Raw genomic sequence first — 72,089 nt, 5'->3', positions numbered from 1 at the left:
ACTGTTAATGACACAAGCCTCAAACCTGGTACAGTTGGTCATTGGGTCACTGGGGTTCAAATTCAGAAAAGGGGGCAGAGCAACACACAGCCAATCAGATTTGTTTTTATTGATGCCAAGGACACGAAAGCTCACAAACTTGGTCATTGAGTGACTGTGTGTCCAGGTTACAAAAAGTGGGCGGAGCCCAAAAAAAATTCACTGGGAAAATATAAACTACAGCCATTCTTACACTGTTAATGGTAGGGTTTCAAACTTTGCCCAAATGGTCTCTGAGTGACGGAGATTAATATTCAGGGTGGAGCCTATAATATCAAAATTCACCTGTAGATTTTCAAGGTGAATATTTAAATTGCTGCCATTTTTACACTGTTAATAGCAGATGCCTCAAACCTCCTAAAGTTGGACATTGGGTGACTGGGGTTCAAATGCTGGAGAGGGGCGGAGTCACAAATTGCCAATCTGATTTGTTTAATTTCTATGAGAATATACAAATTATTGATGCCAAAGCTCACAAACTTGGTCATTGAGTGTCTGTGTGTTAGAGTTCGAAAAAGTGGGTGGAGCCGACAATAGCCAAATACATACCCGGGCAACGCCGGGTCATCAGCTAGTTAATAATATAGTTTTTGATTATTATGCTAACGTATCAAAAATGTATGTTTTTTAATGGTAAATCACCACTGAGGTTCTGATCACAGTGAATATTAGCTTCCCTGTGATTAGTAGTTAAACTGTCAAATTTTGGGAGTCTAATTCTGGCACAATTAGCTCATTAGCCTGCCCAAAGTTGGTTTTGCAAAAATTATTTGTCACAAGCCAGGCAGTGAAGATTTTACATAGAGTATCAATACACTTTCAAAAAAAAAAAGATTTTATTCCAGGTGGTCACTGGTCAGTATGCAGTGCATAATGACCACATGGAAACCCGGTGGAACTTGCAATGCTTTGGCCAGGGATTGCCGGACAGCCACAATATTGCTGTATAAGGATCGCTGGCAAACTTAGCCATGATTTGGAAATTAAAAGTTTTGATTTAAAAAAAAAATGGCGTTGGGTCTCAAGCCTCTTTAACACCTTGTCACTCATGCGAACTGGGATAGCCAGAAAGAGGAGCACAGACCATGTGGGGCTCCACACCCAGAGCTATACCAGCCATCCATGTTGTCCATGGTATGGCGGGACTCTGGAAAAGAGTGGTAGCCAAGTCTCCTTGTCTCTCCCAGAGCCCTTGTCCAATCCATGGACCAATCCCCAGCCTTTTGCCTCCATACGCAGATCATGTCCCCTTATCTGATGTACGAGCCTAGGGACAAAAAGCTGATCTGCCAAACTTTTGTATTGCCCTCTAATGTACTCATACACATGTTAATCAGATCAACTTTTAGCTGTATTTTTTCTAAGCTAGCTAAGCCCAGTATGTCCAAACCTTCTTGGCGAGTTAGATCTTCCGTCCTTCTGATTCATTTAGTTGCCCATCTTTGTACCCGTTCTAGAAGGTCAATATCCATTCTATAGTGTGGAGTCCAAAACTGTATCCCATGCTCCTCACAAGTTATTTATACACAGGGAATAGTATACTAGCAACTCAAGATTGTAGTTCCCATTTTATGCGTTTTATAATTTTATTGGTTTATCTACCACTGATTGGCATTGTGTAGGGTTACTTAAATTTTTATCATCCTGTATTCTCCAAGTCTGATGTTTCCATCTGTATGCCATTTATTTTACACGGTGCACTAAAATTGGCACATCCAAGGTGCATGATTTAACATTTATCAACATTAAATTCCATCTGCCATGTGCCAGCCATATGACCATACTGTTGTAATAAGTAATCATCCATCTTAGTGTTGAAAATTCTGCATACATTTGTATCATCTGCAAATATGAATACTCTACTCTGTATTATGTCTACTAAATCATTAACAAAGAAATTGAAAATAATTGGATCAAGTACTGACCCTTACAGTTCCCCACTGCTAACCGGTTCCCATTCTGAGTATGTTCCATTTACCACCACACTTTGGGCTCAATTCTGGTAGCGTTTAGTAGATAATTACCTCATGAAATTTTATTTACCTCATGAGGAAAATAAACTTTTGAATTCTGGTAGTTTAAGTAAAGTTTTACCTCATGTAATTTCATGAGGTAATTCATGTGGTAATTTTCGACTTAAAATGTGTGGTATTTAGCAGTGAAATACCTCACACTTGAATTCTGAAGAGAAATAAGGGGTGTGTTTGCATGTCTTTTACCTCACATAATTAGACCTACCTCTACCACATGATAAATGCAGTGCTGTGACAGAATTGTGATATCTGTCACATAACATGGAGCCTTTTCAGCTTGTTCTGTGTTCAGGGATCCCATATTTTGCTGAAATAAGTAAAAGTGATCTGACCAACGAATCCCCCCCCCCAGCTTCCATTTTGTTTTAAAAAAAGAAAAAGTGCTCCAAACCCTGTACAATCCATCTGCCGTGCCCCCCCTCAGCATTGCCATTCCCTAACCTCTGGTTGGAAAAAAAAAGTAAAAATGCTCCAACCCACAGCCTCTATTTTTTTTTTAATTAAGTAAAACTGCGGCAATCACCGATTACCCCCCCCCTCCTCTGGTGCTGTAACCCCCCCCCCCCCCCCTCCAGACCCCCAGCCTCTAAAAGTAAAACTACTCACATCCCCTCGCCTCTAAAAGTGTTCCTAAATGAGCTGGATTTTTGTATTTATTTTTTTTTTTATAATGGATGCCTATAAATTTACTTTTCATAGGTTGCTACATAATCAAATACGGAAGCAGGAAATTTGGGCGCATGAGGCAGGTGGACAAAAAGGGCGCCGCCATTCACTCCCATAATAAATATCGTTTAATCGGCGCCCAACAGGAAAAAAGGGCGCCGGAGAAAAATAACGTTTTAAAAGCGGCGCCCGGAGACTTTTAATGTTTTATAACTGCTTCTCATGATTACACATTTTTTAATGATTTATAATTTTTTACACATTATTTTTAAACGAAAAACAGTACAATCTTTTTTAAAACATTATTTTAAACGAAAAACCGCACAATATTTTTTAAAACGTTATTAATGCTTATCACAGGGGGGTCTTAGGTTTAGGCACCACCAGGAGGGTCTTAGGCTTAGGCACCACCAGGGGGGTCTTAGGTTTAGGCACCACCAGGGGGGTCTTAGGTTTAGGCACCACCAGGGAGGTCTTAGGTTTAGGCACCACCAGGGGGGTCTTAGGTTTAGCCACCACCAGGAGGACCTAGGTTTAGGCACCACCAGGGGGGGTCTTAGGTTTAGGCACCACCAGGGGGGTCTTATGTTTAGGCACCACCAGGGGGGGTCTTAGGTTTAGGCACCACCAGGGGGGTCTTAGGTTTAGGCACCACCAGGGGGGTCTTAGGTTTAGGCACCACCAGGGGGTCTTAGGTTTAGGCACCACCAGGGGGGTCTTAGGTTTAGGCACCGCCAGGGGGTCTTAGGTTTAGGCACCACCAGGGGGACTTAGGTTTAGGCACCACCAGGGGGGTCTTAGGTTTAGGCACCACCAGGGGGGTCTTAGGTTTAGGCACCACCAGGGGGGTCTTAGGTTTAGGCACCACCAGGGGGACTTAGGTTTAGGCACCACCAGGGGGGTCTTAGGTTTAGGCACCACCAGGGGGATCTTAGGTTTAGGCACCACCAGGGGGGTCTTAGTTTTAGGCACTACCAGGGGGGTCTTAGGTTTAGGCACCACCAGGGGAATCTAGGGGTTAGGGATAGGTACAGGGAGGGTTCTGTGTGAGAGTAGGGTTAGGTATAGCTTTAGTAACATTCTTATTAATGTTTTATAAAACGCTATTATAAATTTCACTTTTTAAACAGGGAAGATTAACGTTTATACAATTGCCGATTTCATACACATTATTTAATGATTTATAACTTTATAAAACATTATTTTTAAACGAAATATAGCACCATTTTTTTTTTAACGTTATTCATGCTTATCATTTAAACCCGTGCGCCCTTTTTTCCCGGCGCCCTTTTTTAACGTACGCATCAAATACACCTTCCCTCAAAAAAAAAAAAAAAAACATCAAAACATCTCCCAAAGACTATCCTAACTTATGGAAGACAAATAAAGACTATTACTTATTTGCTGCAGGCTTACCACTGAAATACCTCATGTTTTACCTCACTCTATGCATTTACCTCATGTTTTACCTCATGTTTAACCTCATGTTCGGAAATGAAGAAAAATCTTTCAGAATTGATAAAAGAAGAGGAAAATACCTCATGAGGTATTTTACCTACAAAAAAATATTTACCTCACATAGCTACCAGAATTGAGCCCATTCTATTTCTTAACTAGCTCTCTATACACATACACACATTTTCTCCTAGCCCCTGTATCCTCAGCTTCTGCACCAGGATATTGGGGTGAGACAGGACCTGCCTTTAGTAAAATCATGTTGTCTAACTGAAATAAGATTATTCTGTGCTACATAATTTTTTATAGCATCCCTTAGGATACCTTCAAACAATTTAAACACAATTGGTCTATGGTTTCCTGGTACTGTTTTTTTTACCGTTCTTAAATAAGGGGAAACAAAAGCTGTATGCCAGTCATAAGTGACTCACCCACTTGATTTTGTTGCAGTCACAGGAACGCAAAGTCCCAATCAGCTTGATGCATTTCGTATAGATGACCATGGTCGAAATGCGGTCATCTGCTTCAGACTCCCCAAAACATCACAACAGACCACCAGAGCAGATACTGTCTGCTCCAGCAGGTATGGACCGAGCCTACATTTTTAAAATGTATCTACTGTGTCAGACTGTAGTGCCTGTGGTTCACCAGGAGGGGCATAACAAGGACCCACTGCCTGTGCATTAGGATCACATATGGAAGCACATAATGTTTGGAATACATGATGACATTTTTCAGCAGATTTACTGTCCAATCGATTTTCCGATCGATTTCCATTCACTTCTATGAGAAATCGATCAGAAAAACGATTGGAAATCAGATCGGACATGTTGGAAATTATCTATCGAATCATCTATATGCCAAAAATATCATGGTGTATTCCCAGCATAAAGAGAAAACACCTGGGACTATCTTTATTTTAACCACTTCACCACTGAGGAATTTTACCCCTTGAGCAACAGAGCAATTTTCACCTTTCAGCGCTCCTTCCATTCATTCGTCTATAACTTTATCATTTTTTATCACAATGGAATGAACTATATCTTGTTTTTTCCGCCACCAATTAGGCTTTCTTTAGGTGGGACATTATGCCAAAAATTATTTTATTCTAAATATGTTTTAATGGGAAAATAGGAAAAATGTGGGAAAAAATTCATTATTTTTCAGTTTTCTGCCACTATAGTTTTTAAATAATGCATGCTACTGTAATTAAAACCCATGAAATGTATTTGCCCATTTGTCCCGGTTATAAAACCATTTAAATTATGTCCCTATCACAATGTTTGGCGCCAATATTTTATTTGGAAACAAAGTTGCATTTTTTTCAGTTTTGCGTCCATCCCTAATTACAAGCCCATAGTTTATAAAGTAACAGTGTTGTACCCTCCTGACATAAATATTTAAAAAGTTCAGTCCCTAAGGTAACTATTTATGTATTTTTTTTAATTGTACATTTTTTTATTTTTTTTTAATTACAAAAAAAATAATAATTGGGGAGTGTGGGAGGTAATGAGTTAATTTTTTGTGTAAAAGTAATGTATTTGTATGTGAAAAATGCTTTAGGGTGTATTTTTACTATTTGGCCACAAGATGGCAAGCATCTCAACTTCCAGTGAGTGAGGGAGGAGCACGGTTGGGAAGATTTCTCCTACTGGATGGGCTCCAGATCTGTGGGAAGATGAACCAGCTGGGGTGTGGCCAGGAGTATATCATCAACTCTGTCTCCCATTCCCCAGTGGCTCACATCACTAGATCCTCTCCACTGTGTCCAGGTCTACTTTGTGAACATTATCCGATACCAACACCACAATGGTAAGTCATAATTACCTGTCTATATATCTGTCTTTCTTCTAGTAACAGTTTATAACACTTTAGGTGCATTCACACTATGGCCTTTATTTAAATGCTTTTTTCTCCTGAGTTTTCTCCTAGAAGATAATTTTTCATCAAAATTATTCTGCCTATTTTCCTGCTTGCTGGTGGTTTAGAAAGCATTTACCTCCTAGGAGAAAACTCAGGAGAATAAGTTATTTGCATATGGTTCTATATTCATTGCATTGTAGAACTCATTGTGGACTCACTGCCCATACAAGTCTATGGGTATGTTCACATATCTGAGTTGTAATGGACTGCGTTATTCTAAAGGTGGCCACACACAATACAATAAAATGACCTGATTTTACGGCAATTCGATAAATATGATAGGATCTCCTGAAAACATTGAAAGCTTTTTTTTTCATTCGACTGAAAAATCAGATCAGATTTACCATTTTTTTTTATTTTTATTGATTTGGAATGCTGGAAATGTTTCTTCAATATATTTAAAGATTGTATGCAGGGGCTTAACTAGACATCACTGGGACCCCCTGCAAAACTTTGGATGGGGCCCCCCACCAGCCTCGCTTTCTGCACAGGAAAACTGAGGACCAATGTGTTTTCCCCATGCAGATAAAAACACTTAGACTTAAAGGAAACGTAAGGCAATCTATGCTACCGCCACATCTACTTACCCGGGGCTTCCTCCAGCCCCTTGCCGCCAAGTCCCTTGTTGCAGCTCTGCTCCCAGTACACACATACACACACAGATGTATTATTTCACTACATGACAGCATATGCTATATGGAGGGACAACAATGACATGCTGAACATAAGATATAGTATTTACTGTAACTTCGGCAAAGCATTCAGACTGTCACTGATTGATACTGTTATTACAGGATCTTGGACTGTGAGACAAAAAGCTCTCAATGAAGCAGCAACAGTCAGACATCAATCTTACCCACTCTCTTGAGTTGTAAAAGTAATCAGACACCATAAGCCTGTGTGTGATAAAAATCTAGGAATCCTTTCGGAGTGATTGCTGAAAAGGGAAAGTCTACAACTTTTTTTTCAAAATATGACTCCTTTGTTTGTAAGGTTGTACATGAAGTCATCAGAAATTTGCAGCAATGAGAGACAGATGTTTTTTACCAACCCTACGGAGCAGGAACAGTGTACAAATTCCAATCTGTGTTGTGGACACATGCAGTCAATATAACAATGGTGCAAGAGCAGAATACGTTTTTTCTCTCCATGCCCTTAGCTGTCAGTCTCTCAAACTTTTTCCCCCATGGGCCCCCTGTGGCTTCTGGGCCCCCCGCTGAGGCATCCCTTGCAGGGTCTATTGTTACGCCCGATTGTATGGTGTGTGTTAGATTGTCAATTTATTAATATACACACCCTAGCAATTTTCTCAGAGATTCCAATAATTTTTATCATAATTGGGGAAAAATTGAACACACATGTGTGGTTCATTGGTCATATTTTTGAAATGTTACAATCAGTCAGAAAAATTGATTGCAATTCTTAAATTGAACAGATATTTAAAGAATTGTATGGTGTGTGTGGACACCTTAAACTCTCTGCATGCAGTAGTTTTTTTTTTTAATAATGTGTAAAAATATGTGCAAATCCTATAGATGTGGACCAGGCTTTGACATAGCTTGTGGGTTTAAACATGCACCGTAGCGATGAACATACTTTTGGTATTATCGTAATTTTGCATTATAATTCGCAATTATGATATAAAATCATAATGCTACATTTGAGGAAAAATCATAATTAATTTTGTTTCCAAGCGTATTCAGGAACCATAATTTTGCAATTTCACACAATTTTTGTGTAATGTTGTGCCACCTTTAGCGGTTAATACCAAAAATCCTATGCGTGCCATTGTCACCAACATTTCTACGTTTGTTAAGGAGAAGAGTGGAAACAAGTACAAAAAAAGAAATAATTTTTTAAAAAGTCCTTGTAGTTTTTGAGAAAATCTTTTTTTTTTAAATGCAAAGATAAAATGTTTTTTAAATGCTGAAAATGACAATTTCAAAACCATTTATCCTTTGCATTTTTAAAATTGATTTTCTCGAACACTACAAAGTCTTTTTGAAAAATGTCCACTATTCTCCTTAAAGCGGACCCAAACCAAACATTTTTTTTAATTCAAAATATTTAGTTGCACCACTCTGACACATACAGAGATAAATAAACACTCCTTCACCTCTATGAGCATTGCAGTGCATGCTTTTCACCTTTCTCTTTTCATAACTAGGGTTATACAGGTAGCAGCCATTACTTCTGAGCTTAGTAGGAGGTTTTAGATCATGGGTGTGTTTGTCATCAGCTCCTTTCCCTCACAGGGGCGTCGTCTATATGAAATCTCACACAAGCTGAGATCACCTCCCCTTTGACATCATCAGTAGCAGCCTGTGTTTTGTTTATTTGTTTATTTTTTTTATCTCCCCCACCAGTCTGCTGGATTCTGTCCTGGCAATATGAAAGGAAGGGAGGGACTCCTCCAATACATGTAAAATATTTTATATTTGTCATCATGCAGCTGATAAAAGGCTGCTATTTATTATTATAATTTAGAAAATAGATTTTATTTCTGAAATCTTGTATTTTTAATTTGGGTCCACTTTAACCACTTTACCCCCGCGCGTACGTATTTCTCCGCCCCTTTTTCCATCCTTTAAAAACCAGGGACGGAGAAACACGTACTTTCCGCGTTCCCGACGCTGCCCGCGCTCCCGCTCGTAAACACGCCGCCCGCCGCTAGTAAAACCGCCGCCGCCCGCTCGCCCAGAGATCAATGAACGGGAAAATCCATTCCCGTTCGTTGATCTAAGCCCCGCAATGATCAGCTGCTCTCCTATGGGCAGCGCGATCATTGTGAGAAAAAACTCACGTGTCCAGCCTCCTTATTCTTCCTCCAAGCTTCCGGAAGGAAGCTTGGAGGTCGCATTAAAACAAAAAGTTACTGTGGCCATCTTGTGGCCAAATAGTAAACTACACCCTACACATTTTACACATACAAATAAATGACTTTTACACATAAAATTAACTCATTACCTCCCACACTCCCCATTTTTTTTTTTTTTGTAATTAAAAAAAAATTAAAAAATTTACAATTAAAAAAAATACATAAATAGTTACCTTAGGGACTGAACTTTTTAAATATTTATGTCAAGAGGGTATAACACTGTTACTTTATAAACTATGGGCTTGTAATTAGAGATGGACGCAAAACTGAAAAAAATGCACCTTTATTTCCAAATAAAATATTGGCGCCAAACATTGTGATAGGGACATAATTTAAATGGTTTTATAACCGGGACAAAAGGGCAAATACGTTTCATGGATTTTAATTACAATAGCATGCATTATTTAAAAACTATAATGGCCGAAAACTGAAAAATAATTATTTTTTTCCCCACATTTTTCCTATTTTCCCATTAAAACACATTTAGAAAAAAATAATTCTTGGCATAATGTCCCACCTAAAGAAAGCCTAATTGGTGGCGAAAAAAACAAGATATAGTTCATTTAATTGCGATAAGTAATAATAAAGTTATAGACGAATGAATGGAAGGAGCGCTGAAAGGTGAAAATTGCTCTGGTGGTCAGGGGGTAAAACCCCTCAGTGGCGAAGTGGTTAACATACATAGTAATTTTGGTGACAATAGCATGTATTTGGGCGTTGCTATTAACCTCTAAATTTGCTAAAAAAAATTGCGCAAAAATTACATGGTTACGAATGGATTACACAGAATCAATTGAATGTCCAAATCGTAATTACGTATGGCCATAATTGCAAACATTTAAGTAACATTTTGTGAAATGGTAATTAGTAGATTACGGTCATTACTAACTCACGTCTGTGTTAATTGCATTTTACACACATTCTAATGCGTGCATTATGCAACACATACAGTATGAATCTAGCCTTATAGAATGTTTAGCATATTCATAAGTGGTGTCATTCTTTGCTTCACAGGTTGGAGCTTCCCTATTGGATAAACACTTCCAGGAGCTCCTCCTCTTTCTCTTTGTGCTTGTGGTCTCTTCAACTGTTGCCCAGCCCAACGCTAATGAGGTTAGTTTCACTGAAATGTGAGCCGCTTTTTTCTATAATGTCTTAATGTGATATGTTTACTCGTTAATTTATATATATATTGTCATGATCGCTGCTGCAGCAGGTGCTGCTGGCAGTAGTAGTGCTACAGCTCAGGCAGTTCTGATCTCTTTCCATGCAAGCTGCATAGCTTTGTCTGTCTTTTCCTGCTGTCAGCTTGTGACTGATTATCATTCACCTGTGTGGGAATCTGCATGTCTGCTCCCATTGGATGACCTCAGTATAAAGATCTGCTTCCTGCAGGACTCCTCGGGTTATCATAGCTTCAGTTTAAGCCTGTCTTGCTGTTGCTTCAGCCCCCGATCGTGTTTCTTGTTCTAAAGATACTTTGCTGGTCTTTGCATCATATATTGGTTCATTGCCAATATATATGCATACCAGCACGTTTATTATTTTCCTTGTATTCGTGTTACGTTGATACATCAGTGTCGCTGATGTATACGTACATGAACTGTTTATATCCTGTGTGCAGTTAGTCAGCTTTCAGGCACGTTTTGGTAGGTTGCGCGTATCGTGATCACCCGTGCTGAGTTAGTTACCCTGCTCCTGGTTCTGTTTGTGGATTGCGTTCATCTCTGCGAAGAGATAACGAATCCTTCTGAATCCTGTTCTGTTACCGTTTGTGGATTGTGTTCATCTCTGCGAAGAGATAGCGAATCCTTCTGAGTCCTGTTCCCTGTATTACTCCAGTCTAAGTCAGTGTTCCTGCTTATGTCATATATCGGTTCATTGCCGATATATACATATGTTAGTCAGACGTTACAAATAGTTTCATTGATAGCTGTAATTGTAAACATACTTATTGTATTTTTGTCTGTGTTACGTTCATCTATCTTGATCCTGCTATTTCCTGACTATCCTGTCCTGTCTTTGTGAGGCACGCCATCGCTGCAAACGCATTGGCTGCCTCATTCCAGTCTGTCTTGTTGTGGACGCTTGCTGTCACTAAGTAGCGGCTAGCTAGCAAGCGTTCATTCTGTCTACCTGTCTTGATCTCCTCAGTTCTGGTTTATGCGCTCAGCGCTACCTTGCGCTGAGACGTTATCGCAAAAGTATTGTTTGTGGCTGTCGGATCTGCACCGGCTCTGTGCGCCACAATCTCGTATTGGAGTCAGTCCTCCCCTCCACTATACTAGGGATAGCCTGTTTCCTTGTGCTGGTGTGTGTAACTCCTTCACGTCAGCTCATGCGTTGCATGCTGACTGTGGAGAATACACCACCAAGCCTTACATATATATAATTGTGTGTGTGTGTGTGTGTGTGTGTGTGTGTATGTATGTATGTGCCGCAATCACTTGAAAATTCCTTGACCGATTTCAACAAAACTTGGCAGTTCCAGATGTACCCTTGGTTCTTCCTGCCTCTCAAACCTGCAGTAGAACTTGCCGAGTTCTTCGGCTAGCTCCGGACTGGGAGGTGCTTGTTGTGTGTGTGTGTGTGTGGGGGGGGGGGGGGGGGGGGGGCTTGTAGTTGGTGCCAGCCCTAAGCCCCTTCCACACAGCTCAAATGTCGTTTTCCCTCTTATTCCCACTGATCCCCTTAATATACCCTGTGAATTTGGTGTTCCTAAATTTTAAGCAGGCTTTGCTATTAACCGTTAAAGTCGGCAGGTTTTTAAATGTATATATTTTTCCTTTGAAACTTTAACATCGATTTTCTCATAAACTATAAAGTCTTTTTGAAAAAAAATGTTTCCTCTTATTCCTTCTGATCTCCTTAATATATTCTCCAAATTTGAGGCTCTTAGCACTTAAGGGGGCTTTGCTATTAACCCTTAAAGTCGGCGGCTTTTTTATATTATACGGGATCGTAATATTACGCGATTACGGCAGACTGTGTAATTTCAATGGGAGTTTACTGTCTTACACGTAATTTGTTACGCGTAACAACGTAACCTACGGTCTATGCGTAATTAATTACGCGTAATACCGTAACCTTACACGTAACGCTTACGGTGCATTTGTAGTGAATTACGATGCGTAATTACGCTAATGCGTAATTTCGGCCCAGCACTGGTGAGGCATGGCATTGTCTGGGCAACAATAGAACCAACTAGTGGACCAGGCAGCAGAGCAGAGTTCAGCAAGGGGCAAGCTGGCCAGACTCAGCACAGGACGTCAGTGGGGCCCTGTGTAGCCAGCGGATAGCGGTCTCAGGGGAGCACAGCAGGAAGGTGAGGCTGGGAGCAAGCAGCAGTAGGTCCAGCAGTGACCGCAGCAAAAAGTTCAGCCTAAACGCACGGGTAGCAAGCAGGTTGGGCCCAGGGGGATCAGCACAAGGGGCAAGAGCAGAGTTCAGCGTGGGGGGCAAGCTGGCCGCACACAGCACCGGGTGTCAGTGGGGCCAGGTGTAGCCAGCGTCTAGCAGACTCAGGGGTGCGCACAGTATGGTGAGGCTAGGAGCAGCAGCAGTAGGTCCAGCAGAGTCAGCGGCAAAAACTTCAGCCTGAAGGCACCAGTAGCAAGCAAGCAGGTTGGGCCCAGGGGAACAGCACAAGGGGTGAGATAGCAGTCACATCGTAGGCAACAAGAGTAGTGAGGACCTTACCCCTTCCATGTAGCAGACTGTGGACGGCTCAGGCAGGCCTCCTGTGGGATCGGCTTCATCCAGTGGTTGTGACCTCCGCACAGTGGACGGTGGGGTGTAGGCAGACTGTGCTGACAGTGGACTTGCTGCGGTGGACTCGCAGTGATGGGGGCACCTCCAGGAGATTTTACTGCCTGCTACGTGGGGAGCCAGCCGGCTACAGCGGTTGCTGCTGGCTAGTGTTAGCACAGTGGAGCCGGCTGCAGAGGCAGGGTGTCTCCCTGAGGAGTTCGCGGCCCCTTATTCCAGTGCCGGTGGAGTTGGGTCACGTGGGGGGCCTAGCATGCCAGAGCGGGGCTTGCAGACAGCTCCGGTGAGGATGTCGGCACACCGTTGGAAGAGGGAGCCAGTATCCGGCTTCTGCAGAGGGACGGTGTAGGACAGGCTGCTCACAGAGGGTAGTGGCTTTGAGTCTTCGGCTGCAGCGCTCGTCTGGAATGGTTGGGTGTCTCCTCGGTGCCGGGGACCCTGAGATCTATTTCGGGCAGTGGCTAGCGCAGGCTCCGGCTGAGGAGGTAATGTCTTTTGGAGGGCCGGGAGTGTGGTCCTTCCACGTGGTAGCGGCGGCAGGCAGCGGTATCCCCGCAGTGCAGCTCGCTGTGGATCGGAGGCAAGCGGGGGCTGCGTGCTTGCAGGTGTGCTTCACAGGCATAAGGGACCTGTGATGCACCGAGGCAAAGTGAAAAAAGTGGAAAAAGTAATAAAAGTAATAAAAGAAAGGCGAAAATAGGACAAAAAGTCAGGAGCTGTGTGCCGAGGATGCTGGCTTGGCGCCATCTTAGCTTAGCAGGGTTAGATAACCAATCCAAGTTAACAGAGGCGCCAAAAGTATAAAACAATAACATTGGACGTAGCCAACAAATCTGATGGGCTGTTTGTGACTCCTCCCCCTGTTCTGAATGTAAACCCCAGTCACCCAATGATAGACTGTACCAGGTTTGAGACCTCTGCTATTAACAGTGTGAAAATGGCAACAATGTAAATATTCCACTTGAAAATCAATAGTTGCATTTTGATTGGCTGTGTAGGCTCCACCCACTTTCCTGAATATTAATCCCAATTACCAAATGACCATCTGTGCGAAGTTTAAGAAAATCAATGCAAGTGAACAGAGGCGCCAAAAGAATAGCATAAAAGTTTTAAAACATGGACATGGCTGAGGTGGATATCTGGCCACTCCAAAGGACACTCAAAACACAGGTGTGTTTTATCACACAAAAGAAATGTGTTTATACACTCCACAATTTTACAACGCGGTTTGCGGGCGTGACCCCACTTTTTCAGGCAATTCAGATAGGAGTATATAGCAGTGTAGGTCGAGGTCTGCATTAAGCGCTTAATGCAGACCTCGACCTACACTGCTATATACCCCTATCTGAATTGCCTGAAGAAGTGGGGTTGTCAGAATTCTAGCGGTTTTATTTATGCAGGAAAAAGCTGTTATAAGTGTATGGTTTAAGCTTTAATGTTCTATGCAAAATTTTAATGTGAACTGTAAAGTTATAGTACTTCTTTAATATATTGCTATATCACATCTCAGCATTTTCCAAGCTGTGAATCTTATAATATTATTTTAGTTACAGACACTAAAACATTTTTGTTTATGTTAGTTCGCTGGTCTGCAGTCTTGACATTTGAAAATGCTTCTGTGTGAAGACAGAAAAGCAAGTTAAACTTACATTACTGCAGTAATTATACAGTGGTGTGAAAAACTATTTGCCCCCTTCCTGATTTCTTATTCTTTTGCATGTTTGTCACACTTAAATGTTTCTGCTCATCAAAAACCGTTAACTATTAGTCAAAGATAACATAATTGAACACAAAATGCAGTTTTAAATGATGGTTTTTATTATTTAGTGAGGGAAAAAAACTCAAAACCTACATGGCCCTGTGTGAAAAAGTGATTGCCCCCCTTGTTAAAAAATAACTTAACTGTGGTTTATCACACCTGAGTTCAATTTCTGTAGTCACCCCCAGGACTGATTACTGCCACACCTGTTTCAATCAAGAAATCACTTAAATAGGAGCTATCTGACACAGAGAAGTAGACCAAAAGCACCTCAAAAGCTAGACATCATGCCAAGATTCAAAGAAATTCAGGAACAAATGAGAACAAAAGTACTGTAATTGAGATCTATCAGTCTGGTAAAGGTTATAAAGCCATTTCTAAAGCTTTGGGACTCCAGCGAACCACAGTGAGAGCCATTATCCACAAATGGCAAAAACATGGAACAGTGATGAACCTTCCCAGGAGTGGCTGGCCAACCAAAATTACCCCAAGAGCGCAGAGAAAACTCATCCGAGAGGCCACAAAAGGCCCCAGGACAACATCTAAAGAACTGCAGGCCTCACTTGCCTCAATTAAGGTCAGTGTTCACAACTCCACCATAAGAAAGAGACTTGGCGAAAACGGCCTGCATGGCAGATATCCAAGGCGCAAACCACTTTTAAGCAAAAAGAACATTAAGGCTTGTCTCAATGTTGCTAAAAAAACATCTCAATGGTTGCCAAGACTTGTGGGAAAATACCTTGTGGACCGCCGAGACAAAAGTTGAACTTTTTGGAAGGTGCGTGTCCTGTTAAATCTGTCGTAGAAGTAACACAGCATTTCAGCAAAAGAACATCATACCAACAGTAAAATATGGTGGTGGTAGTGTGATGGTCTGGGGGTGTTTTGCTGCTTCAGGACCTGGAAGGCTTGCTGTGATAGATGGAACCATGAATTCTACTGTCTACCAAAAAAATCCTGAAGGAGAATGTCCGGCCATCTGTTCGTCAACTCAAGCTGAAGCGATCTTGGGTGCTGCAGCAGGACAATGACCCAAAAGACACCAGCAAATCCACCTCTGAATGGCTGAAGAAAAACAAAATGAAGACTTTGGAGTGGCCTAGTCAAAGCCCTGACCTGATTCCTATTGAGATGTTGTGGCATGACCTTAAAAAGGCAGTTCATGCTAGAAAACCCTCAAATAAAGCTGAATTACAACAATTCTGCAAAGATGAGTGGGCCAAAATTCCTCCAGAGCGCTGTAAAAGACTTGTTGCAAGTTATCGCAAACGCTTGATTGCAGTTATTGCTGCTAAGGGTGGCCCAACCAGTTATTAGGTTCAGGGGGCAATTTCTTTTTCACACAGGGCCATGTAGGTTTTGAGGTTTTTTTTCTCACTAAATAATAAAAACCATCATTTAAAACTGCATTTTGTGTTCAATTATGTTATCTTTAACTAATGGTTAACGGTTTTTGATGAGCAGAAACATTAAAGTGTGACAAACATGCAAAAGAATAAGAAATCAGGAAGGGGGCAAATAGTTTTTCACACCACTGTATATGCACATGTTCTTAATTCTTACACATAGATATTATTAATCTAAATATTTTAATGATCAATACAATCCTTCTAAAGAAAGAAATAGTTCTTGTTAAACCCTATATAATAGAATCTATTACTCTGAAAGACATTTAAAAGCTGTAGTCTACCCGTGAAAGATGAGACAGTAAAACATTCTTGTGGGATTGTTTTGGTTCTAGACAATTTTGTTTACATGTTCCTTGGCTTGAAGGCCATTACAGCCAGCAAGAAAAGATAAAAGTTTCCTAGAAAGAGAAAGTCAAAATATGAAAGATATAAAACAAAGGGTTTTCCCAATTAGTTAAAGATGACAATGATGCCACCTGGTGGTTTCATATTCTTATGAAATCAACATTATTAATAGATTGTTATTTGTTATAAAAGGCTGACCTCTGCCGGTTGAAATTATTATATTTATATAGACAATGACTTTATATTATTAAGATTTAATATGCAATTATTTCTTATATGATTAATTGTTTTAAGAAGAATTCTATAATACGCTTTATATTTAAATAAGTATATTAGAAGCCCTGCATGTTTCAATATGCTGAAGGCTCTTACAGGTCCTGTACAGTGTTTTCGGGTCAACCTGACCCGGGAAAGTACAGACCTAATTAGCAGAGAACACTTTATTAGAAATGCGTCATGAATTACATTGTTTAATGTTTTTGGAAGTCCATGTCTGGGTCAAACAAGTCATATCAGCAGACAAGATGGCTGGTGACGTCCATTTTTAATTAACCGCATCAGAAATGACCTGATTAGAATGTATAAACATTGCAAACCTACGTAAATTCCCACAAGATAAGATAATTAAGAATTTATAAACAATAATATTGTGATTTAGGTATTCAAAACATAGATAGCGTTTGACGCACGAAAGCTTTAGCCAATCAGAGTCTGGGATTCAGGGAAAGTCCAGATTAGGCAGCCATATTGCCTCCAACCCCTATAAAGGTAGAAGCTGAAAGCTCATAGTTTGCAGAAGCCCAACAATCTCCTGAGAAGACACATGAGGCAGAAGCTACCTTCCCACAAGTGGTTCTAGATGCTGAAGAGATGACAGAGAAGGGGTAATATGCTTAATATTCTGGTGATTTACTTTATTAAATTTTCAGCCTTAAGTTTTGTTAAGATGTTAGCAAGAAGTTTTTTTAGAAGCTATTTTTTATGCTATTTCTTTAAGAAGATTACTACAAGTTTTACACAGCTACTAGATACACAGCTATTGATGCAGATGAGTACTTTTGATCTTATTCTACATAACACAACTGTTATATTCTTTTTTGAATGTACTTAGAAGATTGATGATCGCTTGGCTCTAAAGCCTTGATGAGATGGAATACTGTTAGAAGGAAACACTACTTGGAACTGTTCATATTTTGTATATATGCTGTATGATAAGCAAGTAAAATTTTTATATAAAATCATATACTGAGTGCTCTGATTAATTTCAAGGTATACCGTCAATCTATAATTACTGTTATAGAGGGTTCAGACCCCACTATGCCGGATTTATATGATAGCAACGCTTTAAAGGCTGGTCCTTTACTGAGTTAGCAATCATGAAAAAGGCAAAAACCGCTCAGGTTTTTGACAGGGTCACGCCCGCGAAACGCATTGTGAAATTGTGGAGTGTATAAATAAATTTCTTTTGTGTTATAAAACACACCTGTGTTTTGAGTGTCCTTTGGAGTGGCCAGATATCCACCTCAGCCATGTCCATGTTTTAAAACTTTTATGCTATTCTTTTGGCGCCTCTGTTCACTTGCATTGATTTTCCTAAAATTCGCACAGGTGGTCATTTGGTAATTGGGATTAATATTCAGGAAAGTGGGTGGAGCCTACACAGCCAATCAAAATGCAACTATTGATTTTCAAGTGGAATATTTACATTGTTGCCATTTTCACACTGTTAATAGCAGAGGTCTCAAACCTGGTACAGTCTATCATTGGGTGACTGGGGTTTACATTCAGAACAGGGGGAGGAGTCACAAACAGCCCATCAGATTTGTTTCATTTTTATGGAAACATTTAAATTATTGATGCCAAGGAACCCGAAAGCTCACAAATGCAGTCATTAAGTGTCTGTGTGTTAAGGTTAGAAAAAGTGGGCGGAGCCAACAGCATCCAAATACATACTGGGCAATGCTGGGTTTTTAAATTATATAAAATCATGTAAAGGACTATTATCCTGCTCTGAGTCTACACAGATTGAAAACCCACCTCTGAACATTACCGGAGGTGAGTGTGTTTTGCATAGAATAAATGTATTGAAACATATAACAGAGGTGCCAAAGTAGTATAAAAATGATTAAAAACAGTTTAAAAAGAGGAGGTAGTGGTGGACTTACCTCCCCGAGTAGACACCAAAAATTGTTAAACAACAATTTTATTCACAATACCCCACTCTTGAAATTGTTGTTTATTATAACGATGTAATCTCCCCGCCTGCTATTACAGTGGTTGCTTTGTGGTAACCCTGGTTTGTGAGTATATTCATTTGATTTGTTGCTCTTATCCTGGTATCCTGACTTACTACACTATATTGGGCTCTCTGTGTCCCTCTCTTTTTGTGTTTTGAATAAATGTTTCTTTGTATATCTTTTGCGTTTCAGATTGTTTTAAAGGGGCACTATGGTGAAAAATTGTAAAATGTAAAATATGTGCAAACATAAACAAATAAGAAGTATGTTTTTTCCAGAGTAAAATGAGCCATAAATTACTTTTCTCCTATGTTGCTGTCACTTATAGTAGGCAGTAGAAATCTGACAGAAGTGACAGGTTTTGGACTAGTCCATCTGTTCATAGGGGATTCTCAGCAAGGCATTTATTCTTTATAAAGATATTCCCTAAAAAGGATTTACAGTAAACAATAATGCTGGCCAGCTTCCATGCTCCCTACACAGTTTTTTGGCAGTTGGACAGAGCAACTGCCATTCACTAAGTGCTTTTGAAAATAAATATATCCCTGAGAATCCCCTATAAAGAGATGGACTAGTCCAAAACCTGTCACTTCTGTCAGATTTTTACTGCCTAAAGTAAATGACAGCAACATAGGAGAAAAGTAATTTATGGCTCATTTTACTCTGGAAAAAATGTACTTCTTATTTGTATATGTTTGCACATATTTAAAAATTTAAAAAGTTTCGCTGTAGTGCCCCTTTAAGTATGTTTTTAAGCTAAGGTTGCATTCCTGTATAATACACATGGTGGCAGTGGTTTCCAGCTGTCCTGTTTAACCTGCATCTCAGCTGGCTGATATATAGATTGTAGATTGCAATCTGTGAGAGGTAACGCCAGTCAGTACCACCTGGAGAACAGTAACAGAAGTGTGGCTGCACCTGTTAATCTGAGCACAAAGTACTCCTGCTCATTGTAGAATAATGTATAACCATGATCTATCCTATACAATAAAGTCCAAGTGTCGCTGCGTTCAACAGTTTTGCAGCGTCCCTGTGTCCCTGGTATTGTTTTTGCGCAGTAACGGGCTGCTGGAGAGACCAGGGATCGAGGTGGGTGGGCGGGCAGTTGCATGCAGCGGGCGTGTTCGTCGGGTGCGCGCGCATGCGCAGTGACTGGGGGCGGAGGTAAAGGACTTCCGAGGCCAAATTAAAAAAAAAGTAAAATACCTGCATCTTATTTTAAGGCAAGGAGGACGCTGTCCGCGCCCTCCGTGCCGTTCCGCCGGGTCCCCGCCGCTCGATAGCTCCCCCCCCCCGGGCCGGCTCCCGACCTCACGGCCCGGGTCGGGCTCTCCTGCCTCTACATACATGGCCACATGAGCTGGCCGCAGCTGCGCAGTCCGCATAGCCGCGAGTGCGGCTGCGCAGCTTACTTTTTTTTTATTTGGCCTCGGAAGTCCTTAAAAAAAGACCCAGAGCCCGTTTTTAAACAGGCTTGGGACTACTAGTGTTTGATAATTACCGGCAGCTGTAGTATGTCGAAAACAGTGTGGAGACTGTGCAGCAGGAGCACAGCCCTTGTCTTCTGCAAGTCCCCCTGATCGGATGCTGATAGGATGCGATGCCTTCTAAGGAGAGCCAAGCTTTTCTACCCCCAGGCAGCTGAGAAGAGAAATGGAACAAAAGAGATTTCCCCTGCAGCCCTTTGGATTTTAACCCTTTAGGTTTCTGTTTGAAGATGCGGGAATGGGGGAATCATCTAAGCATGCCATGTGTTATGTTTCATCTAAGCTGTAGCAATAAAATAAAATGTTAAAAAAGACTAACGGACAGATTCAGAAGGAGCAGAGGGAGTATAACAAACATGTACATTCTAAAGGGATATCAGGGATGCCTCTTACTATTGTAATGCCCTCACTGCACGGAACAACATGTAACAAAACAGAGACAGCTCCACACTGCTCTGCTGTTACCAAACAGGTTTTTGTGTATTGAAGCCATAAGTTTTAGTAAATTACTGAACTTATAACGCACCTGTGAAAATCTTGATTACTTAGCAAAAAAAAAGTCTAAAATACAGATTGCTGTATTTTTCTGACTTGTTTTTTTTTTTTCTTTCTTTTTTTTCGAACAGCCGTTGAATTAAAGGCACTGTCTTATATATATTTTTATGTCAGGCAGTGCGGAGTGTAGTCCAACAACGAAAGGTTCCCAGACAACCCCACTCCCAGGTCTAGCAGCCTGGTCCACCGGTGCACAATCCTTCTGTGGGTCACCACTTCCACATCCAATTTCCAGAACGAAGATATGAAGGAGGCACTCCACTGGTGAATTAAACTTGCATTTAATAATAAAGTAGCTTAGCACGACATGTTTCAGGGTTTCCCCTTTCCTCAGGTGTATAAGCACCCTCCAGAACACAGCACATACATATACATCTCAAAGCACCACACCCATCTTCAAGACCCCACCCACTTGTGGTCACATGACCATGGAGTCCAGTGATAGTCCAAATTATCCCTTTCGGGTAAGTCCATCATTCCTTAATGGGTACTACACTCAAGGTGTCTACCCACTAAACACACCTAGTAAACATAGTTTAAGCAAACATTTAGCAATCCAAACATGGATATACATTGAATACATACAGCTTAGCCACTACAGTTTTAGACTCACTGCCCCAGGGATACGTTTGCTCCCTCTCTCCACCACCCACCAACCGATGACATGGCATCAAAGCCTAGAGGGGAGAGAATGACAGTGTTAATTATAGAAAACATTTTAAACTAAACATATCATTTAACCCTCAAGGGGTTATACAATCAAGTTTTCTCATCCATTTTGCTTCTCTTTGTAACAACAACCTGTCTCTATCCCCTCCTCTACTCAGTGGTGGTACATGATCTAGGACCATCCACCTGAGCTGTGACACCCCATGTCTTGAGGTAAAAAAATGTCTACCTACCGGGGTGTGACTCTCAGGTTTAGATGGATCATATCCTCTAATTGAGCCCCTGTGTTCTTGTATTCTAGTTCCTCTCTAGTTGTTTTTCCGACATACATCAATCCACAGGGACACTTCAGTGCATAGACTACAAAACAACTATTACACGTATACATCGACCGGATCCCGATTTTTGTTCCCGTATGTGGGTGCATTACATGCTCTCCCTTTATAATTGATCCACAGCAATTGCAGCCAATGCACGGAAATGTACCCCATTTCCTGGTCAGCTTACTCATCTCCACACACCTGGTAGATAAATCTACTTTGCTCACCAAGTTCCTGATCGTCTTTCCTCTCTTATACGAGAACAACGGAAGTTCATTAACCTCCCTGGCGTTCTATTAAAATCGCCAGGGAGGCTGCGGGAGGGTTTTTTTTAAATTAAAAAAAAACTATTTCATGCAGCCAACTGAAAGTTGGCTGCATGAAAGCCCACTAGAGGGCGCTCCGGAAGCGTACTTTCGATCGCCTCCGGCAATCGAAAGTAACAAGATAGGCCGCAATGAGCGGCCTATCTTGTTTCGCTTTCCTCGTCGCCATGGCGACGAGCGGAGTGACGTCATGGACGTCAGTCGACGTCCTGACGTCAGAGCCGCCCGATCCAGCCCCTAGCGCCGGCCGGAACTGTTTGTTCCGGCTGCACTGGGCTCGGGCGGCTGGGGGGACCCTCTTTCGCCGCTGCACGCGGCGGATCGCCGCGGAGCGGCGGCGATCGGGCAGCACACGCGGCTGGCAAAGTGCCGGCTGCGTGTGCTGCTTTTTTCAGATTGAAAATCGGCCCAGCAGGGCCTGAGCGGCGACCTCCGGCGGCATACCCCGAGCTCAGCTCGGGATTACCGCCAAGGGGGTTAAACAACATACCGAAATTGGGGTCCTGCTGAAGAACCAGCCAATACCTACTTACAACATCTCTCACCAGGCTAGATTGCCTACAGTAGGTTTGTACAAACGGTATGCGTTTGGAACTTGCGTCCGTCTTCAACTGTTTGTCTAACAGGGAGGATCTTGTAATACTTCCTACTTCCACTTTCACCTTGTCCAATAACCGGGGATCATAACCCTTGGCTTTAAATTTCTTTACCAAGGTGTCAGATGCTACATCATACTCTTGTTCGGTGGAGGCTATTCGCCTCGCACGTAAGAATTGGCCTTTGGGGATTGCTTTAATCACGTTTTTATTATGGAAACTGTCCACTCTGAGTAGATTGTTCCGATCTGTGGGCTTAGTGTACAGATCGGTTTGTAAGCCCCTCTCTGTCACTGTGATAGCCACGTCTAGGTAGTGAATGACACTATCTGAGCACTCCATGGTGAACTTGATGGTAGGATGTACCGCATTAGCTTCATCCACCATCAAATCCAACTCCTCACGTCCTCCTTTCCAGAGGATCAATATGTCGTTCACAAACCTGTAATAGCTGACAATTTTAGAGCAGAATTTCACATTGTTAACAAACATTACCCTTTCCAGTTTATCCATGAATAGATTAGCAAACGATGGGGCCACCGGGGACCCCATACTCGTGCCCTGTCTCTGCAAGTAAAAATTATTCTCAAACTTAAAGTAATTATTATTCAGCACCATCTCTAAACAATCTAAAAGGAAATAGATAAACCGATGTTCCATTGAGGTTTCTAACAATAATTCCTCCATATACCTCATTCCCTCCTCATGAGGGATTGAGGTGAATAAACTTTGGACATCTAATGTTGCTAACCACAGTTTCTCATCCATCAATGGAACCTCTGACAACCTCTGAAGCAGATCTGTAGTATCTTTCAAGCATTCAGGAATCCCTCTTACCAATTCTTGTAGATAGGAATCAACATATTTTGACAGGGGGTACATGATAGAGCCGATAGCGGACACTATTGGACGTCCCGGAGGGCTCACCATACTTTTATGTATTTTTGGTAATAAATACAGTAATGGAACTTGTGGGTGAGCTACCTCCAGAAAGTCAGCAGTACCCCTATCAATAAGGCCCAACAGTAAAGCATCATTTATCATGTGGTCTACCTTAGATTTAATCACCCAAGTGGGATCACTCCTACATTTTTCATAATGCCCTGCGATTTGCAATTGTTGTTGCGCTTCATTCATGTATTGTACTTTGTCCATCACAACTGTAGCCCCTCCTTTATCTGCTTTAATTACCATGATCTCATTGTTATTCCTAAGGGACTGTAAAGCCTTCTTCTCTAATAAAGTCAAATTGGGCCTAACATTATTTTTTCCGACCTTCCCATTGTTTTTGAACATCAGCAAATACCAGTTTCTTGAACATCTGTAAAGCAAGACAGGTCAAATCAGGGATCCATGTGCTCTTTTTTCTCAAGGGATTAAATCCCCTACTCTCATTAGAATCCTTGAAACACATCTTTAGCTGCAATGTCCTGATGAATCTCTCAAACTCAATTTCCCAATCAAAAAACTCGTGATCAAAGACAGGTATAAAACCCAAACCTTTATCCAGAACAGACTGTTCCTCTGTCGTTAAAGCATAGTTAGAGATATTGACCACCAAGGTGCTTACCTCTATCTGTTCCCCACTCTGTCCCTGTGCGGGTACTGGTCCCGAGGTAATGGGGCTCGCGGATTGCGGCGAGGTTTCCCTACGCCTACTCCTTTTCCTGCCCCTCCTTGGCCGCTTGGTCCGCCTGTATCCACAGTATTGTGCTCCCCATGAAAATTCTGCTTATCTTGGTCCAATCCCTCTGACACTGAACTGCTGTACCCTCCGGTACTGCCTCCGCTTCCCGCAACAGGTATTCCTCCGTGCGGCTGCTTCCTAGGCTTCCGCTTTTGTCGGGGTTTGTGGGGATGCTGTCTTGGATTGCCTGCGCCTCCAGGCGCTTCTCCTGACGCACTTCCTGTCGGGCCAGCTCCTTCCGCCGGCTGCTGGGGATAGCGCCGACTGCGCCGCTCCGCTTTCCACGTATAGACTCTATTCAGGCGGTAATCCTTGTCGTCTCTACTGATTTTCCCCTGCTTTCTCTGCAAGATGGTATGCCGAGCCTCATCCAGTATCTCCTGTTGCTGCTCACATAGGCCCATATGCAATTAACTTTTTCACCTGAGTTATCTCCTAGGAGATAATTTTCATCTTCTCTTTAAACTAACTTTTCAACATTTTAAAATTGAAAAATTACCCAAAAGTTGGTGAAAAAGTACCATCAAATTTATTTTGAGTATTGTCTTGCTGGCTGGTGGCTTAAAATGGTTTTTATGAGAAGTAGTGAAAATATCACCTAGGAGAAAACTTAGGTGAAAAAGTGAATTGCATACGGGCCATAGGGTCTCGTACTCGTCCTCAGACAAGGTATCTTTGATCTTATGCTCCAGGTCACTGATCTGTTTCTTTAGGCCAGTGAGTTTGACTTGTAAACGTTCAACTGTCAAAAGCATTACATCCAGGCTCCCCTTATTTAGGATTTCAAAAAACCTGGTGGTAAAATTGTGGTCATCTCTCAAGAGGGTCGACCTCAAACTTATGCGGTAGCCCCTTGGTATGCGTTTATTTTTTATGTATTCTGCCAGAAAGGACTGATGCAAGGTATAGCTCAAAACTTGTTTTTTCAACTCGAACAACTCTTTCTGGGCTCCCAAATCAACAACTCCAGCTTCTGCTTCCAATGAAGCACACTCTATTTGGCTGAGGATACAAGTAACATCATCATCATTATAGGCAAAAGTCACTGCAAACTGTAGTGGGTCAGCTGGTAGGACATCTGCATTGGTAGCTTCAATGCTCCCGCTGTTTTCCATTGAGTATCGGGTGTTGTTCTGGGTGGTGAAAAACAGTCCAACAACGAAAGGTTCCCAGACAACCCCACTCCCAGGTCTAGCAGCCTGGTCCACCGGTGCACAATCCTTCTGTGGGTCACCACTTCCACAATCGATTTCCAGAACAAAGATATGAAGGAGGCACTCCACTGGTGAATTAAACTTGCGTTTAATAATAAAGTAGCTTAACACGACATGTTTCAGGGTTTCCCCTTTCCTCAGGTGTATAAGCACCCTCTAGAATACAGCCCATACATATACATCTCAAAGCACCACACCCATCTTCAAGACCCCACCCACTTGGTCACATGACCATGGAGTCCAGTGATAGTCCAAATTAACCCTTTCGGGTAAGTCCATCATTCCTTACTGGGCACTACACTCAAGGTGTCTACCCACTAAACACACCTAGTAAACATGCTGATAGGATGCGATGCCTTCTAAGGAGAGCCAAGCTTTTCTACCCCCAGGCAGCTGAGAAGAGAAACGGAACAAAAGAGATTTCCCCTGCAGCCCTTTGGATTTTAACCCTTTAGGTTTCTGTTTGAAGATGCGGGAATGGGGGAATCATCTAAGCATGCCATGTGTTATGTTTCATCTAAGCTGTAGCAATAAAATAAAATGTTAAAAAAGACTAATGGACAGATTCAGAAGGAGCAGAGGGAGTATAACAAACATGTACATCCTAAAGGGATATCAGGGATGCCTCTTACTATTGTAATGCCCTCACTGCACGGAACAACATGTAACAAAACAGAGACAGCTCCACACTGCTCTGCTGTTACCAAACAGGTTTTTCTGAATTGAAGCCATAAGTTTTAGTAAATTACTGAACTTATAACGCACCTGTGAAAATCTTGATTACTTAGCAAAAAAAGTCTAAAATACAGATTGCTGTATTTTTCTGACTTGTTTTTTTTTTCTTTCTTTTTTTTCTTATATATTTTTTTATGTCAGGCAGTGCGGAGTGTAGGAAGCCGATTCTTACAGCAGAAAATGTTGTTAACGGTTTTTTTTTATCTATATAACAGAAACACGATATACAGAATATGTATTTGAAGCATTACCATTTGAAAACATTCACTGTAAGTATTTTTGCATTTCCAATTTCATATAACTACAGTGAAAATATGTAGTTGGTACATGAAAATGTCAGTTGGCATTCTGAATCACATCTGGTTTTAAATTACAATGTACGCTTATGGGGGGATCTGAGAGGCACAAATACAAATCATGGTTCTCTAAGCCAAAACGGTGATGGTTTCCCCAGTCATAGGCACACGTGGACATTGATACCCAACATCTCGAGCCCCCAAGGTAATGAAGCATTTAGGGATGGTGCCACAGTATATTTATGTCCTCTCTCTGCCCCCAGTCTTGGCAGGAGGATATTAAAGAGGAGCTGTTAGGTATAAGGTCTCAGAGAAAATAAACACATATATCAGTAGCTAAAGATTGGCTGTACTTACATTACATATGCATTTCACTGTCCACGTTTGGACTTCACAGAATTTTTATATAGTATTTGCAGAGAATGATGCTCCTGACAGCTCATGGCAGGTTCCATGTTTGTCTTTCTTCTATGAAGCCAAATGTGATGTCATATCCTCCCTGCTTCCTGATGATTCCACTCACAGAAAACCTCTTAATGAATAACACTACTGTGCAGTGAATATTAATTAGCCATGTGGCTAGGAACAATAGCGGACTCCTGCAGTGTACTCTGCCCGGAGATTTATCAGTGATGTGCGCTGGACTGAGTTACATGCTGTTGTAACTTGACCCTGTAACTTCTCACTAGCAGCTGAGGGGAGGGCCCCAGAATGCTTTGCAGTATGGTATGCGGCCTCTCGTCCTTTTAAGAGCTTGGGAATACAGAGCCTTGCTGTCAGCACACATCAAAAGTAAGAGAGATTTTTTACTTCAGCATTGCCTTTTTGGCTTGCTTCTAAACTGTTTAACACAGGAGAATAGAGGTTTAAATTAGCTTTTGCAGCCTGACAGTTACTATTTAATATGAGTGCAGATGAGCAGAGCACAAATACTACATTATGCCTGTACCTATCACCCCATCAGGCACCTGTCAGACTAACCAGGGTATCCCACCCTGGTGTCTTATCCAACCTTACGATAACCCTATGCAGAGTTGACCCTCTGAGGTCATCTGAGGTTCATCTGGGGGGATAGCCCTAGACCAGGCATGGGCAAACTCGGCCCTCCAGCTGTTACGGAACTACAAGTCCCACAATACATTGCAGCCATAGTCATGACTCATAAAGGCAAATGCATTGTGGGACTTGTAGTTCCGTAACAGCTGGAGGGCCGAGTTTGCCCATGCCTGCCCTAGACCATCAGGCAAAATATTAGGTAAAGAAAGGTTTCCATTAGACTACCAGGGAAATCTATAAGGGAAGGGGAACCACTAGACCACCAGGGAACACTGTAAGTATGCAAGGGGACCTAAAAAAAAATTGCTCTAATTCATAAAGGACAAATGAAATCTAAATATACAGTACACATGTCCTACGCTGACATATTTATTTCCTTTTAAACAATGCACACAGTACCTGGCTGTCCTGCTGATCCTCTGTCTCTAATAATTGTAGTCACAGACCCCAAACAGCATGCAAAATCAGATGTTCTGACTGAAGTCTGATTGTATTGGCCGCATGCTTGTTTCAGGTGTGTGATTCAGACACTGCTGCAGCCAGAGAGATCAGCAGGACTGCCAGGCAACTGGCATTGTTTAAACAGGAAATAAATATGTCAGGCTCCATATACCTCTCCTTACAGGTGTCCTTTAACCACTTTCCTACCACAGGTTTTTTTCCCTTAAAAATCAGATCAATTGTCACATTTCACGCTACGCCCATTCATTTGGCAATAACTTTATTGCTATTTATCCCAGCTAAATGATCTATACATTGGGGTTTTTTTCTCCACAAAGTAGGCTTTCTTTGGGTGGCACTTTTTTGCTAATAATTATTTGATTTTATATGCAAAAAAAGAAAAAAAAATATTTCTTAGATTTCTGACATAGTTTTAAAACAAAATGTATAGATAAAACCCACACATTGTATTTGCCCATTTACAGTATCACAGTTACAACATAAAATTGTGTCACTAGTACAATGTATGGCAACAAAATTTTATTTGGAAATAAATGTGTTTTTTCCGTTTTGTGTGGGTTTTTTTTTTGTACCCTATCAATAATTACAAGCCCTTTTTTGCAAAAATAGTGGCACAAGACCCTCATGTCATACATATTAAAAACATCCCTAACAGTCCCTAAGGTAACTATGTATTTTTTTTAAATGTCATTTTTTTTACAATTTATTTTGATAACTATGGGGGAGGTGGTGGAAGAAAATAATAACTAAAGGGGAATTTATTTTTTAATGTATTTTATTATATTGTACATGTCATTTTAATGTTTGTCCACTAGATGGTCCCACACTTCATCCTGAGCAGTACACAGGAAGTGTTTTGCATTTGTTTTTTTACCTTCATTTTTGTGAATGACTGCAGATATAAAACTGATGTCGGTGGTCATTCATAACAGGCACTTTGATCGGCTTTGGGAACTCATGTTCCTATTCAAAAATCAGTATTCAGCCATGCTAGCTCACGGACGTGTGTCGCTCAAAAACAGAGAGATACGTGTATCTACGCCCCAGTTGTGAAGTGAGATCCAGAGGGTCACAGATACATGTAGCAGCGGTTGGGAACTGGTTAAAAATTTTTTATACTACTCAGGCCAATGCACTAGTTGAGTCACAAAATCACTGTGATCGAACCAGATTGTCATTTGTTACACAACGAGCTGCACTGATCGTAATTTAGATTGATTTGTGGCAAACATTAATTGAAATTATGATAAATTTCAATCAGGTGGAAGCAGCGAGGGCGCAGTGGTAGATTGATAGCCCATGGTGAAGTCTATTGAACATCTTTGTGCAGTGTATGGAGGGATTTGATCTTTCTCTGATTTTATTTAGATTACAGAGGGACAGATCTGTTTGCCACATAAATGTTTATTGGCACCTTTACCTTTAAGATAAAAATTATCTAACATGGAATCTGTGCCAGGGATCCAATCACATCAGCATTTTTTAATATACTAATTTACAATGTTCTTGATTTCAGAAATTATGTAGTACGTTCGGTGATAAAGTAAGTGAAAAATCATTGTTACTTTTGTGTATTGCACTTTGTTTTGTGTGATGTAATAAAGTGCATTAGAAACAGAAGTATACTGTATATATGTGAAATAGAAGGAATATCTACACATGGGTGGTCCGCTCAGGATGCCACCAGAATGATTTGTTTTAGGTGGCGTCATGTGTCAGATGGCATCCTGCCCACCCCCATCCCTGGCTGTCACTCATTTATCTTCTGATCAGTGGCTGCAGCACCGCCTCATCCAGGACAGTCCCAGTCCCCCTCGCTATAAGACCTCAGAAAAGTGGCAACTCGCAGCACTTCAGTGAAGGGAGGATAGCGGCTCCCATAGTGGTACATATATAGGAAGTACTTACTGTATCTGTGCCGTTACCATGGAAACCGCTCTCCTCCCTTCAATACGGCACTGTGGGGTGCCGCTGATCTGTGGCGAGGAAAACTGTCCTGGAGGAGGCGGCCACCACTCAGAAGGTAAATGAGTGGTGACTGGGGAAGGGGGGCAGGTTGGCTACCTAGTGGTGTAACCTTCCTGGCTAACCTATACTGTGGGCAACTATACTGGCTACCTATACTGGGGGCAACTATACTGGCTACCTATACTGGGACAACCTATACTGGGGGCAACTATACTAGCTCCCTATACTAGGGCAAATATACTGGCTATATACTGGGGACACCTACCTGGCTAACTTACACTGGGAGGAACTATACTGGCTACCTATACTGGGGGAAACTATATTGGCTGCCCATACTGGGGTCAACTTTACTGGCTACCTATACTGGGGGCAACTATAGTGGCTACCTATACTATGAGCAACTGTACTAGCTACCTATACTGGGGAATCTATACTGGCTACCTATACTGAAGGCAACTATACCTGGCTACCTACTGTATACTGGGCACACCTATGCCTGGCTACCTATACTGGGGGCAACTATACTAGCTACCTATACTGGGGGAAACTATACTGGCTACCTATACTGGGAGCAACTATACCTGGCTACCTATATTGGGCACACCTATGCCTGGCTAACCAATACTGGGGCACATATACCTGGCTAACCTATATCGGGAGCACCTGTGCCTTGCTACCTATACTAGAGGCAATTAACTATCTATACTGAGGGTGTTTTTTTGGGGCGCACTACACCCAACGCATAACATGAGGTGCACATTTTTGGGTGCTGTGTGATTATTCCAAATCAGGGTGGGGGGAATCCTCACAAGTTTGCCTCAGGCAGCAAAAAGTCTAGAACCGGCCCTGGTAACAAACACTTAAATATTAATTATAAATTGAGGTGAAGGGGTTGGGTTGGTCCCAGGTGGGATTAGTACTCACTAATAAGCACACTTTTTTCTCCTCCTATAAATAACTCAGTAATCGCTGGAGCAAGGACCTCCCCTGCATAACCTAGGAGAGAACGCTGTAGCGACTCATTGGATTAGTTTGCTACAGGGAGATCATTTAGAAGTTTTGTTTACTCAAAAAGTTTATAAATTATGAAAGGCCAGATGGTTTTTAATAAGGTGATTGTATCATGATGGCCAGACAGGAGGGACTGCTGCCAATCTTGCCAGCCACATTGTTAAGAAGTCTCTGGACCCTGCTAGTGATATGTATGACATGGTCATAAGACTTTTTATAAAGTTCTAATAAAAAACATAATCAAGTGCCACCAAATGATGCCATGGACCTGACTGTCACCATCTTGGTTTCTGAACAACTAGGCAAAAGCTTGTAATCTTGCAAAGCAAAAGGGGATTCAATTCATCTGGGGTCCCACTCTTTCTAGAAGGAGCTTCTCTTGTGGTGCAACTCCTAATTATGTTATGTCCTTAAAGAGAACCTGAACTGAAAATTAAAAGTCAAAATAACCATACACAGGTCATACTTACCTCCTGTGTAGTCTACTCCTCAATCTCTTTCTCCTCTCCTGTGTTCAATTTGTCCATTGTGATCAATGGAATTCTCCACCCTCCATTTTAAAAATGGTCATTACCCCATAACAGCTTCCTGGTCAACACACTGTTAAACTGTAATATCATCCACTTAAAGGGAACCTGAAGTGTGTAAAATGATTTAAAATAAACACATGATATAGCTGCAAATGAATATCACATACTTACCTCACCGTCAGTTACTCTCAGAAGCTCACCATTTTTTTTACAGTGATCCCTTCCAGTTCTGACAATATTTTGTCAGAAATGAAATATACCAGTTGCTGTCAGTTATATGTCAGCAGCTGTCAGTTACAACTGAATGTGCAAGGTAATGTCCATGTTTCCCTATGGCTCATGTGGGTGATATTACAGTTTAACAGTGTGCTGACCAGGAAGCTGTTATGGGGTAATGGCCATTTTTAAAATGGAGGATGGAGAATTCCATTGATCACAGTGGACAAATGGGTTGCAGGAGAGAAGAAAGAGATTGTGGAGTAGGCTACACAGGAGGTATGTATGACCTGTGTATGGTTAGTTTGACTTTTTATTTTCAGTTCAGGTTCTCTTTAAGCCATAGGGAAACATAGACATTACCTTACACATTCAGTTGTAACTGACAGCTGCTGATATATAACTGACAGTAACTGGTATATTTCAGTTCTGACAAAATATTGTCAGAACTAGAAGGGGTCACTGTAAGAAGAAAATGGTGAGTTTCTGAGAGAAACGGATGGTGACGGTTAGTATGTAATATTCATTTGCAGCTACATTATTTTAAATAATTTTACTCGCTTCAGGTTCCCTTTAACGTGTATCTGAGATGAAGGGGGCTAAAAATGTTATACATACCTGAGGCTTCCTCCAGCCCCATCCGTGCAGATTGAAGGATTACAGTGGCGTGGGCACGCACGGCCAGGCTGCGCATGCGCAGTATGACTGACTGGCCGCTGTGAACGGGGCTGATACCGAACCATCTAGGAGGATTTAGACGCCGGCATGGGAGCGATCTGCGCGGAGGGGGCTGGAGGAAGCCCCGGGTATGTATAAAACTTTGATTCCCCTTTGTTTCAGGTTCCCTTTAACCACTACACCATGTTTTTTCTTAGCTAGGTGCTAAAAAATGAAAACAACAAAACATAAGAATTGTAGTAATGCTGTTTTTTTTTGAGTTGTGTTTATAGATCATCAGCTGCTTAAAAGGGCCGTGGAATGATACATTTTACTTATTTTCCATGTTCTTTTTTATTTTTACTCAAAAGACGAGGAGGATTGTTACAAATCTTAATCATAATCCGGTAAGCATGTTATGTACAATGTTGCTCACGTTTTCCAAACATAGATCTAGCTGTTGCTCAAGTGCGTCATTGGGGGCAGGGATCACCTCAAATCCCCTAGGCGTTGCCCAAATGTCAGGGTAAGGAGTCCCAATCATGGTGCCCCCAATCTAATACAGCGCTGGCATCTGTTGCCATGATGCAGGTGTCTCTACACCAGTGCACAGCTGAAGTTGGCCCACCACGCAGCATACCTGGCAGCAGTTCTCACTGGTCACAGGAGCACATTTGGCCACTCCCCTTTTGGGGCTCTTAATTGGCTTAGCCATAAGGTGGCTTTACCCCCTTCCCTGCAAATGGCAGCATGGTGCTGGATATGTTGATGGGGTGAGGATCTAAAGCCCCAGCATCATGTGTATGCAGTAGTATGCATTAAGTGTCAGAAAGAAAACTATGTAAAAAGTGGAAGTGATGCTGGCTGCAGCACAGTAGAAGAGAGTGACAACATTGCAGCAGCTAGATGTGTTGTGTGCATGTGCGTGTTTGTCGGTCTTAGCATTATTAAAGCGGAATATAACCCTGCATTTCAACTTTGCTCTAAAACATTATTTACAGTATATTATATGCAACCAGCATTTTTTTTTACTAGACCAGCATTGGAAGGGTTACACACACAGCTTTAAAGTTCCTGGAGAGAAATGCAGACGCATCTGAAGTTCAGATAGATACATTTTGTGTACTTAAATGTATCTAAGTGTGAAATGTGACTCACTCTCTCTGACTGTGCAGGAGCTGGAGGACAGCCAAAGAGTGTGTAACATTCCTCACTTGTTACATTATGTTTAGTTAAATGTATCTATCTGAGCTTCGGATGCATCTGCATATCTCTCCACAGAACTTTAAAGCTCTGTGTGTAACCCTTCCAATGCTGGTCTAGTAAAAAAAAAATGCTGGTTGCATATAATATGCTGTAAATAATGTTTTAGAGCAAAGTTGAAATGCAGGGTTATTTTCCGCTTTAAGTACCAACCACCATCTCTGTGCCACAAACATTGTCTCTCCACATAGCCCACAACATAGCTGCAGTCTACCCCCAGCTCATGTGGAGACACTGCTTTCTCTAGGCCACCTCAATTAGGATTATATCAGGCTGGGTGTAATTGCTGTGGTGTAGCTTCATCCCATCCCTGTGTGGATCTGCTCGGGTTTTTGAGGCAAGGATCCAATTCCCCCAGTGTACATTAAGTTGTGCCAGAAAAGAAGAGGCGCTATATTAGCAGCAAGAGAGTTCATATTTGCTGCATTTCATATGTGAAGAGTAATGTTTGCTGCATTTTATATTGGGGTAACATCATTTGCTGCATTTTAGATGTGGGGCAACATTTTCTGTATTTCTAATGTGGTATAATGTTTGTTGCATTTCTTATGTGACCTCACATTTGCTGCATTTCATATGGGGGTATTGTTTGCTGCATTTCATATGGGGCATAATGTTTGCTGCATTGTATATGGGGCCTCATGTTTGCTGCATTTCTTATGTATAATCATGTATGCATTTAATATGGGGTAATGTTTACTATATTTCATATAGGGTGTAGTGTTTGCAAATTTCATATGTGCAGTACATGTCTGCATTTTATATGGGGTATAATGTTTGCTGCATTTCATATTGGGTGACATGCTTACTGCATTGCTTATAGGGCACAATGTCTGCTGCATTTCATAGGGGACATAATATTTGCTACATTTTATATGGGGTGTAATGCTTGCTTAATTTTACAGGGGGTGTAATTTTTTGCTGCATTTCTTGTTTGGGTCATGTTTGCTGCATCTTATATGCCGGGTAATGTTTGCAACATTTCAAATGTGGCATAATGTTTGCTGTATTTTTGTGTGACATATTGCTTGCTGCATTTCTTATGTGGGGTAATGTTTGCTACATTTTATATGGTTGATAACATTTGCTGCATTTTATATATGTGGTAATGATTGCTGCATTTCATATTTTGGTAATGACTGCTGCATTTATTATTTGATTATATTTTTTGGCTATTCCTGCAGAATTTGCCATTTGGTGTGCTCATGGTTACTAAATAGTAGGCTAACACATGAACCAAAAGAAACACCACAATTGGTAAACTTTGTTGGCCACTTTATTAGGTACGTCTTGCTTGTACTGAATATGATCCTTTTTTGCCTTCAGAGCAGGCATAATCCTCAGAGATTTGGTCCACCCTGACAAGATAATGCAGTTCTAAGTTGTGCACTCCCCCCTACACACACACACACACACACACTTCCACTACCACCACCACCAGGGTTAAGGCAGAGTAAATCATTAGAGGATTTGAGGAAAGGGGCAGGTTACGCGTACTAATAGATCAGGAGATTAGGGGAAGACAGTGTAGTAAGTTAAGGTTAGGGATTTTGAAGGAAGGGGTTAAACTTAGGTACAAGTACCCAGCATGATGAAGGTTAGGGTTACTTTAGAAGATAGGATTAGAGGAAAGTTCCAGGTTAGGGTTGCTGCTGATGATTAGAAGATTGTTGATTTGATTGTTAGCTCTTCTGAGGGCAGTCAGTGACATGGCTGTGTGTAAAGTGTGATAGGACACAAGACCATAACTATATGGTAGGGATAAGACTGTGAGTTCCTCTCAAGGCAGTGAGTAACATGACTATGTACTCTGTAAAGGGCTGCAGAAGTGCTATAGAAATACATAATAATGGAATGAGACCTTTAAAACCCAATCTACACGATACGATTCTAAGTACGATTCGATTACGATTTTATTTACAATCCGATTAAATCCGTTATTGTACGATCGGGATTCGATTCAAATCAATTTGATTTGCCATTGCAAAACAATGGCAAATCGAATTGAATCGAATCGAATCCAGATCGGGCATGTTGGATTTAATCGGATCGTAAATAGAATTGTAATCGAATCGCACAAAGAATCGTATCGTGTAGATGGGGATTTCGATTTTTTTTCTGGGGAACAGGAAAATGAGAGAAGGATGTTTAAATGCTGGATGTGCTAGGGTCAATTAAGAATTAATTTACAAATTAGAAGAAAGTGGCCCTTTAAATAAGCACCAACCAGCTAAGGTAAGTATAATGTCACAAAATATCTTTATTTATACACACAATTTCAAGACACAACATATAGTTCATATGGAGTATATAGAAAAATGCATAATTATGATATAATATACCCATGTGCTTATGCCAATGCAAAGATAAAATCAATTAAAAACAACACATAGTCGCACAACCATTCCATTCTTTTGATTTTATCTTTGCATTGGCATAAGCACATGGGTATATTATATCATAATTATGCATTTTTCTATATGCTCCATATGAACTATATGTTGTGTCTTGAAATTGTGTGTATAAATAAAGATATTTTGTGACATTATACTTACCTTAGCTGGTTGGTGCTTATTTAAAGGGCCACTTTCTTCTTATTTGTAAACTATTCTTAATTGACCCTAGCACATCCAGCATTTAAACATAGGAGTGTGGATATCCCTTTATCCTTTATATGGTCTAAATTTGTCATAACAGTGTACTTTCGTAAATTTCCGCACATTTTTCCGGAATTCCGGATTTTTTTCATTTATGCACTGGTGGGGGGCTAACGTATGATTGGTCTATCTTTTTTAAGCAGCCCTATTTGTTCAGCAATTCCGCGGATTTCCGCGGATTTCCGCATTCCGGCAGTTAGCTGATTGGTTCACTCGTTCCGAGTGCACTGATTGGCTTAAAAATACCGTTTGCGGTTACCCCGGAAATTCCGCGGAATTCCGTTTCCGCACACTACAATTTCTGCGTTCCGCATACCGATGCGGAAACGTAATTTCCGGCCGGAATTGCGGAAATATCAATTCCGTGATATCCGAATGAGCACCCCTAATGGCCTCTCAGTTTCACTGTTACACTATTACTCTGTGAATCATTTCCATCTATTACATCCATCTTGCTCATAGTTGTCTCCATTAATCAGTTTTATATTTTCCTCTGCTCTACAGGAATGGAAAAACAGCTGTAAATTTGCTGTGGTATGTTTGGTATTTTTTTACTCTTCATACATTAAGTCCTCTTCGTTTAGATTTAGCAAAACTTGGTTAGGAATTAATTTGATATTCTGAACACCAAAATGCTTGAAAATAATTCTACTCATCCTGCTGTGCAGGAATAGCACATTCTTAAATAAATCCCAATCTCTTCTGTGCTTTTTCATTATCTAATCAAAAGAGAAAATCAGGACATCCCCTTTCCTAAATTATAGATGAAAGGACTACTAGATCCACCACCTTATATCAGTCCCTATGCCCCGATCTACCTCTGTGTCACGTCCCTGTCCCTGCTTGAATGGGAGACAAGTATCGTCTGCCTGACTTCAGTTACACTCAGGCCTTAATACGCAAAGTATAGGGACTAAAGTCCGTAAGGCAATGGTACTACCAGTTGGCACTAGACAATGGTTCTGGCATCCCGTGCAGTTAAACAGTTCTAAGTTGTACATATATATCATATGATGGTCAATTACAATCATAAGCAATTTCAAGGTCAGCAAGCCAGGGGTCATACATATGTATTAGATTGCAGTCAATCCTAATCGTAAGCAATCTCACAGTCAGGGAGCCAGGGGTCATACACATACATCAGGCAAGTACAGGGATAGTCAGGCAGGCAAGAGTCAGTCCAGGCATCAGGCAATAGAATAGTCAGAGTTCAGGCAAAGGTTCAGACAAGGTATCGTGTAAGTAATAGGAGGCAAAAAAAAGGGAAGTGTAGCAGCTAGCTCTAATGACTTAACGTTATCAAAGGCAACTAACAAGTGCACCATCCTCACTTAAATACTAGCAACAGCCAATCAAGTCTAGCAACCGCAGCAAGCCAATGGGAAGCCAGACCTGCCTGTAGTGATTGACTCTGCATGAGTCAATCACTTCCTGGTTCAGAGACGGTGCCAAAGAGTGTACGCCCAGTGTCCCCCTCACTGAGCCCACAGGACCTGTGGAGATGCCAAATTCATATGGACAGCTGCACACCCCACGTTGCTGACCCCCAGAGACCCTCATTCCATTGATGGACCAGGACTGGGGTGAGATCATGATATTATCCGCCCCGAAGAGTGGCCTCTGGAAACTCCAACCCAACCCAACTATCAGGATGCTCAGAATTAAATTCTTGAATTAGCCTTTCTTTTTTTTCATCATGACCAATTTTATTTGGCAAATTATTAGTTACAGTAGTATAACAAACTTTGCATTGTGAAAGTAAGTACAATATTCATGGCTTCAACATACATTGTCGGGCGTTTTGTCAATGTTTGCATAAATCGTTAAAAATAAATATAAAATCAAAATGTAAAGCTCCTGGAAAAAATGGGAGGAGCTAAAAATACAAACATACGCCTAACTATATGAGTTCGTTTTTCGAGGTTTTTCTCACAGTACTGGTTTAAACATGTAAACAAACGTAGACCAATTTGTAAAAATATCAATTTAATATCAAATAAATATTACAATATCAAAACTATATAAAATTGCACTTTTGATTTAAAACAAAACTCATAAGGTCATTCTTATAATGAGCAATGAGCTGGATAATACAATTTCAGTAAAACATCAAAGTGTTATTATATGTAATCACCAAAAACAAAAGGCTTAAACCATTTAGCAGTCAATTCAAATACAGTGCAGAGCTATGACTCATCAAATATGGCCACCGGCCGTGTCACTCAATTTACCACAGGATTCCTGGAGACAAAATGGCTGAATCGATCAAAAACAATATGGCTGCTATCAAAATCAGAATGGCGCTATCAAAAAAATCAAAATTGTGCAGTCAAAATCAAAAATGCGCTATCCAAAATAAAATGGCTGATGTCAGCTATACCATTCACTATGACAAATTTAGGATGACTCAGTGGATATAAAGACTGGGCGTTGCCCCACAATTGATATGTAATCAACTATAAATGACAGGAATTTTACTTCTGTCTACACTTTAACCTCCGCTGGCCTGTGTTACTACACAGAGCGAGCAGGTAACATATATATATATAATTTTGGAATGAAATATCTTATTGAGTCATCCTAAACTTTGCTAGGTGTGGCCTGCACATGCTGAGGCAAAATACCAAAATATCAATGCTTAGAGGAGGTAGCTTGAAATATCTAGCGCTTACTTCCAGAACTGAGTTAAACAGCCAGTTATCAATGAACATATGGTAAATACTATGTGAGCTGTTCCAATATGCAACATTGGAAGAATTCACCCCTTTCGGGTAGTTATTACTATCAAACAATGAACTTCAGTCAATACATCATATGTTCAGATATTCTGCGCTGTAATAAGCCATCTAACTAAAAAAAAAAATCAGAACTGGATTCAAGTATAGTCACCAAGATGGAGTCTAGGGCGTGTTCCTTTAGGCGTGGCTGCTTGCGATCATTCAGATGGCATGGATCCCTTATGTTCTGGTCTGCTCAGATCTGATGATCCCTCATTGAATGAACTCTCTCTTCTTAAACTCATCACTATCTATGATCCTGCCCAGGAGATCAAATCTTCCAGCCTATCACAAGGCAGTGGGAGTGATCAATGGGAGTTTCCTGTAACTAATTTTAACCCAAGTGTAATACTGGATTTCACCCTCTAGAGGTGCTGTTGGATAACTAATCATATTCTTAATGGGATATTTGGCAAACTAAAGACATTTTGATCGTGTTTTATTAATTATCACTCATAGTGGATAAATCAATGCTATAATTCCTCTATGGATAGCTGATCTTGATGGAATCACTGGTTATTATTTAGTATACAGTGACCTTTTCTACCATATTCAAGATAGATTGGATTTGATCCAAAAATCATAGTGACATATTTAAAATCACCATGGATCTCTCCTTTTTATAACACATTGTGCATGTTAGCAGGGTTTTATATTTCTAACCATTAACATTATTGTTTAACATGCAACACGGGTAAACATATAGCATTCCCATACCTTTTTAGATATATCCACTCAAAGAATGTTGATATTAATACATATACAACGTCATAACATTTTATATACTCATTCTTAATTGTTATGCAATAACACATATATGTGCTGTTTGTATTCTGAACCTAGATGGGGAATTGTAATATTTAACCCAGCCTGTGTTTGCTATGTCACCAAGTTTCTTGGTCTGCAACAATGGCTAATTTCTAAAATATACAAGCCTTAGAGATTGTATACAGAGGTTCATTTATTCAGCAAATATATTTGCCTCTTGAGAGGTCTCTTTCATTGTTACTCAACTTCTCTTGTTTGGCAATTGTTTGGCCAAGCAAGGTATAGCCTGATTTCATTGTCCAGGCAAGGTGAATGGGATTATTCATTGCAAACACCACATCAGCTGACTGCCTGTTATTCACAACTAACCTCTCTTAAGGGACGCAAACTGTGCAATTCAGCATTATAGGTTATATTACATCGCCATATTAAAATATGCTCTGCATTTCTCAACGATCAATGCACCTATATAACTAGAATCATCATACATTACAAAGTCTTTATCTTCTATACCTTAAGGGAAGGAAATATTAGATTTATTTCAATTTGATCATACGCAGTTCAGTTTATCGGAAAAACGATATTCCGCCATATGGAAATCTCGACAACATGGTATAACATAGGTAGTACAATAAGTGTTAGATACTTCAAAGAATAACAAGTTTAATACTCAGATCACTCTAATACCAAAGGTCTCGAATGAGTTGTTTTAGCTAGACCTATATCAGCCAGGTAACAACCAATTTTGAGACCGAATGTGGAAGTATCGAAGCAGGGAGCTGTTCAGGCTCTCGATACTTTTAAATAATGTGATGAATTAACCTTACAGCTTAAATGTCACTTCCAAAAGGCTGCTGCTGCTTTGCTGCACGCTCCCGCCTGCGATTGCGCGCGTGCCCATGGGCACCTGTGCCACCGCCCGTAAGCCCGCAGATCAATGAATGGGAACATAGTTCCCATTCATTGATCTAAGTCCTCGGTAGAAAGACCGATGGCTTCTTTGAAAAGCCGCATTCTTACTTTTACTTAATAGTAAAAAATTACTTTTACTTAATAATAAAACTACATCTACATTTTTTTTATTAAATAGACGCACATTATTACATTCACAATTAACTGTTTATCTCCCACGCCAAAAATTACCCAAATCAAATTTTTCATTAAAAAAATGACAATAAAAAAAAAACATAAATAGTTACCTAAGACCCCGTTCACACTTGCGTTTCTGTGATGCAAACGGACCGGATCCGGATCGGATCCGGATCGAAACCGTGCGGTTCCGATCCGATCCGGATCCGGTCCGTTTGCATCAGGTATGAATACGGCTGTGATCCGGATCCCAAAAGAGATAGAGATAATAAACTGTTGGGGTCTGGGAGGTCAACAGAAGGTGCACCTGTACAATCAGGTCCTCCGCTGTTTAGGGCCTTACCCAGAGCCGTGACAAGGTCCTCTAGCACCAAAGGCTGCGACACCAATGTGCGCCCTTCCACCCCTCCCACCCCAGCTGTCACACACTGATTGCTATTAGACTAAGGCCCCATTTACACTTAATCAGTTGCTCTCAGTTACAACTGAAAGGACAACTGATTTTTAAAGTAAGGCCCATGTTTTCCTATGGCACAGTTCACACTTAACGCATTTTAACTGAAATCTTTTTCACAATGCACTGCTATGGAGAAGAAATAAAAACGTGTACCAACTGATTAAGTGTAAACAGGACCTTAGAGGTGCCCCAGGGTCCCCAATACCTTAATCTCTAGTTATCTGGCTTGCAGTCACTGCCATGTATCCCTTTTTCTATTTCTCTCTGCTTCAAACACAATAGGGGAATGATAGCTGAGTGAGTTGTGCACCGCCTCCTACACTGCGCCCTGAGGCTGGAGCCTCTCTTGCCTCTGCCTCGGCCCGGCCCTGGCCTTACCTCCACGTCCGACATACTGCTAAACAGCTCCAGCACTTGTCACTGCTGCTCCACTCCAGAAATGCTGGGCCCATGTGTCCCCATCCAAAATGGCCGCTAGAAACCGCATAGGAAGTGGGGTAGAACGTCAGTGTTTTATGGCCAGTGTGTTCTGTGCTTCCGTTTCCCATTGGTTTCTATTTCCGGATGGTGCAGTCAGGCTCCGGGTGCATCGGCCGGATGATCCGGAGCGAAAAATAGAGCATGTTGGAAAAGTGTCCGGAGTCCGGATCCGATCCGGCTCCATTCTGTACAAAACAGACGCATGTGAACGTCCGCATAGACTTTGCATTGCTATGCGGAACGTACTTTCCGTTTGTACAGTATGTACAGTATACGGTCCGGATCCGATCAGGCGACTCCGGACAGGGAACGCTAATGTGAACCAGGCCTAAGGGGCTGAACTTTTTTAATATACAGGATCTTCTAAAAAAATTAGCATATTGTGATAAAGTTCATTATTTTCTGTAATGTACTGATAAACATTAGACTTTCATATATTTTAGATTCAAATACACACAACTGAAGTAGTTCAAGACTTTTATTGTTTTAATATTGTTTTAATATTGATGATTTTGGCATACAGCTCATGAAAACCCAAATGTCCTATCTCAAACAATTATCATATTTCATCCGACCAATAAAAGAAAAGTGTTTTTAAAACAAAAAAGTCAACCTTCAAATAATTATGTTCAGTTATGCACTCAATACTTGGTCGGGAATCCTTTTGCAGAAATGACTGCTTCAATGCGGCGTGGCATGGAGGCAATCAGCCTGTGGCACTGCTCAGGTGTTATGGAGGCCCAGGACGAACACGGTAAATCCAGCGCTGGATACTTGGGCGCAGCAGCGCAGGAGACTTGGGCGCAGCCGGCGCCACCATAGGCCGTAATAGGAACTACGGCTATCGCAGGCACAGGGAGTAACTTTAGCGCCGTCAGAAGACGGACCTGAAGTTGCATTTAACACAATAATTCGGCTTCCAGCAATTATTTAATTTCCCCACTATCCATGTCGGCCTGGAGGGGGAATAGTAATTAACAAGGCCCGGACTTGTGCGGCAGCAGGATCAGCCATATACTGGCTGTGTCCTGCGCCCAAGTCTCCGGCGCCGTTCTCTCTCGTACGCGGCCCAGGATGCTTCGATAGTGGCCTTAAGCTCATCCAGAGTGTTGGGTCTTGTGTCTCTCAAATTTCTCTTCACAATATCCCACAGATTCTCTATGAGGTTCAGGTCAGGAGAGTTGGCAGGCCAATTGAGCACAGTAATACCATAAAGCTTTTCAGCAGATGGAAGCATGAAGTGCTCCAAAATCTCCTAATAGCTAGCTGCATTGACCCTGCCCTTGATAAAACACAGTGGACCAACACCAGCAGCTGACATGGCACCCCAGACCATCACTGACTGTGGGTACTTGACACTGGACTTTTGGCATTTCCCTCTCCCCAGTCTTCCTCCAGACTCTGGCACCTTGATTTCTGATTGACATGTAAAAATTGCTATCATCTGAAAAAAGTACTTTGGACCACTGAGCAACAGTCCAGTGCTGCTTCTCTGTTGCCCAGGTCAGGCTCTTCTGCCGCTGTTTCTGGTTCAAAAGTAGGTTCATGCTTCCTTCTGCTGAAAAGCTTTATGGAGATGAAGATTTCATTTTTCAGCTTGACCTGGCACCTGCTCACAGTGCCAAAACCACTGGTAAATGATTTACTGACCATGGTGTTACTGTGCTCAATTGGCCTGCCAACTCTCCTGACCTGAACCCCATAGAGAATCTGTGGGATATTGTGAAGAGAAAGTTGAGAGACGCAAGACCCAACACTCTGGATGAACTTAAGGCCGCTATCGAAGCATCCTGGGCCTCCATAACACCTGAGCAGTGCCACAGGCTGATTGCCTCCATGCCACGCCGCATTGAAGCAGTCATTTCTGCAAAAGGATTCCCGACCAAGTATTGAGTGAATAACGGAACATAATTATTTGAAGGTTGACTTTTTTTGTTTTAAAAACACTTTTCTTTTATTGGTCGGATGAAATATGCTAATTGTTTGAGATAGGAAATTTGGGTTTTCATGAGCTGTATGCCAAAATTATCAATATTAAAACAATAAAAGGCTTGAACTACTTCATTTGTGTGTATTTGAATCTAAAATATATGAAAGTCTAATGTTTATCAGTACATTACAGAAAATAATGAACTTTATCACAATATGCTAATTTTTTGAGAAGATCCTGTACATGTAAAGAGGGTATATTACTAATACTTTTTAAAATTATAAGATTGTAAATAGTGATGGACGCAAAACTGAAAAAAATGCACCTTTATTTCCAAATAAAATATTGGCGCCATATATTGTAATACGGACATAATTTAAATGGTGTAATAACCGGGACAAATGGGCAAATAAAATACATAGTGTAACGATCGGTGTAACACAGAGAGGATCTGATTACCGGTGATCTGCAGTATCACTGGGAATACAGATATATACCAGATTATAGATGATCTGCAGTATCACCGATAACCCGATATATAAGATAACCTCTGGACACCTGAGTAGAGTAAGAGTGTTTGGTGCAAACAGTAATATTTAGAGGACTGGGCCTCAGAGCAGTAAGGGGTACTGCGCAATTCCTTCTGGACTCTCCCGGGGGGAGGAGTCAGGCAGAGAGAAGGAAAGACAGAACGAGAGTGACACTCAAGAGGGAGTGTAACTACCAGGACTGGGAACCGCCTTTAACAGTAAGGTCGGTTCTCGAGGTCGGACAAGCCAGGTCGTTAACACACGGACAGATAAAGTACAGATTCAGAAGGCAGAGGCGGAGTCTAAAGTACAGGCAGGGTTCGGCAACAGGGAATCAGATATATCGAGGTACAAAAATCAGGAGGCAGATGCAGAGTCTAAGGACGAGCCGGGGTTCGGCAACAGAGTATCAGAATGGCAAGGTACAGGATCAGAGTTCAGAAGAATAGTCAGGCAAGCAAAGGGTCATAACAGATAATCACAAACAAACTAGTACTTTAAACTATCAACAGAATCTAGCTAAGTGTAGGATTACAGTTCCAGCTCGTCCCGGCACACTTTAGGATCTGACTAAGGTCTGAGTGCTACCATGTGATCGCAACGCCAGACAACCAGCAACTGAACAGCCGGCAGTATATATACACAGACATTCTCCAGCACCTCCCTAAGTGCTGGACCAATGAGGAGGAGCAGAATTGTCAGCTGACCGGCCTGGTCAGCTGACCTCTTTCTGGCTGCCATATAAGCTCTGCCTCTCCGCGCGCACGCGTGTCATTCTGAATCTAGAGGGACTATGAGTCCCAGCCACACCATGCCTGGCTCGCACGCCTTCCCCGCGTTCACCCCCACCGCTGGCCGCGACGTCATGCGCACGATTGGCCGCATGCAACGCGGACTCCACCGTGCCATTCATGTGGCATGCGGCGGTTTCCCCGCGTTGCGCCGCCATGCTGGACGCGGAAGCAGCCGCCCTGCTCTGAGAGCAAGCGGCTGCCTTTCCGTGTTTCCTCACACATAGGTTTCAATTATGGTAGCATGTATTATTTTAAAGCTATGATGGCCGAAATCTCAGAAGTAATGCTTTTTTTTCCATTTTTTCTTAACATTCCCATTTAAAATGAATTTAGAAAAAGATCATTCTTAGCAAAATGTACCACCCAAAAAAAGCCTTATTGGTGGCGGAAAAAACAAGATATAGATCAATTCATTGTGATAAGTAGTGATAATGTTATTGGCGAATGGATGGGAGGTGAAAATTGCTCGGATGCATAAGGTGAAAAACGACTGAAGGCTGAAGTGGTTAAATTGGTTAAATTCGAAAATGACATCGAAAATCGTATTGTAATACTAAAAATGCACTAAAAATAAATTATTTTTTCATGGTAAAAATAAAGTTTTCATTAACTTTTGCCATATTACGAAAATACAATGTATTTTCACAAAACTGCATTGTCGCTGTGAAAATTACTTCGTTATTTTTTTACAATGCCAGGAAATGGCCCAGTAAATTTGGGATTCAACTTAGGGGATGGTTGACATAGAAGAATATTCTTGAAAGACACCCAACCAAACTAAGTCCCCCGAGGAAAACTTGACTTCCTGAAAATGTTTGTCAATCACTGCACCCCCCCCCCCCCCCCCCGTTATGAAAGGGTGACATCTTGGTGGAAGAGTTGAACTACTTATTAAATGCAAATACTTCAAATGGGAGTTAATTAGTCATCAGATACAAAACATCATAGATACTGTTCTAAGAATTCATTATCTCTCTCGGTTTGACCGTTATATTCCTAATCTGACAAAGAAAAAATGCCCAAACTGAGTAACAAATTGTACACTCCCATCAGAGGTTATTCTTTTAGGTATACCATGTAAACTAAAAATATGCTTGACACAAAGGCCAGCCAATTATTTGACAGTGGATTTTGCTAAAATGATCAACAATGATCCAAATTACAAAGCAACAATTGGACAGGGGTAAATCAACCACAAAATCCATAGCCGACTCAGTCCAGGACTTAACTGGTACATGTAAGGAAAGCAATGTCCAATTGGGGGCTGAGCAAGAAGTCTTGATTCGCACACGCATCATGCAAGACTTCACAAAAGTCTTGCATGGTGTGAGTATCCTTTACATGGCGTTTGAGTAACTCCAAGGTTTTGGCCTTTCTTGGATGACCTAGAACCTTGGTCTCAGGAATGAAAAGATGATCAGATGGACCACCTGGTGGAACATTATCTTGATATGGTAACAGTAAAGCAGAAATGTCACTGAACACTGAACTGGCCAGTATTGCTACCACACACTGTTTCAGAACAATAGGTTTAGGCATTTCAGAAGCTGTTTGATTCAGCATCAAAACATCAAGCTAATGTATATGCTTCAATATTTTTACTCCCTGGTTTATAAGTGATGATAAAATGAAACCTAGAAAAGAATAAGGCCTGATGGGGGTTCAATTTTTTGGCATTCTCAATTAATTCTAAATTTGTATGATCAGTGTAAACAGTGATAGGACTGGAGGCTTCCTCCAACCAGTTTCTCCATTCCTCCAAGGCCCAGGTGCAGATTAGTACAAAAATCATCTTTAAGATTCCTGAATGCCTGCCTTGCTTCTGACTCTTGTATGTCCTTGCAGCTTGCAGCAGATAGACACGGGCCTTTAAATGCTCAGAGTATATAGGAAGTTTATTGTCATCAATTCAGTGTGGAGTACATCTTGGTTGCATAATTGAAGTGAACCTAAGCTTAGAATACATACTGGCTTACAGGGACGGATCTAGACCAAGTTGCGCCTGGGGCAAGGTCAGGTTTTGGCGCCTAAAGGTCAGGTTTTGGTGCCTAAACTGCCATTCCCTATCCAAATTTTGACGCCTTTTTAAGAATTCAACAAAATGCGCCTGGGGCAAGAGACCCGCCTGCCCCCCCCCCCCCTAGATCCGTCCCTGCTGGCTTAAGCAATCTTATAGACTATCACACAGCAATAATTAGGAGCATCCCATTGTAGGTAGTCTGTGGGTGGTTTACAGGTGTTACCTAAACTACCCATTGATCATTAAATCATACGATTGATACAAGACCCTCAAGATGTGCCAGACACATCCCAACCTCCAGTTAACTGTTTTTTGGTCACTTTGACATGTACTACCTTGGCATCAGTTTAACTGTACTCATTCTCAGGAGACAGTATGTTCTAATCTGACTGGATGGAGCCAGACTGGAATTGGTTGCAGTCAGATAACGTTGAGTGATAGCTCAACTAATTTCTCAAAACACTCAGACTGAATTTTTCTGAAATATATCTAAAGGAGAACTCTGTATATATAGCCTTCTTTCTGAAATATTGGTTCTACATGGATGAGGATTTTATATTGCAAGAACGTCACAGATTCTTACAATCCCCGCCCTGAGAAGACTTATTTACAGAATTCTTCTGACACATAAATCTATACATCAATCATTGCCATAATTATCTTTATGGTCTCTACTTAACTTTTACTTAACATATAGTTCTGACAATCCATGTTGCTCTCAAGGGTCTTTTTTCCTTGTTGTTTCACCTTTCCATGTGTTTCTACACATTCAACCTTGTCTAGGTGTTTTCAACTTGGGAGAGTACCCTCTAAGAGAGCAAAGCCTCTCGGCTCTATTTCAGGGTTTGATCTCTGATTATAGGTTTCCTGTGAAAGCCATAATTCATATGCTGATATTGTTCATTCATTCAACATACAGGAAAAACTCTAAAATTAGAATATTGTGAAAAAGTTCATTACATGCTCATTACATGCAAAGTGAGATAGTGCAAGTCTTTATTTGTTATAATTTTGATGATTATGACTTACAGCTTATGAGAACCCCAAAATCAAAACCATTAGAATATTGTGAACAGGTTCAATATTCTAGGCTCAAAGTGTCAGACTCTAATCAGCTACTTAATCCAAAACTCCTGCAAAGGCTTCCAATTTCATATATTAGTTTCACCTTTTAAAGAGACACTGAAGCGAAAAAAAATATATGATATAATGATTTGGTTGTGTACTATGAATAATTACTCGAAGATTAGAAGCAAAGAAAATATTCCCTTTTTTTTTTTTTTAAGGAATATAGTGTTTCTAACATTGCATCATTCTATAATATGTTCAGATTACACAATACTCAGCATTCAAAATGATTCTTTCAGAGCAGTCTGTGAACTAATGACCTCTCCTCTGGCAGAGAAAAAGTAAATAGTTCAATAACAGTTGAGATAATCAAAGTCAGAAAACAGCCCTCTCCACGACTTTAAAAGTCGTAGAGCTTAATGGCTTTTTTGCATAGAGATAACAAATGGAGTTTCTTAACTCTTCCTGTACTGGAAACAATTAGACTGATGTATCTGATCTTAATGTTTTATTCCTTAGCTGTACTACACATAAAAATCATAATATCATTATTTTTTTTTCACTTCAGTGTCTCTTTAAGCTAAATTACTGACATAAATGAATTATTGCACAATATTCTAATTTTTTTAGTTTCACCTGTACGTATCATATGTGAATCACTTGCATGCCCATGGAAAATTGAAACTATTTTTAAATTTAAAACTTTAACATACAATGCTTGATATTTCAGGCCTCTCATAAAGTGGATGAAATTAAAATGTTAGGCAGCCACATGACACTTTTTCAGCCCTATGGTTATAGTGCCTGCAACTAACGGTCTTTTAAGTGGAAAACATTAAAGATTACATACCGTGGATGGAATTAACATTTTCAGGCATCTGACACAGTTCATAACAATTTTTAGGCAGGTAAACATGGTGGCCATGCAAAAGACCTTAGTTTGAAAAATCTGAAACTTAAATGTAATTTATGCATGAAAAAATAAAACCTCTGCATAAAATACATTTTTTTTAGGAATATTGTGCCCTCCATTTCCTTCCGCCATGCAAGTTTCAGAGTTGCTCTGCTGGTGAGGAATTTGCATACACTTGTCATGCAAATTGCTTAGCTGCTTCCTCTGATGGCTTGCAGTATAAAAGCCTTTATCTCCCAGAATTCCTTGCTGGTCATAAGGTTTGATTCTGCTGGACTTACCTTGAGTTACAGCCCCTCTGCTGTTGTTTGCTAATATTACCTTAGTGTAGTTAATTCCTGGGGAGTGCACCTAGCATTCCCATTAGTGCAGTCAGATTGTATTATCTGTATTGCCTGTTCTGTCTTGTCTTGTCCTTGCGATTGCACTGTCACCAGCGGCTGGCGATTGTGAATCGTTTGTCTAGAACCTGGATCGCATTTGCCCTAGCGTTAGTGGCAGTGGATCTCTCTAGTCTATGTCTTGGAGTTTTACCGTAGCGACGGTTGCTACTGGTTACTCCTTCTGTCTGTCTTGCCGTGTGGATCGCACTCGCTCAGGCGGAAAGAGCAGTGGATCCTGCTAGGCCTATTTTTGTACTCGGATCACACTTGCTCTGGTGGAAAAGAGCAGTGGATCCTGCTAGCTCTGTTTCTGTACTTGGTTCACACTTGCTCTGACGGAAAGAGCAGTGGAACCTTCCTGTCTTGTCCCTGAACCCGGATCGCACTCGCTCTGGCGGAAGAGCGGTGGATCTTATCTGACCTATTCCTGTTGTCTGTTCGTCTGTCTGGAGCAAACGCTTGCGGTTGCCTGAGGTAAGGCAGCCGTTTAGCAAGCGTTCCTATTGTTTGTTCGTTTGTGTTCATTCGTTAGTCAGGGTGGCATGCTTGTCTCTGTTGCGCTTATCATGCGGAGACCACGCCGTAAACGCGCTTGTCGCTGTTGCGCATAACGTGTGGCGACTAGATTGGTAGACGTACATACATTCTGTCTCTGCCCTCTCTCCCTCGAGAGAGACTATCCTGCTCTGTATTGCCCCATTACGTACAATCCTTGTCTGACATCTGTGGCTGTGTAGAGGATTTGTTCCTCTGCACTCCACAGCTCCATCTGCCGGTTGGAATTCCTCTCTACGGGTGCATCCGCACCTTAGCTGGGTTCTCTTATCCAAACGCTTGTGGAGGATATCCATGGTGTCGGAGCGCAGGTTGTGCGCTGACCACGGAGATAACTACACAATCGTTACATTTTCCTGATATTAAAGTCAATTGGGCTAATCGCAAACTTCTGGTTCGCAAATTTCAAGGTATTTTTTGAGAATGTTCACAAATATAAAATCGCGATGTTCGGCCATGCCTAAACTGGTTGGACTTGTGCAGTAGGTAAATCAGAACAAAATCAACAAACAATAACTCCTAGTAATGACAGCTTTCTATGTTGGTAGTACAATACTGCTAGTTAAGAGACGATATGACCGTATAGTAGTACAAGACAAGACAAGTAACATTTATATCGCACTTTTCTCCTGCCGGACTCAAAGCACCAGAGCTGCAGCCAGTAGGACACGCTCTATAGGCAGTAGCAGTAATAGGGAGTCTTGTCCAAGAGGTCTCCTACTGAACAGGTGCTGGCTGACTGAACAGGAAGGGCTGAGATTTGAACCCAGGTCGAAGGCAGAACCCTTAATCAGTACACTCTCCAGCCACTCAGTACCGTGGCTACCTACCTTTTATTTGTCATCATATGTGGATCACTTGTACATACACAGTTCCACCTGAGTTAATCAGCACTCAAGAAATGCTATAGGTAACAGTTCTTTTCAGTAGGAGCAGTAAAGCTAGTAAACAAGCTGAAGGACTACAAGTACTAAGCTGTAACTTGTTACTAAGCATGCACAGTTACATATATGTATACCTGCACTGAATATATTTTATAGGTGACAATTTTCTCAGTCGGTGCAATACAGTTTAGCTAGCTAACAAGTTACCTAGGTGTAAGTATACACAGTTCTACTCAGCTGTATGCCATTTATTTTATATTGTGCTCTACCAGTGTTACATCCAAGGTGCATGGCTTAACATTTATCATCATTAAATTTGATCCGTCATGTGCTTGCCCATATGACCATGTTGTCAAGATCCTATTGTAATATGTCACTGTCTGTCTTAAGCTGGCCACTAACAGTCCAATTTCTAGCGAAAAATCGTTTGAGCGATCAGAAATTCTGATCGGATTGGTTGTAAATAATCTCCATTGGTGGACACAATCGATTATGAACGAGTGAAAAAAATGTCGCCCGAATGAATTTTCGGCGAACGAAAATTTGGATTTTCTTGGTGGTCGTGATAGATAGGAAGCAATGATTGGTTTAGTTGACGGTGTAGTGAGCGATTTTTCGTCCGATCAGAATTTCTGATCGCTCGAACGATTTTTCGCTAGAAATTCGACCGTTAGTGGCCAGCTTTAGGGCCCTTTTCCATTGATAAGTGATGCGAATGCGGCTACCTCGCCGCATCGTATTACTTCCACTGGCGTTCGCATCCCTTCCGCATCTCCCTATGTGGAAGTCCATGGAGGGGACGGCGTACGGATGCGGCTGTGTGAGAAGAATCTGCAGCATGCTGCAGAATCTCGGAACGCTACGTATGCAATGCATGGAATCGGCCCTTAGTGTTGATAATCATGCATAATTTTGTATCATCTGCAAAAAAAGAGTAACCAAGCAGCTCAGGGTGACCCAAACTACTAGGAATGTATAGGGGGATAAAAGGAACCAATAAGCCCTCCTACTAAAAAAGCAAAGTTTGGTGTAATTTGCCTTCTTAAAACAGAAGGAAATTTGCAATAATTCAGTTATAAGTGAACATATGTGGTTACCCACAATGCTCTACTGAACATGCAAATTATCCCTTTTCGCCCTTGTAAGCCAAGCAAGCATCCAGAACCGCTGGTGTATAGCAAGCTTATAGCTTTAAGTTTTACACAGCCTTATCAAACCCACATGTAGACAGCCTGTTTCGGACTTTTGGTCCTCATCAGTACATGGCAGGGATTGATAAAGCTGTATGAAATAGGGCTTGGACGAGTACAACAGAGCAACCAAGCAGCTCAGGGTGATCCAAACTACTAGGAATGTATAGGGGGATAAAAGGAACCAAAAAGCCCTCCTACTAAAAAAGCAAAGTTTGGTGTAATTTGCCTTCTTAAAACAGAAGGAAATTTGCAATAATTCAGTTATAAGTGAACATATGTGGTTACCCACAATGCTCTACTGAATATGCAAATTATCCCTTTTCGCCCTTGTAAGCCAAGCAAGCATTCAGAACCGCTGGTGTATAGCAAGCTTATAGCTTTAAGTTTTACACAGCCTTAACAAATCCACATGTAGACAGCCTGTTTTGGACTTTTGGTCCTCATCAGTACATGGCAGGGATTGATAAAGCTGTATGAAATAGGGCTTGGACGAGTACAACAGAGTAACCAAGCAGCTCAGGGTGACCCAAACTACTAGGAATGTATAGGGGGATAAAAGGAACCAAAAAGCCCTCCTACTAAAAAAGCAAAGTTTGGTGTAATTTGCCTTCTTAAAACAGAAGGAAATTTGCAATAATTCAGTTATAAGTGAACATATGTGGTTACCCACAATGCTCTACTGAATATGCAAATTATCCCTTTTCGCCCTTGTAAGCCAAGCAAGCATCCAGAACCGCTGGTGTATAGCAAGCTTATAGCTTTAAGTTTTACACAGCCTTATTAAACCCACAAAGGGATCATTTGCATATTCAGTAGAGCATTGTGGGTAACCACATATGTTCACTTATAACTGCAAAAAAAGGCTACAATACAACACTGTATTCCATCTACTAAATCATTCATGAATGCATTGAAAAGAATAGGACCAAGTAATGACCCCTGCAGTACCCCACTGTTAACAGTTTCCCTTTTTTTTGAGTATGTTCCGTTTACCACCACTCTTTGCCCTCTATCACTTAAAGAGAACCCGAGGTGGGTTTGAAGAATATTATCTGCATACAGAGGCTTGATCTGCCTATACAGCCCAGCCTCTGTTGCTATCCCAAACCCCCCTAAGGTCCCCCTGCACTCTGCAATCCCTCATAAATCACAGCCACGCTGCTGACAAACAGCTTGTCAGAGCTGGCTGTGTTTATCTCTATAGTGTCAGTCTGCTGCTCTCCCCGCCTCCTGCAGAACTCCAGTCCCCGCCTGCATCCCTTCCCTCCCTGCTGATTGGAGGGAAGGGACGGGGGCAGGGACCGGAGCTATGCAGGAGGCGGGGGAGCAGCTGAGACTGACACTACAGATGTAAACACAGCCTCACAGCACAGCTGTGATTTATGAGGGATTGCAGAGTGCAGGGGGACCTTAGTGGGGTTTGGGATAGCAACAGAGCCTGGGCTGTATAGGCAGATCCAGCCTCTGTATGCAGATAACATTCTTTAAACACACCTCGGGTTCTCTTTAACCAGTGCTCTATCCATATACTGTACACGCATTTCTCCTAGCGCCTGTATCCTCCTCAGCTTCTGCACAAGGCTATAGTGGGGAAGGGGAACAGTGCTAAAAAGTCTTTACAAAATCCAAGTACACTACATCTATAGCTTTCCCAAGATCTAAATTTTCATTCACCAATTCATAAAAGCTGAGCATGTTGGTGAGACAGGACCTGTTTTTAGAAAAACCATGCTGTCAAACTTAAATGAGATTATTCTGTGCTACATAGTTTTGTATAGCACCCCTTAGGATACTTTCAAAGAATTTATTCACAACTGATGTTAAGCTTACAGGTCTAAATTTCCTGGTTCTGATTTTTTTTCCTTCTTGAATAAGGGGAATACATGAGCTGTGCACCAGTCTGTATGATGTATTTTGGCAAAGGGCAATCAGCCCAAAATGTTGTGCCTTTTGTCTGCAAAGCCTACTTCACTGAAGTAGTATAAACTACACCAGGGTCGTAGGTAGACTTTATAGGGCCCCCCTGCAAAAATGATAGCATGGGGCCCCCTTTGTTCTACGAACCCCATGGGATTGGGAGCAGTGGCAATGGCAGCAGAGAGTATTATGTTGTGAAGCAGCATCTGAAAGCAGGAACACAATTGCACACGCTCCTGCACACGGTTTTTGAGAGTGAATGGGGGCGTTTCTTTGCTAATTGGCAACACTTGTGGTTAGGGAGATGAATGTGGAGGACCCCTAAAGCCTCTAAGCCCCCCTCCGATGGCAGGAGTCACAAGGGTGATTGCTACGCCCATGACCTACACATCTATCCAGTGCAGTAGCCTATTCTGGGCCGAGACAAAATTACAAGTGTCACAATAAACCTGTATCAGAGTGGAGAGCCTCCAATAATAATTACCCATTACTATTACTAACAGGGAAACTCAAGGTGAGAAATGTGGACAATTGGAAGAACATGATATAATAAGCAAAATCTACAAGAAAGGTTTCTAGCTCACTGAGTATGAAATAATTGTTTTCCAACTCAATGCGCTGACTATCGTCATTTTTATTCTAGATGACCTTCTATTGTTAACTTCTATTAACCTTTGTTTTCTTTTCTTTTAGTATATGTATTATTGTCGTGTTCCCAATAGAATAAAGGATGTAAGTAAAGTGTATTTTGTACATTTTAAGTCTTAGGCCTCTTTCACAGTAGGACGTTGTGTTTCAGTGCGACGTTAAGGTCGCACAACGCAGCCCTAATGCAACGCATATAGACTTTAACTTATACTTTTTTTGTGCGTTCTTTAAGTGTTATGACGTCTTTCTTTATGCGTCTTTTGGTGCGCCATTTTCGTCGCACAGTGATGACTATAAACTAAAAAAAATGTTGGCTTAGTATTGTGGGCTGTTTGGTGTATCAAGCATGGATGTGGAGGAAGAGATGGTGCTTAGTGGCATGTGCATGCTATTTTTCATGCATCTTTTCATGCGACGTTAATGTTTCACATTAAAAACTAACAAAAAATAAACAAATTAAGATTCACATTATAGCCAGTGTTGCTCGGATACCTCATTATCCTATTCGAGTTTGGTCGAATTCGGATAGTAATCTATCCGAATTCACTCGAAGTCGGATATCCGATGTAATCGAATATCCGATTCGACCTCGGATATCCGACGTCACTATCCGAGTCTGTATTCGAGTAAAATATTCGTGCTAGCCTTAAATAGCTTGTAAAACTTGTATTGGAGGTCAATGATGCATGAAACCACATTTTTTATGAAGAAAAACATTAAGTGATTATGTGGTGATGTAGTAGTTATAAAAAAGGTCTCAAAAAAAGTAAATTAACTTCATGAAAAGTGTTTGCATGAGAAGGTGTGTCCAAAATGGTTGTTGGAAGTCTTCATTTACGTCGTCTTCATCTTCTTCTATATCTTCTTCTTCTATATCTTCTTCTATATCTTTTTCTTCTTCTTCTATATCTTCTTCTTCTATATCTTCTTCTTCTTCTATATCTTCTTCTTCTATATCTTCTTCTTCTATATCTTCTTCTTCTATATCTTCTTCTTCTTCTATATCTTCTTCTTCTATATCTTCTTCTTCTATATCTTCTTCTTCTATATCTTCTTCTTTTTCTATATTTTCTTCTTCTTCTATATCTTCTTTTTCTATATTTTCTTCTTCTATATCTTCTTCTTCTTCTTCTTCTTCTTCTATATCTTCTTCTTCTATATCTTCTTCTTCTTCTATATCTTCTTCTTCTTCTTCATCATCTTCTTCTTCTATATCTTCTTCTATATCTTCTTCTTCTATATCTTCTTCTTCTTTTTCTATATCTTCTTCTTCTTCTTCTTATATATCTTCTTCTTCTATATCTTCTTTTTCTATATTTTCTTCTTCTATATCTTCTTCATCTTCTTCTATATCTTCTTCTTCTTCTTCTTCTTCTTCTATATCTTCTTCTTCTATATCTTCTTCTTCTTCTATATCTTCTTCTTCTTCATCATCATCTTCTTCTTCTTCTTCTATATCTTCTTCTTCTTCTTCTATATCTTCTTCTTCTTCTTCATCATCTTCTTCTTCTATATCTTCTTCATCTTCTTCTATATCTTCTTCTATATCTTCTTTATCTATATCTTCTTTTTCTATATCTTCTTCTTCTTCTATATCTTCTTCTTCTATATCTTCTTCTTCTATATCTTCTTCTTCTTCTTCTATATCTTCTTCTTTTTCTATATCTTCTTCTTCTTCTATATCTTCTTCTTCTATATCTTCTTCTTCTTCTATATCTTCTTCTTCTTCTATATCCTCTTCTTCTATATCTTCTTCTTTTTCTATATCATCTTCTTCTTCTATATCTTCTTCTTCTTCTATATCTTCTTCTTCTTCTTCTATATCATCTTCTTCTTCTTCTATATCTTCTTCTTCTTCTTCTTCTTCTTCTTCTATATCTTCTTCTTCTATATCTTCTTCTTTTATATCTTCTTCTTCTATATCTTCTTCTTTTATATCTTCTTCTTCTATATCTTCTTCATCTTCTTCATCTTCTTCATCTTCTTCTTCTATATCTTCTTCTTCTTCATCTTCTTCTCTATCATTATATTATGTGTCTTGGTTTTCCTTTCTTTTGTAATATTTTTTTTTACTTCATTTGTGGAAATATTTTATTGTAATAACACCATAGTTATTTTTGTGTTGATGGCATAATAGGTAGGTAGTGGCACATTGCAAGCCACAGCGCCTCTCTGGCAGTGGTAGCAGCACACAGACAGCAGAATCTCAATGCAGCTACAGGAGGAGGAGTAATGTGTGTCAGGCAGTGTGATGTGACTGACATAATAGGCCCTGGTACCTAGCGGTGGTACCAGGGCCGTAAATGAACATCATGAGGTTCCAGACAGCGGTCGCGAAGCCCACAGTTTTCAACCCGGACACCTCTAAAATAATAACATTTTTTTTTTTAAATGATTGCAGCTATTGTTGAGCGTAATAGCTGGTGACGCATGGGCAGCAGCACCTTGTAATGTGTTCCCTGGCAGTGGAGAGGAGACACAAACAGCAGGAGGAAATATAACAGCAGGCAGCATGAGGAGGATAAGTGTGTGGCAGACTGGCATTTGGCAGCAGGCAGGAGGGCAGGCAGCGAGACATAGTAGGCCCTGGGTCCTAGCGGTGGTTCCAGGGCCGTAAATGAACAGCATAAGGTTCCAGACAGCGGTTGTGAAGCCCACATTGTGTCCAATACACAATTGGGACAGCACAGTTTTCAACCCGGACACCTCTAAAATAATAACAACTTTTTTTGTTGTTTTTAAATGATTGCAGCTATTGTTGAGCGTAATAGCTGGTGGCGCTTGGGCAGCAGCACCTTGTAATGTGTTCCCTGGCAGTGGAGACACAGACAGCAGGATGAAATATAACAGCAGCAGCCGCAGCAGCAGCAGGTGTATGTGTGTGTGCCAGTCGTCACTTCATGTACCCCTCTCGCCGACAACAGGGGCCATGAATTCGCCTTCCACCCAAGCCTGATTCATTTTGAGAAACGTCAGTCTGTCCACAGACTTGTGAGACAGACGAGATCGCTTCTCAGTGACGACTCCACCGGCTGCACTGTGCTGGCTGGACAGTGGGGGTGGATGTCTGAGGGAAGGCTTCTTCCAAGCGCTCAACAAGGGACAGCTGCAAATCCCTCATTTGTTGCGCACGGTCTCCTCCTGCAGGCAGGAACTGGCCACTGGGTCCAGCATCATGCAGATCCAGATGTCCTCCCTCTGCTTCATCTGGATCACCCTTGGGTCCTTGCACAGGCACCTCAGCATGTGCGCTGCCATTGGGAACAGTCTGGCCACGTCTGTTGGCACATCGGCAGCCCCAGAGCCGACATTGCTGTCCTCCTCTGCCTCCTCCACCTCATCCTCTATCCACCCCCACACCAGTCCAGCTGCGCTCTGCTGCTCCCCCTCATCAGCAGCAAGGTCAGGGACCTCCACCAACTCCGAGCCCTCCTCCTCAGAGGTGGCCTGTGAAGCTGCCTGCAGCTCCTGCTGGTCCAAGGCTGCCGCTCCCTCTTCCACCAGTGCATACAGGGCCCTGTCCAGTACACACACCAAGGGGACCCACTCGCACACCATTGCATGGTCCCTGCTCACCATGTTGGTGGCCTGCAGGAGGGGTGCCAGGACTGAGCACACCTGCTGCATGAGCCCCCAGTCCTCTGTGGAGATGATGGACGGGAGGTTGGTGGCGGCACGCCCAGTTGCAGTGAGGGAGGCTGTTGCTCGTGCAACGTACTGGCTGACAGCCTGCCTCTGTTCAACCAGACGCTCCAACATCGCCAGGGTGAAGTTCCAGCGAGTTGGAACATCGAGCATGAGCCGGTGCTGTGGCAGGTGCAGCTCCTTCTGCACCTCTTTCAGGCTCGCCACAGCTGCAGGCGAGTGCCGGAAGTGACGCACAACCTTCCTTGCCGCCTCAAGGAGTCGGTCCATCCCCTGGTAGGTCCGCAGGAACTTTTGGACTACCAGGTTCAGGACGTGCGCCAGGCAGGGGATGTGGGTCAGGTCTCCCCTGCTGATGGCAGCAACCAGGTTTGCCCCATTGTCAGACACCACCTCTCCGACTCTGAGGCCTCTGGGGGTCAGCCAATTCCTCTCCTGCTCTCGGAGTTTGGCCAGGACGTGGTTCGCCGTCAGTTTGGTCTTCCCCAGGCTGACCAATTCCAGCAGCGCTTGGCAGTGGCGGGGCTTCACGCTGCTGCCGAGGCGGGGGGGTTTGGGCTGGTGTGGCGGAGGATGGAAGCGGATCAGAGGAACCTGCTGCTGTTCCGCTGACCCTGCATGGTGGCACCACCCACTGCGTTGTTGGTGCAGCTGCTGCTCTGACAGTGCCCGATGCTGCTCCCCCCTCCTCACCCCCTTCCACCAAGCTGACCCAATGCGCGGTGAAGGACAGATAGCGGCCTGTCCCAAACCGGCTGCTCCACGAGTCCATGGTGACGTGGACCCGTTGACCCACCGCGTGATCCAGCCCTCTCCCGACATTGTCCATCACAGAGCGGTGAAGTGCAGGGATGGCCGTGCGTGCAAAATAATGTCGGCTGGGGATTGGGCAATCGGGGGCTGCACACATCAGGAGCGCACGCATGTCGCTCCCCTCCTGCACAAGGGAATAAGGCAGGAGTTGGGAGCACATGGCCCGTGCCAGCAAGCCGTTCAGCTGACGCACGCGACGGCTGCTGGGAGGCAGAACCCTGACCACCCCCTGGAAGGTGTCGCTGAGCAGGGTCTGGCGAGGTCTTTTGCTGGCACTGGAAGCAGTGGAGGGAGCAGAGGAGGCCACAGAGGACTGGCTGCCAGAACAGGCCTCAGTGTCGGCGGCAGGAGTTGCAGAGGGAGGAGGAGCAGTGCGTTGCTGACGCACTCCTGCTGCCGACGGCTTCACAGTGATGGCGGGTCTGCCACTGCCACTGCCAGCTTCCTTCAACTTCACGAACTCCTCATCCTCGTGAAAGTGTTTCCCTGCAAGGTGGTTGACCAGAGAGGTGGTGCCGAACGCAGAGGGCTCCTTCCCTCTGCTGAGCTGCTTGCGGCACTGGTTGCAGGTGGCATACTTGCACTCCAAATATGGAAGGGTGAAAAAATTCCATATTGGGGAGGTGAAGTTGCCTCTTCGGCTGGAAGGTGCTGCTGCCGCTGGTCTCCCTGTGGTGGTTGGGGGTTCTTGGTGTGGCTGGTGGTGGCACTGGCAGAACTCGTCCCCTGATCAGCACGCTGTGTGGCCTGCATACCACGCCCACTTGTGATCCTGCCCATGCCTGCGATGCTGATCCTTCTAGCAAGGCCCGCAGACGCATCCTCCTCCTCCTCAGAGCTGATGACATCCCCACTCCCAGGACCTGGCAACCAGTCTTTGTCCTTCACAATGTCATCATCATCCTCCCCCTCCACAAACATGTCCTGCTGGGATCCCCCAAACTCCCCTTCTGCATGCATGGGCGGATGGACAGTCACCACTGTCTGACTGTCCAAAGCATCATCCCCCAAAGTGCCCATGAGCATTCCTTCCTCCGACAATTCTTCCACAACAGCACTCCATAACCCCGCTGTGCTTGGGGTTAAGAAGGTGCTGAGTGACAGGGTGCTGATGTCGCCCGCTGGGGCTGGAGAACTGCACTCCTCCTCCTCCTGCTCCCCAGGCAGTGCTGGGCGGCTGCTGCTGCTCTTGCGAACAGGAGTGGTGGCGGGGGTGGAGGACTCTGTTCCAGAGCTAATGGTGGCCTGCTCATCCACCATCAGTTCCACCACAGCGTCTGCGTCCTTCTCCTCAATAGGACGGCTACGACCTGGCGGTGGGAGGAACATCTGGGCCACACGCTGCTGCTGCTGCGTCTCTGCAGCGTGACTCCCAGCTGTTGGGCAGCCAAGGCGTCCACGGCCAGTGGCTAATGGCGGAATAGCCACTGGTGCAGACGCAGAACTGCGCATGGTGGTGGTGGCGCAGCTGCCACGCCCACGACCTCCTCTCTTGGCGATGCCCTTGCTACCCTTGCTGCCCCTGCCCAGACCGCGGCTGCCAGTGCCAGACATTGTATATTTTTAATATTATACAAATGAAAAAAAAAAACTTATGTATGTAAAGGCGGGTGGGACAAGTGGGGTACTTTAATTGGGTGGGACTGGTGGTGGTGGGTGTGTGAGGTGACGGACAGGTGTACTCTACAGCAGAGATCGGTGTAACGCTAACGAGAGACTGCGCACTGCGCACACAAAGACCCTAGCTGACGCTGACTGACGGTGTCAGACTACAGTACAATTCAGCTAATACACAATAGAAGTAGTATATATAAACAATAGGAGGACGGGTGTAGCACTAACTGGAGGGTGCTGACAGCACAGATGTGCACTGCGCACACAAAGACCCTAGCTGACGCTGACTGACGGTGTCAGACTACAGTACAATTCAGCTAATACACAATAGAAGTAGTATATATAAACAATAGGAGGACGGGTGTAGCACTAACAGGAGTTTGCTGACAGCGCAGTTGTGCACTGCGCACACTAAGACCCTAGCTGACGCTGACTGACAGTGTCAGACTACAGTACAATTCAGCTAATACACAATAGAAGTAGTGATATATAAACAATAGGAGGACGGGTGTAGCACTAACTGGAGGGTGCTGACAGCGCAGATGTGCACTGCGCACACAAAGACCCTAGCTGACGCTGACTGACGGTGTCAGACTACAGTACAATTCAGCGAATACACAATAGAAGTAGTGATATATAAACAATAGGAGGACGGGTGTAGCACTAACTGGAGGGTGCTGACAGCGCAGATGTGCACTGCACACACTAAGACCCTAGCTGATGCTGACTGACGGTGTCAGACTACGGTACAATTCAGCTAATACACAATAGAAGTAGTATATATAAACAATAGGAGGACGGGTGTAGCACTAACTGGAGGGTGCTGACAGCGCAGATGTGCACTGCGCACACTAAGACCCTAGCTGACGCTGACTGACGGTGTCAGACTACAGTACAATTTAGTGAATACACAATATAAGTAGTGATATATAAACAATAGGAGGACGGGTGTAGCACTAACTGGAGGGTGCTGACAGCGCAGATGTGCACTGCGCATACTAAGACCCTAGCTGATGCTGACTGACGGTGTCAGACTACAGTACAATTCAGCTAATACACAATAGAAGTAGTATATATAAAGATTAGTACAGATTCTCTTTAACCCCCTTGGCGGTATGAAAAATACCGCCAGGGGGCAGCGCAGCAGTTTTTTTTAAAAAAAAAATTTTTTTAAATCATGTAGCGAGCCCAGGGCGCGCTACATGATAGCCGCTGCTCAGCGGCATCCCCCCGCCCGCTTCGATCGCCTTCGGCGATCTCCGATCAGGAAATCCCGGGATGACGTCACCGACGTCAGCGACGTCGGGACGTCATTGGGAGACCCGATCCACCCCTTGGCCCTGCCTGGCACTGATTGGCCAGGCAGCGCAGGGGTCTGGGGGGGGGGGGGGGCCGCACCGGATAGCGGCGATCGGGCGCGCGGCGGCGGCGATCGGGGTGCTGGCGCAGCTAGCAAAGTGCTAGCTGCGTCCAGCAAAAAAAAAATTATTTAAATCGGCCCAGCAGGGCCTGAGCGGCACCCTCATGGGGTCACACACGGGGTTACCGCTAAGGAGGTTAATGTAAATTTTATGAATATAAATATAGAGCTTAATTTGACACTTTATGCCAATTTAACTATTTGTGATTTCCCCAAAAATAACTAAAGAAACCTAGATCAGACTGAAATGAGACACAATCATAGCATGGACACTAAAATATAGCATATTAACAATCATTGGGCCTGATTCATCAAGCTGCACTGCTTAGCAGCGCAGCTTAATGCAAAGGAGCACCAGCTTTGTCTCTTTTACATAGCAGTGCTCACTGCTATGTAAGGAGCATGCCTTCCTTAGTTACGCGCATTGTGTACATAGTTCTTATGCTTCACTTGCAGTTGCTACTATATTAATTTACAGAGTTACAACTATGTAAATGAAAATAGTAGTGGCAGCGAGTGAAGTATCGCAGTAACGATACTTCACAGGACCGCCCGCAGTTAAGGTTACGCATGTTGCTATGTACGCAATGCGCGTAACTAAGAAAGGCACACTCCCTACATAAGCTGCGAGCGCTGCTATGTAAGGGAGGCAAAGCGGAAGCTCCTTCACATTAAGCTGTGCTGCTTAGCCTTACCTTGATGAATCAGGCCCTAAGTAAAAGCAGGAGTAAAAATTCTGTCTAAATGTGTCCAGAGACAGCTATTGGGAATAGTTGTGCTCATACCGAGTCGGTATTTGCAAATGACCGTAATTACTGAACGGAAATGGCACTTCCGAATCCAAAACAGTAATTCATAATCGGCTGGAACTACAAATGCTGATTACGTGTGTACACAAAGTTGCATTCAAAATTTCGATTACAACCTAGTAATAACCAAGTAATTAGGAGTGACTGAGTAACTATGGAAATGCACTTCAAACCTATTACAGTGTCACTAGCAGAGTCCCTAGCAACCAATAGGAATGAGGAGAGCTTGTGCCCACCCCTCCCCTATATATATGGCGGTGGCTATTTTAAAAATTCCTTCTTGCTGAGCTGGCTAGTGCTGTCAGAGGTTGTCAGACTGATCCAGCGCTGTGTTACTGTACAAGTGCAATTCCACTGTGCTAATTGAGCCTTTCTACTGTACTTATTGATTGTTTTGATTGCTTTGCTGAGCTAGCTTAAAGGACACCCGAGGTGAAAATAAATGAATGAAATAAATAATTGTATCTATCTTCCTTTTCCTAAAAATAACTTTGTTTAAATGTACGTTTAAAATTTTAACTGTTTTATTGTTTTTGCTCAATGACACATTCATTGAAATATGCCAGAGCTAAAATATATGAACCACTAGCTGGACGCCCGGCGTTGCCTGGGTATGTATTTGGCTGGTGTTGGCCCCACCCCCTTTTCCTAACCCTAACACACAATTACTTAATTACTTAATGACCAAGTTTGTGAGCTTTGCGATAATTTGCATTGAAATAAAATAAATCTGATTGGCTGTGGCTCCACCCCTTTTCTGAATTTGAACCCAAATCACCCAATGGCCAAGTGTACCAGGTACAGGTGATTAACAGTGCAAGAGGCTTGTGCCATTAACAGTGCAAGAATGGCAGCAATTAAATATCAAAATCAATAGGTGGATTTTGATTGGCGTTTGTACGCTCCACCCACCTTTCTGAATATTAATCCTGTGCAAAGTTTGAGAACCCCACCATCCAACCAACAGTGTAAGAATGGCTGCAGTTTACATTTTCTCAGTGAAATGTGTATTTTTCTCCGCCCACTGATGACCCGGTATTGGCCGATTATGTATTTGGCTGGTGTTGGCTGCGGCCACTTTTCCTAACCTTAACACACAATTACTCAATTACTCAATGACCAAGTTTGTGAGCTTTGCGGTTTTTGGCATCCATAACCTGCATTAAAATGAAACAAATAAGATTGTCTGTTTGTGGCTCCACCCCCTTTTATCAATTTAAACCCCAGTCACCCAATGATTAACTGTACCAGGTTTGAGGCTTGTGCCATTAACAGTGCAAGAATGGCAGCAAAGAAATATTCCCCTGAAAAATTAATAGGTAATTTTTGATTGGCTTTTATAGGCTCCACACACTTTTCTGAATATCAATCCCAGTCACCCAGTAATTAACTGTGCAAAGTTTGAGAACCCTACAATTAATAGTGTAAGAATGGCTGCAGTTTACATTTTCCCAGTAAAATGTGTATTTGTCTCCGCCCACTTATAACCCCATGTTGCCCGCTTATGTATTTGGCTGGTGTTGGCTGTGCCCACTTTTCTAACCCTCACACACAATTAATCAATTACTCAATTGCCAAGTTTGTGAGCTTTGCGGTGTTTGGCATCAATAATTTGCATTGGAATGAAACAAATCTAGTAACAATAAGTACTTGCACCAAAACTGCAGTAAATGACTGAAGTATTTAATAGTAATTCACAATGTTAAAATATACAATAAAACAGCATTCCTGTTTGCTGGTTACTGATAAAAAGCAAAGTCAGCACTTGCATGTGATCACAGCAACATTCACTCCTCACACACTCAAAGCGCTTCCTCTCTAGCTCCCATGCACTATCAGTAAAACCTATACCCTTTCTCCCTCTCTGCTTTTTGCAACCTTCCTATTGGCAGGATTGAAGGACAGTCTTTTTTGTTGTTCTTTTGTCTTTCTCTTCTGTCAAAAAGACATAAAATGTTGCTCTCATATAGATGTAAAACCACTCACTTAGTCCAGAAGAGGGGAGAGGGGTTCCGGATTTAGTTGTCAACACTCCACTGACAGTGAGTAGTGGGCTTCCTGTGTCCGCACTCCGTTCGTGCACTGTAACGGCAAGTGATGCGCCCCGGCCGAAGGCTCACCTCCTTATACAGTCCTCACACTCCTCGCTGGTTTCCACGTAGCTGGCCCAAACTTTAGATCGGCATGACACTCCGGTGTACTCTTCCGGGTGTTTTGGTGACGTCACCTCCTTGCTACCAATCAGCTGACATGTTTCGGTGGGCCCGCCCACCTTCCTCAGAGCTAATCTTCACTGGGCAAGCTACGTCGTTATATACGCCTCCTCTCCGCCCCTCTCTCTCACGTGGGGTTATTCCGTGTCATCATACAGGTTTATGTCATGTTATGCTGTTTTATTCATTCTTCTTATGCGGAAACAGTATCTTTCTTCTCGCATTAGAGACGACATTCCTCCACATTATCCCACATTACATTTCATAAATTCAGACTCTTTATGTTATATATACACGCCCTCTCTCCACCCCTCTTTCCATATCATTCATCTTCCTAAATTGTTTTAATACACATCTGATGCAATTGTCTCCACATTAATATAGGCAAATACAACCAAATGGTCCCCCATTTCTTGCACATCAATAGACTCATCCTTCCAATTATCATACCGTCTCCAGATGTTTGTACGACTCATTATTCGAATGCAAAAAGCTCCACATCTTGATTAAGTCCCTGTGGGGCCAGGCTATTCAAAATATATATCCATTTTGTCTCCGTTCTAGACATCTTTTTTATATAATCTCCCCCTCTCCAGTCTCTTTCCACGTCCTGGACAGCAAAAAATCTAAACGTCTTCAGACTCCCTCCATGAGTCTCAAGGAAATGTTTACTTAGGGGGTATTTCTTGTTCTTACTCTTTATATTATTTATATGTTCCCCTATCCTTGATAATAATTTTCTTTTGGTCCTCCCTACATACTGTTTTCTACATCCACATTCGATAACATAAATCACACCGACAGAATTGCAGCTTAGATTACCCAACACATCATGTTCCTCATTGGTAACTATAGATGTAAATTTATTAATAGGGGTCTCGTACTTAGTATTCCTACAGGGCACACAGAACCCACATCTCTTAAAACGCCCCTGTTCTCTTCTCGCCTCACTTTTACGATCACTCACAGTAGGTGCGATCATATTCTTAATATTTGAAGCTTTTGTGTAAATAAATTTTGGTTTCTCAGTTAAAATACCATTCAAGGTCTTGTCTTGCTGTAATATATGCCAGTATTTCTCCACTATATTCCGTACACATCTCGTCTGCTGATTATATTGCATCTTAATACATAGTTGTGGACCTTCTTTATCTCTTGTTCTTTCAGTTAATAAATCTTCTCGCACACACTTCTTTACATTTTCCATAGTATTTTCTAGTTCACATCTATCATATTTCCTCTCCAAAAATCTATTCTTCACCGCCTCTGCCTGTGTCTCATATTCAATCATTTCTGTGCAATTCCGCCTTATGCGGGTAAATTGATTTCTAGGGATATTCGATAGCCATTTCAATAAATGGCAGCTATCCAAATAGATATAACTGTTGGTGTCCACTTTCTTAAAATATGTTTTTGTTTTTATTTCCAGATCTTCTATGTAAATATTCAAATCTAAATAATTCACCTCCTTTTCACTATATTCACATATAAATGTCAGATTGTATTCGTTCCTAATGTTCAACCAATCCAAGAAAATCTTCAATTTAGCTTCCCCCCCCTTCCATATGAACAGAGTATCATCTATAAATCTCTTCCATAGGACGAGATCCGCTCCGGGGCCCTCCACCCCCCCCAATACAATCTCCTCCCAGTAGGCCATAAATAAATTTGCGAACCCCTGATAGGTTGGATGTCAAAGAGAATTAAAGTCCCTTGTGGACAAGGGGAAAGAACAAGGAATTCTTTTAGAGAGGGAGTACCAGTATATAATGCAGTCCCATCCAAGACTGCCAGTATACTACCACTTACCAAAGATTCATAAAAGGGTCAGTGACCCGCCCGGGAGACCAATTATCTCCGGGATAGGGTCACTGACATCCAATCTATCAGAATATATAGATACTTTTCTTCAGAAGGCAGTGGTTCAGACTAAATCTTACATCAAAGACACTGGACATATATTACGTACACTTAGGGAGGTGGATTGGAAGGAGGGTTACTTGCTATGTGTGGCAGACATTAGTTCTTTATATACGGTAATAGACCATAAATTGGGGGTACAAGCGGTTGAACATTTTTTGAGAGGATTGACAGATGTTACGAAACAGCAGATTGACTTTATAACGGAGGCTATTATGTTTATTCTGTCTCACAATTATTTTTATTATGACTCTAGATACTATCTGCAGAAGGTGGGGACAGCCATGGGGACGAGGTTCGCTCCGGGGTTCGCAAATTTATTTATGGCCTACTGGGAGGAGATTGTATTGGGGGGGGTGGAGGGCCCCGGAGCGGATCTCGTCCTATGGAAGAGATTTATAGATGATACTCTGTTCATATGGAAGGGGGGGGAAGCTAAATTGAAGATTTTCTTGGATTGGTTGAACATTAGGAACGAATACAATCTGACATTTATATGTGAATATAGTGAAAAGGAGGTGAATTATTTAGATTTGAATATTTACATAGAAGATCTGGAAATAAAAACAAAAACATATTTTAAGAAAGTGGACACCAACAGTTATATCTATTTGGATAGCTGCCATTTATTGAAATGGCTATCGAATATCCCTAGAAATCAATTTACCCGCATAAGGCGGAATTGCACAGAAATGATTGAATATGAGACACAGGCAGAGGTGGTGAAGAATAGATTTTTGGAGAGGAAATATGATAGATGTGAACTAGAAAATACTATGGAAAATGTAAAGAAGTGTGTGCGAGAAGATTTATTAACTGAAAGAACAAGAGATAAAGAAGGTCCACAACTATGTATTAAGATGCAATATAATCAGCAGACGAGATGTGTACGGAATATAGTGGAGAAATACTGGCATATATTACAGCAAGACAAGACCTTGAATGGTATTTTAACTGAGAAACCAAAATTTATTTACACAAAAGCTTCAAATATTAAGAATATGATCGCACCTACTGTGAGTGATCGTAAAAGTGAGGCGAGAAGAGAACAGGGGCGTTTTAAGAGATGTGGGTTCTGTGTGCCCTGTAGGAATACTAAGTACGAGACCCCTATTAATAAATTTACATCTATAGTTACCAATGAGGAACATGATGTGTTGGGTAATCTAAGCTGCAATTCTGTCGGTGTGATTTATGTTATCGAATGTGGATGTAGAAAACAGTATGTAGGGAGGACCAAAAGAAAATTATTATCAAGGATAGGGGAACATATAAATAATATAAAGAGTAAGAACAAGAAATACCCCCTAAGTAAACATTTCCTTGAGACTCATGGAGGGAGTCTGAAGACGTTTAGATTTTTTGCTGTCCAGGACGTGGAAAGAGACTGGAGAGGGGGAGATTATATAAAAAAGATGTCTAGAACGGAGACAAAATGGATATATATTTTGAATAGCCTGGCCCCACAGGGACTTAATCAAGATGTGGAGCTTTTTGCATTCGAATAATGAGTCGTACAAACATCTGGAGACGGTATGATAATTGGAAGGATGAGTCTATTGATGTGCAAGAAATGGGGGACCATTTGGTTGTATTTGCCTATATTAATGTGGAGACAATTGCATCAGATGTGTATTAAAACAATTTAGGAAGATGAATGATATGGAAAGAGGGGTGGAGAGAGGGCGTGTATATATAACATAAAGAGTCTGAATTTATGAAATGTAATGTGGGATAATGTGGAGGAATGTCGTCTCTAATGCGAGAAGAAAGATACTGTTTCCGCATAAGAAGAATGAATAAAACAGCATAACATGACATAAACCTGTATGATGACACGGAATAACCCCACGTGAGAGAGAGGGGCGGAGAGGAGGCGTATATAACGACGTAGCTTGCCCAGTGAAGATTAGCTCTGAGGAAGGTGGGCGGGCCCACCGAAACATGTCAGCTGATTGGTAGCAAGGAGGTGACGTCACCAAAACACCCGGAAGAGTACACCGGAGTGTCATGCCGATCTAAAGTTTGGGCCAGCTACGTGGAAACCAGCGAGGAGTGTGAGGACTGTATAAGGAGGTGAGCCTTCGGCCGGGGCGCATCACTTGCCGTTACAGTGCACGAACGGAGTGCGGACACAGGAAGCCCACTACTCACTGTCAGTGGAGTGTTGACAACTAAATCCGGAACCCCTCTCCCCTCTTCTGGACTAAGTGAGTGGTTTTACATCTATATGAGAGCAACATTTTATGTCTTTTTGACAGAAGAGAAAGACAAAAGAACAACAAAAAAGACTGTCCTTCAATCCTGCCAATAGGAAGGTTGCAAAAAGCAGAGAGGGAGAAAGGGTATAGGTTTTACTGATAGTGCATGGGAGCTAGAGAGGAAGCGCTTTGAGTGTGTGAGGAGTGAATGTTGCTGTGATCACATGCAAGTGCTGACTTTGCTTTTTATCAGTAACCAGCAAACAGGAATGCTGTTTTATTGTATATTTTAACATTGTGAATTACTATTAAATACTTCAGTCATTTACTGCAGTTTTGGCGCAAGTACTTATTGTTACTAGTTGTGTTGTTTTCCGAAGGGGACGGGAGTGTTAACCCCTTGCACTTTGCAGCCGAATTTTGAAATCATTTTAAGTAGAGCGCTACAACTGTATATTTTAATGAAACAAATCTAATTGGCTGTTTGTGGCTTCACCCCCCTTTCTCAAATTGAACCCCAGTCACCCAATGATCAACTGTACCAGGTTTGAGGCATGTGCCATTAACAGTGCAAGAATGGCAGCAATGTAATATTCCTTGAAAATCAATAGGTGAATTATGATTGGCTTTTGTAGGCTCCTCCCATCTTTCTGAATATTAATCCCAGTCACCCAGTGACCAACTGTGCAAAGTTTGAGAACCCTACCATTAACAGTGTAAGAATGGCTGCAGTTTACATTTTCTCAGTGAAATTTGTATTTGTCTCCGCCCCCTTTTTGATTATGGGAATAAAAAGTATCCTATACTTTATTCCAGGTAGTGTACCGTGTGTGCCAAATTTCATTCAAATCCGTTCAGCCGTTTTTGCGTGATCGAGTAACAAACATCCAAACATCCAAACTTCCCCATTTATTATATTAGTAGGATGGATCCTTTTTATCTCTTTCCTGCTCTCAGAAGCCTTTTTCTGCTACGAAAGTGTTTTACAGTATAGTTGGAAATTCTTATCAGTGAGGGTCACACTGTAGTCAGGACTGAGTCAGCCACTTACATACCTGATATTTAACTCTTTCAGACAGAGAAAGAAAAAATGGAACACAGCATAGTTATGTGTGTGCTAGGCATCCATGTCTATCTCATCATGTCACATGTCATCTCGGGTATCCTTTAACCTCCTTGGCGGTATTGACGAGCTCAGCTCGTCAATGACCACCGGAGGGCGCCGCTCAGGCCTCGCTGGGCCGATTTTGATATTTAAAAAAAAAAAAAAAAAAAACGCAGCAAGCTCTTTGTTTGCTGCGTGTTTCTAACGATCGCCGCCGATGCGCGCTACCCGACGCGAAAGAGGGCCCCTCCCCCGCAGACCCCGTGCGCAGCCTGGCCAATCAGTGCCAGGCAGTGCTGAGGGGGGGGATTGGGACTCCCGATGACATCACCACGATTGTCGCCATGGTGACGGGGCAAGCCCTAAAGGAAATCTTGTTCAGAACGGGATTTCCGGACGGGCTTGATTGCCGGTGGCGATCGGAAGGGTGGGAGGGAAGGAGCAGGGACAGAGGAATCATGTTACAGCTACATGATTTAAAAAAAAAAAATACAAAAAAACCCTGCTGCGCGGCCACCCTGTCAAAATAAATAAAACGCCAGGGTGGTTAAGGTTTTAAGGTTGTGATTGATATGTTGCCTTACTATTGTTGGATCCTGTGATAACAGGATCCCCTATTTTTCGACTGCTTTTGAGCCTTTAGTAAGAATTGGAACTCCATGTATCCATGTAGGTTTGCATGTGAGGTTGATTGATTGATTGATTGATTGATTGATTGATTGATTAGCCAATTGTAGCTTGATATTTGAAACAGTCCTTGTTTGCTGTAGATCCAACAGTCTGGTTTTATTATATTATCAGGGAAAGGATGGAAGGCAGTAAATTGGTCAGACACGACCCTGTATAATGCTAATTAGAGGACAACGTATATTGTACAACTGACAACATAGCCAATCTTCTTTATACAGTACATCCCCTTTATAATGCCGCTAAAATACCTAACACCATGGTTGTGTGTCTTTTTGTTTCTCTTTATTAGGTAACTATAGATGCTGCCAAATTTGATGTGAATGCCGATGGAATTTTAGATGAAGAGGAATACAGATCTTATTTAAATTTTGCACTAGACACATGTAAAGCTTTGTATGAAAATGAGGTACATTTACTTAAAATAAATCATATTTTAACTTGCATATAGGTAATCTTATATCAGAAAAGTATACCAGTCCAAACATGAAAACCCGAACTATATCTCCACTTGTATTGCTATCCCTGCTGACGGGAATCTGGGGGTACCCTTCTTAAAGGGCACTCCCAAATGCCACAATGAACTCCACCAGGGCAGTGGCGGCCCTCACCTCCTCCTGGGGCACCAGAAGTCGGGAAGATACCATGCCGGTATACAGTGCTGCTCGGATACCCCTTTTCAAAATCCGAATTGATACCCAGATATCCGGATCCGAATCGGATATCCGAACCCGAACTTTTTGGTATCCGAGTGAAATCGGATATCTGAAACCCGATATCCTGGATATCTGGTCGGATTCGGATATCCGGCTAGAAAACCGGAAGTGGCCTTAAAATGTCTTAGATTGCCTCAACCCCGCCCCTCTCTCTCTCTCTCTCTCTCTCTAGGACTGAATGCCACCGAAAGGGATTTTTGCCATTGAAGGCCTCTGCTCGGATATCCTAACTATCCGCCCGGATTTCGGATTTCACATGGGAAATCCGAGTTTGCTCGGATAGTGCTATTCGGATTTAGAAAGATATCCGAAATCCAATTCAA

This window comes from Hyperolius riggenbachi, chromosome 1 (assembly GCF_040937935.1).
Source record: "Hyperolius riggenbachi isolate aHypRig1 chromosome 1, aHypRig1.pri, whole genome shotgun sequence".
NCBI lineage: Eukaryota > Metazoa > Chordata > Amphibia > Anura > Hyperoliidae > Hyperolius > Hyperolius riggenbachi.
Note: the sequence above shows the minus strand (reverse complement) of the source record.